This window comes from Arachis stenosperma, chromosome 4 (genome assembly GCF_014773155.1).
Source record: "Arachis stenosperma cultivar V10309 chromosome 4, arast.V10309.gnm1.PFL2, whole genome shotgun sequence".
NCBI lineage: Eukaryota > Viridiplantae > Streptophyta > Magnoliopsida > Fabales > Fabaceae > Arachis > Arachis stenosperma.
Window position 1 is genome coordinate 96337529 of NC_080380.1, and position 72089 is coordinate 96409617.

Consider the following 72089-nt stretch of genomic DNA (forward strand, 5'->3'; position numbering starts at 1 on the left):
ACAAGGTTAGACTTTCCGGATTCCCAGGATCCTACTTGGAATACCACAGACAAGGTGAGACTTTCCGGATCCTCATAAATGCCGCCATCTATCTAACTTATACCACGAAGATTCTGTTGGGGAATCTAAGAGATATACATTCAAGCTCTGTTGCATGTAGAACGTAAGTGGTTGTCAATCACGCGCGTTCATAAGTGAGAATGATAATGAGGGTTATCTAACTCATCACATTCATCATGTTCTTGGGTACGAATGAATATCTTGGAATAAGAATAAAAGAGGAGTTGAATAAAAGAAAATAGAACTTCATTAATACTTGAGGTACAGCAGAGCTCCACACCCTTAATCTATGGTGTGCAGAAACTCCACCGTTGAAAATACATAAGTAAAATAGGTTCAGGCATGGCCGAATGGCCAGCCCCCTAAAACGTGATCAATAGCCTCTTAGGATGAAGAATAAAACAAAACTGAGATCAAAGATGTCTAATACAATAGTAAGAGGTCCTATATATACTAGACTAGCTACTAGGGTTTACATGAGTAAGTAATTGATGCATAAATCCACTTCCGGGGCCCACTTGGTGTATGTTTGGGCTGAGCTTGATCATTCCACGAGCTGAGGCTTCTCTTGGAGTTGAACTTCGAGTTATGACGTGTTTTGGGCGTTCAACTCCGGATCATGACGTTTTTCTGGCGTTTAACTCCAGACAGCAGCATGTACTTGGCGTTCAACGCCAAGTTACGTCGTCATTCTTCGAATAAAGTATGGACTATTATATATTGCTGGAAAGCCCTGGATGTCTACTTTCCAAAGCCGTTGAGAGCGCACCAATTAGAGTTTTGTAGCTCCAGAAAATCCATTTCGAGTGCAGGAAGGTCAGAATCCAACAGCATCAGCAGTCCTTTTGTCAGCCTTTTTCAGAGTTTTGCTCAAATCCCTCAATTTCAGCCAGAATTTACCTGAAATCACAGAAAAACACACAAACTCATAGTAAAGTCCATAAATGTGAATTTAACATAAAAAGTAAGGAAAACATCCCTAAAAGTAGCTTGAACTTACTAAAAACTATCTAAAAATAATGCCAAAAAGCGTATAAATTATCCGCTCATCACCCTCCTATCCATTGATGCTCAAAGCCTTGGATCCTTTTTACCCTTGCCTTTTGGTTTTAAGGGCTATTGGCTTTTTCTGCTCGCTTTTTCTTTTTCTTTCTATTTTTTTTTCGCCAAAATTTTTTTTTCGCAAGCTTTTGCTATTCACTGCTTTTTCTTGCTTCAAGAATCAATTTCATGATTTTTCAGATCATCAATAACATTTCTCTTTGTTCATCATTCTTTCAAGAGCCAACAATTTTAACATTCATAAACAACAAGATCAAAAGACATATGCACTGTTCAAGCATTCATTCAGAAAACAAAAATATTGTCATCACATCAATATAATTAAACTAAATTCAAGGATAAATTCGAAATTCATGTACTTCTTGTTCTTTTGAATTAAAACATTTTTCATTTAAGAGAGGTGAAGGATTAATGGATTTTATTCATAGCTTTAAGACATGGTTACATACTAATGATCATGAAGTAAAGACACAAAACATAGATAAACACAACAAAAAATCGAAAACAGAAAGAAATAAAGAACAAGGAATGAATCCACCTTTAGTGGCGCCTTCTTCTTGAAGGACCAATGATGTTCTTAAGCTCTTCTATGTCCCTTCCTTGCCTTTGTTGCTCCTCCCTCATTGCTCTTTGGTCTTCTCTTATTTCTTGGAGAATGATGGAGTGCTTATGATATTCCACCCTTAGTTGTTCAACATTGTGGCTCAAATCTTCTAAGGAAGTGTTGAGTTGTTCCCAATAGTTGTTGGGAGGAAAGTGCATCCCTTGAGGCATCTCAGGGATTTCTTGATGATGAGCTTCCTCATGCATCTCTTGAGAACCGTGAAGGGTCTCTCTTGCTTGCTCCATCCTCTTCTTGGTGATGGGCTTATCCTCTTCAATGAGAATGTCTCCTTCTATGATGACTCCAGCTGAGTAACATAGATGGCAAATAAGGTGAGGAAAAGCTAGCCTTGCCATGGGTGAGGGCTTGTCGTCTATTTTGTAGATTTCATTGGAGATGACCTCATGAACTTCTACTTCCTCTCCAATCATGATGCCATGAATCATGATGGCCCGATCCACAATAACTTCAGATCGGTTGCTAGTAGGAATGATGGAGCGTTGAATGAACTCCAACCATCCTCTAGCTATAGGCTTGAGATCCAGTCTTCTTAGTTGGACTGGTTTGCCTCTGGAGTCTCTCTTCCATTGAGCTCTTTCCATACATATGTCCATAAGGACTTGGTCCAACCTTTGATTAAAGTTGACCCTTCTAGTGTAGGGGCGTTCATCTCCTTGCATCATGGGCAAGTGGAATGCCAACCTCACATTTTCCGGACTAAAATCTAAGTATTTCCCCCGAACCATTGTGAGATAATTCTTTGGACTCGGGTTCATACTTTGATCATGGTTCCTAGTGATCCATGCATTGGCATAGAACTCTTGAACCATTAAGATTCTGACTTGTTGCATGGGGTTGGTTAGGACTTCCCAACCTCTTCTTCGGACTTCATGTCGGATCTCCGGATACTCATTTTTCTTGAGCTTGAAAGGGACCTCAGGGATCACCTTCTTCTTTGCCACAACATCATAGAAGTGGTCTTGATGACTCGGAGGTGGAAGTTTTTGTCTTCCCTTTTCCTTTTCTAGAGGGTACTCCGGCCTTAGGTGCCATTGATGGTAATGGAAAAACAAAAAGCTTATGCTTTTACCACACCAAACTTAAAATATTGCTCGCCCTCGAGCAAAAGAAGAAAGAAGAGAAGAAGAAGAAGAAGAAAATATGGTAGAAAGGGAGAGAGGTAGGTTCGGCCAAGGAAAGAAGAAGGGGTTGTGTTGTGTGAAAAATGAAAGTAGAATGGAAGGGTATTTATAGGGAGAGGGGGTAGTGTGTATTCGGCCATTTAGGGTGGGAATGGGTGGGAAAATGTTTTTGAATTTTTGAAGGTAGGTGGGGTTTATGGGGAAGAGGGGATGGATGTGAGTGGTGAAGGTGTTGATTGGGAAGAGGAATTGAGGTGATTGGTGAAGGGTTTTGGGAAAGAGCGTTTATTGGGAAGAGAGATTCAGAGATTGAAGTTGTTGGGAAGTGTGACATGGGGAAGAGTAAAATAGGATTAGGAGGTAAGGTGGGAATATGTTAGGTGGGGATCCTGTGGGGTCCACAGATCCTGAGGTGATCCTGTGGGGTCCACAGGTCCTGAGGTGTCAAGGAATTCCATCCCTGTACCAAATAGGCATGTAAATTGCCTTTGTACACCATTCTGGCGTTTAAACGCCGTGTGGTGCACATTCTGGGCGTTCAACGCCCATGTAAAGCATGTTTCTGGCGTTGAACGCCAGTTTCATGCTTGTTACTGGCGTTCAGCGCCAGCTTTTCTTCTCTGGACAAATTCCTGGCGTTCAGCGCCAGAATGTTGCTTGTTTCTAGCGTTCAGCGCCAGAATGATGCTCTGTTCTGGCGTTGAACGCCAGCCAGATGCATCTTACTGGCGTTGAACGCCAGCCTGTGCTTCCTCCAGGGTGTGATTTTTTTCTTCTGCTGTTTTTGATTCTGTTTTTAATTTTTATGATTTTTTCGTGCCTCCTCATGATCATGTACCTAATAAAACATAAATAACAATAAAATAAAATAAAAATTAGATAAATAAAATTGGGTTGCCTCCCAACAAGCACTTCTTTAATGTCAATAGCTTGACAGTGGCTCTCATGGAGCCACAAGGTGATCAGGTCAATGTTGTATAGTCCCAACACCAAACTTAGAGTTTGGATATGGGGTCTTAACACAAAACTTAGAGTTTGGTTGTGGCCTCACAACACCAAACTTAGAGTTTGACTGTGTGGGCTCTTCTTGACTCTGAACTGAGAGAAGCTCTTCATGCTTACTATCTTCTGTCACAGAGGGATGGCCATGTGCCTTAAACACAAGATAGTCCCCCTTCAATTGAAGGACTAATTCACCTCTGTTGACATCTATCACAGCTCTTGCTGTGGCTAGGAAAGGTCTTCCAAGGATGATGCAATCATCCTCTTCCTTCCTAGTGTCTAAGATTATGAAATCAGCAGGGATGTAAAGGCCTTCAACCTTTACTAACACGTCCTCTACTATTCCATAGGCTTGTCTCAATGACTTGTCTGCCAGTTGTAATGAGAACAAGGCAGGTTGTACCTCAATGATCCCCAGCTTCTCCATTACAGAGAGTGGCATAAGATTTATCCCTGACCCCAGATCACACAGAGCTTTTTCAAAGGTCATGGTGCCTATGGTACAAGGTATTAAGAATTTGCCAGGATCTTGTTTCTTTTGGGGTAGAATTTTCTGAATCCAAGTATCCAGTTCATTAATGAGCAAGGGAGATTCACTTTCCCAAGTCTCATTACCAAAACTTGGCATTCAGCTTCATGATACTCTAATATTGAGCAACTTGCTCTCCAGTCACATCTTCATCCTCTTCAGAGGACGAATAGTCTTCAGAGCTCATGAATGGCAGAAGGAGATTTAATGGATCTCTATGGTCTCTATATGAGCCTCAGATTCCTTTGATCCTTAATAAAAACTCCTTCTTACTTGAGGGACGTCCCAGGAGGTCTTTCTCACTAGGATTTTTGTCCTCCTCCTCCCTTGTGCATTCGGCCACATTGATTATATCAATGGCCTTGCACTCTCCTTTTGGATATCTTCTGTATTGCTTGGGGAGAATACTGGGAAGAGTTTCATGACTGACTTCCTCTGGCCTTGTGCCTCCAGATTTCTAATGGAGGATCTTGTTTCACTCATGAAACTGAAGGTGGCCTTTGACAGATCAGAGACTACATTGGCTAAATAGAGGTGTTTTGTTAAGAATTCTCTGTCTGTTGCTGAGAAGATGATGGATATGGCTTGCTATTGCTCAGCCTATTGCGTCCACCATTGTTAAAGCCTTGTTGAGGCTTTTGTTGATCCTTCCATGAGAAATTTGGATGATTTCTCCATGATGAGTTATAGGTATTTCCATAAGGTTCACCATGTAATTAACCTCTGCCATGGCAGGTTCTCAGGATCATAAGCTTCTTCAGAAGCTCTCTAGTACTGTTGGATGCATGTTGCCATCCATTCAGATTTTGAGAGATCATGTTGACCTGTTGAGTCAACACTTTGTTCTGAGCCAATATGGCATTCAGAGCATCAATTTCAAGAACTCCTTTCTTTTGAGGTATCCATTATTCACGAAATTCCTCTCAGAAGTGTACATGAATTGGTTGTTTGCAACCATATCATGAGTTCTTGAGCTCTTCAGGCGTTTTCTTTAGGTGAATAGATCCACCTGCAGAATGGTCCAATGACATTTTCGAAATTCAGAGAGACCATAATAGAATATATCTAATATGGTCCATTCTGAAAACATGTCAGATGGACATCTTTAGTCAGCTGCTTGTATCTTTCCCAAGCTTCATAGAGGGATCACCATCTTTTTTTTTGAAGGTTTGAACATCCACTCTCGCTTGCTCAGCTTTTGAGGAGGAAAGAACTTATCCAAGAAGGCAGTGACCAGCTTATCCAGGAGTCCAGGCTATCTTTAGTTGTGAATCCAACCATATTCTAGCTCTGTCTCTTACAGCAAAAGGGAAAAGCAGAGTCTGTGACTTCAGGATCAACTCCATTCGTCTTTACAGTCTCACAGATCTGCAAGAACTCAGTTAAAAACTGATAAGGATCTTCAGATGGAAGTCCATAAAACTTGCAGTTTTGGTTGCATTAAGACAACTAGCTGAGGTTTCAGCTCAAGTTATTGGCTCCCATGGCAGGAATGGAGATGCTTCTTCCATCAACTTGGACGTTGCTTTGTGAAGTCACCAAGCATTCTCCTTGCATTATTATTATTTTCGGTTGCCATCTCCTTCTTGTTCGAAAATTTCTGAAAGGTTGTTTCTGGATTGTTGTAATTTAGTTTCTCTTATTCTCTTCAGAGTCCTTTCAGGTTCATGATCAATTTCAACAAGAGTGCCTTTTTCCCTGTTCCTGCTCATATGAAAGAGAAGAAAACAAGAAAAGAAGAGGAATCCTCTATGTCACAGTAGAGATTCCTTTATGTTAGTAGAAGAAGAAAGGTAGAAGAATGTAGAAGAGGGATTCGGATAATTAGATGGAGAGAGGTGAAGAGAAGTGTTAGTAATTAAATAATTAAATAGAATAAGAAAAGAGAAGGAAAATTTCGAAAATAATTTTAAAAAAGGGTTAGTGATTTTCGAAAATTAGAGATAAATTGTAATTAAAATAAAAATTATTAATTAATTAAAAAGAATTTTTTGAAAAAGAGAAAGGTATTTTCGAAAATTAGAGAAGGAAAAGTAGTTAGGTGGTTTTGAAAAAGATAAGAAACAACAAAAAGTTAGTTAGTTGATTGAAAAAGATTTGAAATCAAATTTTAAAAGATAAGAAGATAGGAAGTTAGATAGATATTTTGAAATCAAATTTTGAAAAGATATAGAATTTTGAAAAGATAAGATGAGAGATAAAAAGATTTAATTTTTAAAATGACTTAACTAACAAGAAACTACAAGATAAGATTCTAGAATTTAAAGATTGAACCTTTCTTAACAAGAAAGTAACAAACTTCAAATTTTGAATCAATCACATTAATTGTTAGCATATTCTCGAAAATATGGTATAAAAGATAAGAAAAAGATTTTGAAAAAAAATAATTTTTTTGAATTTTCGAAAATAAGAAAAAAAATGGAAAAGATATGATTTTTGAAAAAGATTTTGAAAAGATAAGAATTTTTAAAATTGAAATTTTGATTTGACTTGTAAAAAACTACTAATTTTGAAAATTTTTGACCAAGTCAACCCAAAATTTCGAAAATTTGGAGGGAAATAAGGAAAAGATATTTTTTTTTGAATTTTTGAATTTTTAATTATGAGAGAGAAAAACAACAAAATACTCATGCATGAAATTTTTAGATCAAACAATGATGCATGCAAGAATGCTATGAATGTCAAGATGAACCCAAGAACACTTTGAAGATCATGATGAACATCAAGAACATATTTTTGAAAAATTTTTTATGCAAAGAAAACATGCAAGACACCAAACTTAGAAATCTTTAATGCTTGGAAAATATGAATGCAAAGATGCACATGAAAAACAAGAAAAGACACAAAACAAGAAAATATCAAGATCAAACAAGAGGACTTATCAAGAACAACTTGAAGATCATGAAGAACACTATGAATGCATGGAATTTTCGAAAAAATGCAAGAAAAATTTTAAAGCATGCAATTGACACAAAACTTAAAAATTGACTCAAGACTCAAACAAGAAACACAAAATATTTTTGATTTTTATGATTTTCTAATTTTTTTGGATTTTTATTAATTTTTTTTGAAAATGTAGTTTGGAAAAACGAAAAATAAAAAGAAAAATTTTGAAAAAGATTTTTGAAAAGAAAATTACCTAATCTGAGCAACAAGATGAACCGTCAGTTGTCCATACTCGAACAATCCCCGGCGACGGCGCCAAAAACTTGGTGTTGTTGCCGGATTAAAAACTTGGTACCATTGTGGTCTGGAAACAATTGTTGAATTGTTGTTCGAAATTGATTGTTCCCCGGCAACGGCGCCAAAAACTTGGTGGACGAAATTGTGATCTATTGTCTTTGTACTTGTATGAAATTTGATAATTGGCTTTATTTGAATTCACAACTCCGTTCAACTAACCAGCAAGTGTACTGGGTCGTCCAAGTAATAAACCTTACGTGAGTAAGGGTCGATCCCACAGAGATTGTTGGTATGAAGCAAGCTATGGTCACCTTGTAAATCTCAGTTAGGCAGATTAAATTGGTTTATGGTTTCGAAAATTAATAATAAAAAGAAAATAAAAAGGGATAGAAATACTTATGTAAATCAAGAGGGGAGTTTCAGATAGGTGTATGGAGATGCCGTGTTCCTCTTGAAACTTACTTCACTACTCACTCTTCCTTCAATCCTTCTTACTCCTTTCCATGGCAAGCTGTATGTAGGGCATCACTATCATCAATGGCTACTTTAATCCTCTCGGGAAATGGTCCATGCGCTGTCACTGCACGGCTAATCGTCTGGAGGCATCACCCTTGGTTGATAGCTACATCCCATCCTCTCAGTGAAAATGGTCCAAATGCTCTGTCACAGCGGCTAATCATCTGTCGGTTCTCAATCAGTTGGAATAGAATCCATTGATTCTTTTGCGTTTGTCATCACGCCCAGCCTTCAGGAGTTTGAAGCTCGTCACAGTCATTCAATACCGGAATCCTACTCGGAATACCACAGACAAGGTTAGACTTTCCGGATTCCTAGGATCCTACTCGGAATACCACAGACAAGGTTAGACTTTCCGGATCCTCATGAATGCCGCCATCTATCTAGCTTATACCACGAAGATTCTGTTGGGGATCTAAGAGATATGCGCCCGGCCTAAGGTAGAACGGAAGTGGTTGTCAATCACGCGCGTTCATAGGTGAGAATGATGATGAGTGTCACGGATCATCACCTTCATCAAAGTGTTGTGCAACGTATTCCGACAAGAGTGCAGGGAGGTCAGATTCTAACAGCATCAGCAGTCCTTTTGTCAGCCCTTTTCAGAGTTTTGCTCAAGTCCCTCAATTTCAGCCAGAAATTACCTGAAATCACAGAAAAACACACAAACTCATAGTAAGTCCAGAAATGTGAATTTAACATAAAAACTAATGAAAACATCCCTAAAAGTAGCTTGAACTTACTAAAAACTACCTAAAAACAATGCCAAAAAGCGTATAAATTATCCCCTCATCAATAACTATTAAATTAAAGAGTCCCGCTAGGGAGCCAACAATGTATTTGTACAATGGCTACAATGGGCTGAGGTGTTAGGTCCAATATGAATTAAACATGAGGATTAACTCTTTTTACCCTAATTAACTTAAATGCCTGCTCAGTTTTATTTTAATCCTTATTTTCTAATTTTTCCCAATTCCCCTATTTTGAACGGAAGCCACGGTACCATCCAAAATCCCCCATTGTCGCAGCTGAACATCCCATCCCCAGCCACTGCATGAACTGCAAACTGCGTCTCTACTGCACAGGACTTCACGGGCCAACCTCCCTCGCAATTGTCCTCCTTTTATTGCAGCAATTGCTTCGCACTGTGATAGCCGCGCATCCCCATCCAAGTTGCCGCCTGACACGGGGTCTCCATCGCGCGCCACCACCCTCGCTTGAAGCAACCCGTGAGCAACGTCGCGGCTGAACATCCGGCGTGACCTGCATCACTCACTGTCAATTGCGCTCGCTATTCTGCGTCAGCCAGCCTGGGTCCTCCTCCTTTGTGACCATTGGATGGTCGACGCTCTCCTTGGACAGTTATTTTCCATCGACAAGCACCTATTTCCTTAATTGGTTATTTTTTTTGCAGGGATTTTGTATTTTATTTTTTTTGAGAAGAATTGCAAAAGCTTGGTACAAATATTTCTATTTTTATTTTCCCTCGTTGTATGGAATATTGTTGATATCTAGTTGATACTATGTAGATGGTTACTTTAGCAAGTTATTGAACGGTTGTTTTCCATCAACAAGCACCTATTTTCTTAACTGGTTATTTTTTTTGCAGGGCTTTAGTTTTTTATTTTCTTTTTTCTGTTTAGCAATTTATCTTACTATTTGAGTACTACTGTATTTATATTGTATTTATATTGCTGAGTTGTTGGATTTATCACAGTCAAAACCTCGCTGCATGATTATTGTGTTGAAAACTTGGTTCAAATATGTCTGTTTATTTCTATCTCGCTGTGTGACTATTGTTGATATCTAGTTGACATTTTATAGATGGTTACTTTAACATGTTATTAGATGGTTGTTTTCCATCGACAAGCACATATTTCCCTAACTGGTTATTTTTTTTGTAGGGGTTTTGTTTTTTATGTTCTTTCTGTTTAGCAATTAATATTAGTATTTGAGTACTATTGTATATTCCCTGAGTGAGTTGAACATTTGGTGTGTTTTAATTGTACTTATTTAAATCCAATCCAATCAAATAAACATCCACTTAAAAATTAAAATAATTATCCGCATACCTAGTAAAATGAACATCCGATATATTTTAATTTAAAAATATGATTCGAAAATGACCATTTCACTAGTGATCAACGATCATGTACTCCAGTTAGCCAGCAATAGCAAGATAACTATTTTGTGACAAAAGTAACTTATTCTTTTTGTTTAATGCATTTTATTATTCTATTATTTCTTTGGGTTCTAAAGGGTAAAAATTAATTACTTAACCCTTCATTTTCTCATTATCGTTACCTTTCGAGCATTAATGGCACGAATATATTATACTTTAAAAGGGGTTATAACCATCTGAATGATGCAAATGCATGAACCACATATATAGATGCAGGTTAATTTAGAAAAATATTAAAATCAAAGGTGAGTTCAGTCTTATTTAATCTTTGTTACAATTTAATTTACAACATTAAATTTGTTAACCTATTACTAGAAATAGTGGTGTAAATTATGTTAGTTATAGTTTAAAATATTATTTTAATATAATTTTTTATTATTTTAAAAATTTTTTGCAATAATTAATTTTAATAAATAAAAAATACTCATATATTTTATATTTAATTATTTAAGAATAAAAGATTTTGTTGTCGTTTAAAGTATTGTGTATTAAAATATTGTCATTTAAAGCATTTATTTATGTACTAAGATATTCTATATTTATTAGAGTCCATCAATGCTCTTGTTTTATATTAGCCTTTGATTTTCTTCTAATAAAATCTAATGGTCTATATAAGTGTGGCTCATTCAATAAGCACATAATGGTTGAGCTCGTTTTAGACATACCCATATATTTATAGTGTATATTTTTTGCATTTATTTAAAAACTCTTTATCAATAATTATATAATTGTCGCTAAAAAAGTACAAAATGATTAATGTCTAATATTAATAAATATATTTGCAATTGCTTTTATTATTACTAAAAATAAAATAAATAATCGTTAAAAGTAATTTTTCTAACCTTGAAAGCTTAAATAACTAAACATTCTTAAGATATGAAGTTTATATTTTAATAAATTTGTTTTAAATGTACAATAATAGCCTATTTTGTTTTCTTAATATAATATTTTCCTATACAAACTTAAATATGAAAGAGAAGTTTCATTCGATTCAGTACTCATTTTAAATGCTGAAAAGGTACCATACATAACATACATCCTCACATATATCATGTGAAACTATTTAAAACCACTTGTCTAAAAACATCATCAATTCACCCAAAGCACCATTCCCATGTGTTTATAGTCTCAGAAAACTGAAATACCATCAAACGTAATACTTGATTAATTAAACATTAGCGCATACTACAAACAGAATAAAGAGAACAAAAACGTTGAATATCGCAAATTTATTGTACAAGAACTATAAGACGTTATGTGTCCTTGGTCCTTGCTGTACATCTTTTTTTTTTCCCTTAGGTATGTCTAAAATGAGCTCAACACTTATGTGCTTATTAAATGTGCCATATTATATAGACCATTAGATTTGTTTAGATTAAAATCAAAGGTTAATATAAAAGAAGAGCATTGATGAGCTCTAATAAATACAGAATATCATAGTACATAAATAAATACTTTAAATGATAATACTTTAATACAAAATACTTTAAATGACAACAGAATCTTTTATTCTTAAATAATTAAATATAAAATATATAAATACAAAATATCTAAATATTTTTTATTTATTAAAATTAATTATTATACAATTTTTTATAATATTAAAAAATTATATTAAAACAATATTTTAAATTATAACATAAAAATATAAAATAATTAAAATTTTATTTATATTATTCGACAAATAATTAGATTATTATAATAAAAATTTATTACTAACTATTTTATTAAAGATATTATTATATAATAATTTTTTATAAAATATTTTTAAAATATAATTTATTTAAAATATTATATATATATATATATATATATATATATATATATATATATATATATATATACGTAGATTATATAATCATATATATATACGTAAATTATATTTATAACACGTAAATGTATATATATAAAAAATATTTACTCTTATCAGTATATAGGAATTAAATTCGTATCAAATAAATAAATTATTATAGAAAAAAAATAAATATGATGAAATAATTTTTTAAAGATTTCTTTTATTTCATTTTTCTTCAGCACACTATCCAAATCAAACTCTCACAGTGAAATATGTTGAAAAAAATTAAACAGGATTTAAAGATCAATTAAACTGGCATTATTCGATATAAAAGTATCTAAAATGTGTTAAATAAAATTAATAGTCTAATAAGTAATAACTAACTAATTACTATTAACTTATACATAATAAAATATAATTTATTTAAAATATTATATATAATACATGATATATATATACACAGTAGATTATATAATCCTATATATACGTGAATTATATTTTAAAAATATTTTTTAAAAAATTATATTATATAATAATATTTTTAATAAAAAAAATTAATTAATAAATTTTAAATATAATAATTTAATTATTTATCAAATAAAATAAAATAAAATTTTAATTATTTTATATTTTTATGTTACAATTTAAAATATTATTTTAATATAATTTTTTAATATTATAACAAAATTTGTATAATAATTAATTTTAATAAATAAAAAATATTTAGATATTTTGTATTTATATATTTTATATTTTATTATTTAAGAATACAAGATTCTGTTGCCATTTAAAGTATTATGTATTAAAGTATTATCATTTAAAGCATTTATTTATGTACTATGATATTCTCCATTTATTAGAGTCCATCAATACTCTTCTTTTATATTAGCCTTTAATTTTAATCTAATAAAATCTAATAGTCTATATAAATGTGGCACATTCAATAAGCACATAAGTGTTGAGCTCATTTTAGACATACCCGAACTGAATTTGACAAAATGTATCATTTCTATAAGTGGTCAATTCGTGATTATCATCATTTTTTTTTCTTTTTGGGATAACATTTAGATGGTTATTTAGAAATGTTAATTAATACTCAAATTTGTTCGCCAATGATATAACTAATTCGTTCTTAAATTTGATTCTAAAAAATTTGTAAATCATATTAATCTTTGAAATATAATTATAAGTCAAATCACTTATTTCGTCAGATAAATTATGACATGTCACATGATGATTCAGTAGAACTAAATAAAAAAATAAAGAACTACTAATAAAATGTACAACTCAATATAAAGTTTCATTATTTGTTGAGCTACAATTTTCCTATGATAATCGAATATAGTATGAAAGTGCTTTAACTAGAACACTTGATATCTAACACTTTGAATAACATCAAATGAAAAAAAATTGATATTCCACCTTTCTGATGTGCTTAATTCATAAGCTCATGTTCACTAGAATAAAATTTATAAGCTCGCTCAAAGATTGCAACTACTAAATATGCATTATAAGAGGATCATTGCATTCAAAAAATACACAACTACAGTTGTATCTGATAGTTGCATTCGAATAAACAACAGATGTTTGCTAGCAATTTGAGTGTGTGAGAAACGAAATATGATCACATTTTTGGAGATCTGATATTTATAAGGATGTCTTTTTTTTCCATAACTAATACTTAAGGTTGCGAAGTAATGATAGACTACACGTATTTCGCTACCTTAGTTACAAAGTAGGATATACTCAATTTCTAATGTATTTTGCTGACTTGTTAGCGAAATATTATCGATTTTGAATTGAGCCTATTTTGCAATTTTTATTACAAAATTGGAGTAATTTATTTTAGTGCATTTTGCATACTAGCCCAATTACCCTCACAATATAATACATATATAAAACTGAAAATGTTTCCTACTTTATCCAAGTTAACAAATAATTTTTTATTTAAATAAAAAAACTTCAACCAAATTGGTCTAAAAATTTAGACAAAGAAATAAATCATGATTGAATAAAAAATGTAATAATTATATTACTCCAACTAAATTGAAGCTTTAGCTTAATATAAATAAACAATCGATTTAGTAAAGTTTTTTTTTTTTGAAAGTAGTCCATCAAAGCTAGTTTTTGAAATATAATTTTTTTATAAATTTTAATATTTATGTTTCGTAAATCAAACAAAAATGACTTGCTATAAATATATAAATAACGATTATGTTTGATAAAATAATTTTTAAATTATAAATAAAAAGACCATAATTGATATAAATATAAGGATAAATTTAGATATTTATTAATACATTATACATGAAATTATATTAAAATTTTTTATTTTGATAAATACAAACTAACTTTAAAAAAGACATTTTTAAATATTTCAAAAAGTACTTTTAAATTTTAAAAACTTCAAATAAAAGCACATTTTTTTTTATTTTTCAAATACAAAATAAATTGATTATATTTTTGAAAACCACGCATACTTCTTCAAAACATTTAACCAAATCAATTCTAACTTCAGGTCTCATTAAAAAGAAGGAAAAATTATATGTTACAATAAAATATTTAATGATAAAGCATGTTTAATTATTTTTTTTTTAAATTATGTGTATAACTGACTTTCACTAACAATATTGGGTATGCATTTTAAATTTGTTACATGGAAATATAATGCACTAGTAATAATAATAATAATAATAATAATAATAATAATAATAATAATTTGTCAAGTTCTAATTAAAATATTTTATTTTCATGTCTTTCCAATAATAATTTTTATAAATTATATATAATATTTTAGGAAAAATTCATGCACTAAACTTTTTCTTATATTCTCATTGTATATATTAGAAATAGAAATAGATATCTTTATATAGCATTTTGTTAGTTATTTATTCTTGATTGTATAGAATACATAATTTCTTAACATTATAAGTAAAAGTAACTGCTTATGAATAATTGTAGGGTGTAGTGAACATTGACAAGGAAAGGGTGGAAAAGGCAACAAATTGCAAAGAAGAAAACAAAAGATATATGATAATAATAAAATAAAAATATTTATTATATTCCACTGTTCAGCAACCACAGAGGGAAAGTGTGGTGAAGCACGAAGTTGCAGAAAAAAGCAGTTTAAAAATTTTCTTGTTTGTTCACGGTATTATTAAAGATTAATTTATCGTAAATCATAGCTCTATCTAAAATTTTATTATTAATTAATAAATTACTACATGTCTTATTATTTATTTAAATAGATAAGTGAGATAACACTTGATGAACCAAATTGGTTAACGCAAATTGATTTACTATTTCAGTTAAAAACCTTTTATTTAATTTTCACAAACCTCCAAACCCCACAACTTGAACTTCTCCCAATAATATTCTTTACTTTCTCTTCTCTTCTTCACTCCACAAACCCTAGAAAGTAGAAACAGAAAAGGAAAAGAAAAATTCACCTTTTTTTATGCAAATGGGATTAACTCACCAACACTAGAGAGCCACACACTGCAAGATTCAGCTCAAACCCATTTCAATTATGGCCTCATTTTCCACTTCCCACTGCATCATTGCCTTCACATTCCTCAACTTGTTCCTCAAAATCCAAGCTTTGAACCCAGTTCCATCTTTTTCGTTCACAGACTTGGGAAAAGATCCAATTTTCAAGCAAAGTGTAGCACTTTATGGTAATGCAAGGGTTGTCAATGGCGAGTCTGAGGTTATGCTCTCTGGGTCTGGCAAAGTGATGAGAAAGAACCCCATCAAGCTTGTTGATGCTGCATCAAAGGGTTTGGTCTCATTTTCAACCTACTTTGCTTTTTCAATTTCCTTCAATGAGGGTGGGGATGGCTTGGCTTTTGTTATGGTTCCAAGTGGTTCTGAAGGTGAGTTTTTTGGTAATAACTCATCAGGGTTCTCTCTTGGATTGAAAGGAAAAAGCGGATTTGATGTTGTTGGTATTGAGTTTAGTATTGCAAATAGGGGTTCTGCTAGTTTTAATGTGGCCATTAAGGTTGGTGATTCAGTTCCTGCTAAAAAAAGCAATGTTTCTTCTGTTGTAAGAAGTGGTGAAAAAATGCATGCTTGGATTGATTATGTTGCAAGTTATAGGAGATTAGAAGTTAGATTGAATCAATTTGGTCATTCAAGGCCATATGATCCAATTATATGGCATTCAATTGATTTCCCAAGTGTTTGGGAGTCCAAAGAAATGTTTGTGGGATTTAGTCCAGTGAAAAAGCATGATAATATTAATAGCTCTCAAGCATGCTTTCTCTATTCGTGGAGCTTTGTTTTGAGGATTTTCCCGCATTGGATGCACTCTGAGCCGGTTGATCCGAAGGTCCTTGCTACCAAGGAAACTGAGGCTCCAGTGGTGAAACCAAAGAGTGACTGCCTTTTGAGAATTCTTGCTGCTATGATATTCGGTGCCGGATGTGGAGCTTTGACAGCATTTGTTGTGCTTTATGTGTGGACCATCTTCGGCAATAGACGTCCGGTGATGCCGGAGGAGTATGTTATGCAGCCAATGGATTTCGAGTACAAGAAAGTCGACGTTGTTGTAGATAAACCCATCAAAGGTGCTAAGGAGTAGATCTGCAGGAGGGAGCTAATTGTGCCATTCACTGTTGTGTTGTAAATCAATGTTGCTTGTATTCAGGTTTTGTTTTGTTGTAATCTTCTGGTAAAGAACTGGTTAGTTTACTTTTTCCTACGTTATTGTCTTTTGTTAAGATAATTGAGATCCAGATCCAACTCTGCATCCAATATTACATAGCTTACCCCTTTTTTGTTTATCAATATATTGTGTAATGTTGCTGATAGAGATTTATTATATATATGGTTATCACTAATAACCACAATCAATCTACTTATTCAATGTTGATTGGCCCATAGTACATTAGTACCAATGTGGATTTATATTTATTTGCTTAGGGATGCAAATATAAGAAAATTATGATACATGGATGAGTGGCTTCTACACAACACTATCTCCTTTGATTTGTTGAATCCTTTATGTTGATGTTATGTTGTTTTCCATTTACTAACACAGAGTAAATTAACTCGAGCATTGGTTGCCATAAAAAGGTGCAACTTTGAATGGAGTATTGATGTTAAGCATGGTCTGATCTGAAATTGTATTTTTTATCTTCGCCCCTGAAAACTTGAGATATTCCTATTTAGATAGTCTTGTCTGTAACTTGATTTCTGGTTTCTGAAATATCGTAGCCTTTCTGTACTCTTTCCATCTCCAATCTTAGTAATGCAACTGTCTTCTGAGAGTACCAGAATTTCGATTTGTTTGTGCACTTCATAGTGCCTGTTGCTAACATCTAGCACACTTGAAATTTTGTTTTTTTTTTTGGTTTATGAGACGCATGAAAAATCAAACATTTTAGTTGCTTATCTTTTTGTTTTAGTAAATTCCTTTAAAGCTTCCTGCAAACCATTTACTCTGTATACTTGCTTGCCGAAGAGAATTTGAATCTGCTTGACTGCTTGTGATAAACCTTTTTTGGATATAAGTTTTATATCTTCCAAAAGTAAGTAAACTTGTTTCCCTCAAGGTGGGGGTTAAGTACTACAATCGATAGTTAGTTTTATATTATCTGGTTTGGTTACTTACTATAGTTTTTTATTTGAATGCAATTGTAGGAATATTTTTAGTTGGCTGCTTCCTTTTGGCATGTTTTTATCACATTGACTAATTACAGAACACAGTAACCTAACCTTGTCCTGAACCTTACACAGTTTAAATTATGGGTACTGAAATAGTTCAAATGGCTGCATCTAGGACAAACTTGGATTAGTTAAATAGTAAGCAATACCACTTTCCAGTGCTTTCAAGTTGAGTAGTAGGAAATAGGAATGATAATTATATATAAAAAAAAAACAAGAAAGTGTTAGGAGAGGTGAAGTGACAACAATTTAACGGCCTATCTTTGATACTAAGTAGTAAGCACACTTGCATAGTTTATTTATGTTTTGACTTGAGTTTTGAAGTTAGTTTCTTGTTCCTCGGTCAGCTTCGGTCGTAGCACATCATCACATGGGTTTGGTATTTTCTTACCAAGTTGTGGCTTTATCATAATTCATAAATGTGTGTACTATATGTTCTGCCTTTATCAATTAATATGTTAATCATGTGGCATTGCTGGCTATGCTCGTCGAGAAGGTGGTGGCTAAGCGATTTTGATGACTTCATATGCCATTTTTAGCTCATCTATTCATTGCTTTTACAGAGAATTTATTCATTGACAGCAAATTACGGATTGAACCAAATTGGTTATTAGTTTACAGAAACATTCAACTGTCTAACAAACCATGCCTTCATAATGAAATAATAGATAAATAGACCTTGGGTTGGTCGAATAATCAATTTACTCTTCCACTTTATTAGACCTTGGCCTATCAAGCGGCCTATCAAGCTGAACAATGCCATGGGAAACCCAAAAAAAATTCCCCACAAAAATTAAGTGATCAGCATTTCTCCGTTGTATTTACATTGCATTTGAAATAATACTAGCCAACATAGAACACCCAACAAATGCATTGAACCCTGACCTCAACACCAGATCCGTCCAAACATATTTTTCATTTCAAACAAAAACAATTAAAAAAAAATCAAATTTACATCAATTACAATTGTATTTAGTTGACAAATATCAAAAGCTTTGTCTAAGATTCAATCGTTTTCTCAAAACAAAAATCAGAGAAAACAAGAATCAAATCTTGCATCGCATCAAATTAAAATAAATAGGAATTCATTTTCTTGAATCAAAATAAAGCAGAGCAATTTTAATAATTACTACATTTTAGAGTTAAAAGTCGGGTATAACATAACATTATCAACAATATTTAGAGAAACGAATGGGACTCTTAATTTTGGGAGGCATTATCACTCTAAGGCTACAAAAAGAAGACTAACCATTATCATCCTGTTCAATTGATCATCAGCAAACACCAACCACGTTTTCTTTATTTATTTCTCATAAACTATATTTTCTAATTAATTTATGAATAACAGATGTAACAACTCTTTTTATAAGACTTTACTAATAACTGAAATCTACAAAGCAAAAATATGTAAATACTAGCAGGGCTGGAATTGAGGTGAAGTGCACGTAACCGAGCCTGGTAGTCGTAGAGGTAACTTAAAAAACTACCTGAACCACCCCATAGCCATCCCTATGGAATGAGTGTGAGAAGCTCGGTAAGCAGATTTGTCGACGAGACCCAAAAATGGATCTAACAACAACCGGCCAGTAAACTTCCCTAACCGAATTTCAATTTGGCTACAGCCGGTATGGCACATTCAAGATGAAGAGTACTGAAAATTCACCCTTCCCTTGGTACATGTAGCCTATATGCATTTTTGAACAAAACTGAAATTAGATAAACTCATTGATATTAAAGAATGCAAATTATGTTCTAGAAAGTATCGTTGTAATTTTTTTTTTTTGTCATTCTAGACAATATTTAACCTTAGTTGGCACGGATGGCAGCACCTTAAAGAATCACTCAATTGTAGTAAGTCATATTACAGTTATCTTCAGTTCCTTGGAAAAGAATTGCAAATACATTACACAGTTTCTAACTGCCACTGTTGATCTCATATCTTAATCCAAATATATCAAACACTAAAGACAATGAGGACATAATACAAATACAGAAACTAGGAATAAAAACATAGTTCCTATCAGTATCCGTTTGAGGCCTAAAGAATAACAGTTCTATCAGCGAAATAGATTCAAATCAAAGATATAAAATAGAGGTTCGAAAATTAAATTAAAATCTAAAAAATCAGAGTATCACACACAAACATGTCACTTGACATAACTTTCACTACTAATCATCAAACATTCAAACATCCATTTACCAAAGCATTTATGGCAACGATTTTTAACAGCGAAAGGTAGCTACGTGATTAGGAATGAACAGGGGTAAATAATCGATGGATCTCAGCAAGTTATGTTATCTTCAATTCCTGTAGGAAGTTTCAGATAGATAACGCAGTTTAAAAAATAACATCACCGATCCAGAAAATCCAACTACCCAATTCCTTTAGCGAATAAATCACAATGATAAATTTTTCCGATAATGAAAATGAGATATTGATTTATAAACAGAGCACCTCAGAGAAATAATTCCCCATAAGCTTCTTCACGGGTAATCAAAGTGCAAGGATAACAATTTTGAATTTGCTCATCACTGATGCTCGTATATAAAACTAAGAATCAGAAGTAAACATAAACAGTAAAACTTTGAGGATAGCTTAAATCTGAAACAGGGAAATATAGACTTGGATCTCATTCTTCGAATTCCGAATGAATGCTATGCGCATCGGTGCTTATGAGGTATAAGATGTTGGTTTAACAGTTAAAATATTGGGTTTAGGGTTTTCTGAAAATTTATAGAACTCTGGGAACCCTAGAGGGTGTTTGGTCCAGCTGATATTGTATTCCTCTCCAGAATTCCCAAACGAATGAACGATTCGTGTTTTTTTTTTCTTTTTTTGTTATTTTATTTTTCTTTTCGATCGGGCAAAGGTATAGGGGAAAAAAAATTTTACATATGATTTATTGGGAGGTAAAATCACAAAAATGAGAATCGTTAGTTTTTTTAAGAATCTGTAAATAAATAGAACTTGACTCTGAATTGTAAATTTTAGTTTAAAAAATAAATTTACAGACCACAAATTATTATTTTTAATTTTTAATTTTTGAATAGTGAATTCATGCTTGACAAATTATCTTTTTTATTTTTTAAATTTTAAAATATACAATATATCATGATTTTCATATTTCAATAGATAATAATATATTTTTTTTAGGAAAAACTACCAAAAGTACCCATGAAGTTTACAGACGCTGACAAAAGTACTCATAAACTAAGGAAATTAACGATGTACCCATGGAAGATGAGTTCCGTATGACAAAAGTATCCAAACCCTAATTTTTTGTTGATTTTTTTAATAAAATTCCCAAACTATCCCCACCCTCAATCTCAACTCACTTTTTTAATCTTCCATAACTCAACATGCACCTTTAAAACTTGCCATGGAGTTCAAAACTACTCCTACAACAGATGAAATGAACCTTTTATGGTGGAAATTTTGGATAATAATGCAACAGAGAATTGCAGTGTCGAGATTAACAAAAGAATCAATCAATACGGATGAAGAATCAGAGAAAGAATCATAAAGGAATAGTTTTTAATCATTTCATTTGTTTTTTCCTTTTTTTCTTAATTTGAGAGTTTTCTTTGTGTGAAGGGATTGGCGAAAAAAATGGAAAAGAGCTCACCATATTAAATTTATCTGCTAGGAATCGGTCGAAGTCCTCTATCACCACCACCACCACCACCACCATTGATTTTGGCCTGGTCTATTATAGGAGTAGTTTTGGACTCCATGACAAAGGTTTTAAAGGTACAAGTTAGGTTATGGAAGGTTGAAAAAGTGGGTTGAGGTTGAGAGCGAGGGTAGTTTTGGAATTTTATTAAAAATTAACAAAAAAATTAGGGTTTGGATACTTTTGTCATACGAAACCCATCTTCCATGGGTACATCATTAATTTCTTTAGTTTATGGGTACTTTTGTCAGCGTTCGTAAACTTCATGGGTACTTTTGATAGTTTTTCCTTTTTTTTAAATCACAAATCAAAACTATATGATAATTAAAAAGTATAAAGGTATATATAAGCAAGTTTTGATAATCGAACCAGTAAATAAATTAGTCACCTAACTAGTTTAATAAATTAATAATCCAACTTAGATTAAATTGTGATTGAACTAGTTTAATTAAATATAAATAAAATTATTTAAAATTTTATAATTTTTACATAATAATTTATCTATAATTTATCGTTAAAAATTTACAACTAAGTTCAAATATTAAAATTTATGACTTGTAAAAATCAAAATGAACATAAATAATAAACACAAAATATTCTATCATCAAAAGTAATAACAATAAGATTGTGTTTATTTACAAGTACATAATATAGAGACAAGAATACAGAGATCCAAAATTATGTTTGACAGATGAGACTGGATTAAGTTTTTGGTGATTAATGGGAGGTTAGTAAGGAATCAAGCAAGAATTAAGGTTGTGGTCCGAGACTTTACAAACGCTTGTACCACCAGAAAGTGTCCCCAAGGGTGAGCTTTAAGGATGGATTAGTTAATCGTTTAGAGAGGGAGGAAGCGAAAACCTTAAAAGCACCACCATCAATAGAGAAAGTGAAAGAGGCAGTTTGGGATTGTGAATCTTCTAAGACTCCAAGAAGTGATGGATACAACATGAATTTTATAAAAAGGTGTTGGAATGAGATTGGAACGGAATTCACTGCAGCTGTGATGGATTTCTTTGAGACAGCAAGATTACCAGCAGACGCTAATGTCACATGGGTAGCGTTGGCTCCGAAATTCGTTGGGGTTAAGGAGATAAAAGATCTCAGACCTATTAACATGGTTGGGTGTGTCTATAAGGTTATCTCTAAATTATTGACATGAAGAATGAGAAGTGTAATGGCAGGATTAGTTAGGGAATCACAGAGTGCCTTGTAAAGGGGAGAAAGATACATAATGGAGATTTAATATCATGTGAAACTATGCAATGGTTGAAACTGAAGAAGAAGGTATCAACGATTATTAAACTGGACTTCCAAAAAACCTATGACAGAGTTAAATGGTGCTTTATTGATACTGTACTAGAGAAGATGGGTTTCGGTAGAATATAGAGGACATGGATTAGGAAGTGTGTTACATCGGCATCTATCGCTATTTTGGTTAATGGATCACCATCGAAACCATTCAAAATGGAAAGGGGACTACGTCAAGGCGATCCATTATTGCTATTTTTGTTTGTTCTGGTGGTGGATGTGCTCAACAGGATAATCGGAGAGGCGGTTAGAAACGGTCGGATATCTCCACTCTTAGTCGGTAGGGATAATATAGAGTTATCACACTTACAATTTGTTGATGACACTATATTATTCTGTCTGCTGGAGGAGGAGACACTGAAAAACTATAAGAGACTTCTGAGGTGCTTTGAAATGATGTCTGACTTGAGCATTAACTTTGAGAAGTCTAACTATATACCAGTGAACTGCAGTCATGAGTGGGTTATCCGGATGTATCAGCTACTAGGTTGTCAAGAGGCAGCTCTACCGGTAAGGTACCTTGGCATTAGCCTAGGAGCAAATCCACGGTTGGTAAAAACTTGGAAGCCGGTTATAGATAAGGTGGAAGAGAAACTTAGCTTGTGGAAAGCAAAGGTCCTTTGTAAGGCTAGTAAGCTGGTACTCATTAAGTCGGTAATTAACAACCTACCTATTTATTACCTGAGTTTGTACAAGATGCCCAAAGCGGTTGCTCAAAGAATTATCTCCTTGCAGAGGAGGTTTTTTTGGGGGAAGGATGATGGTCGACCTGGTATAACCCTTGTGAAGTGGGAGATGATCCAAGTACCAAAGAAGCTAGGAGGGTTGAGGTGGGTGATGCGGTAGTCCGTACTATGGCTTTACTGTTTAAATGATGGTGGTGGTTCTCTAAGGAGGACTGTCCTCTATGGAAGAAGATTGTATGCTCTTGCAATAGTTTGAACCCAAATCACTTGTTGTCAACTCAGACATTACCGAAGAGCGGGGGGATCCGTGGAGAGACATATATCAAGTGCAAATAAAGGAGCAACATGTCAGGCAGAAGAAGATTGATGGCCTTGCTATGGTAGTAGGAGATGGTAGATCCACCAGATTTTGGGAGGATACATGGCTCCAAGTGGAAAAGCTGAAAAACTCCTTTTCAAGACTCTTCTTAATTTCAAACAAAAAAGGATCAGTAATTGGGAATTGTGGGTTCTGGGATGGGATAGAGTGGGTTTGGCACTTCTAGTGGAGAAGGGAACTACAACAATGGGAGACAGATATATTGAACGAACTACTTCATGTCTTGCAATCTGTTAGATTGATAGCAGATGTGGAAGATAGAGTGGTGTGAAAATTTGACAAAAAAGGCGTTTATTCTACTAATTCTTTTGTGTAGGTTTTGTAGGAAGAGACTTTGATTGAGGAGCTTCTGAGATACAGGTTCACAAAAAAAAATCTGGAAAGGTCTAGTTCCACCTCGAGTGGAGTTATTCGCTTGGTTTGTATTGGTAGGTCGGGCCAATACAAAGGATCGGCTAAGTAGATTGGGAATCCTACAACAGAATGATGATTTGTGTGTGTTGTGTAAGAAAGATGTTGAAAATAAGCAACATTTATTTATTACTTGTGAGTACTCTTGGCAGGTGTGGTGCGCTTAGATCACAGCGTTTGGACAGGCATGGATTGTCCTCGGTTTTTTAAAGAGCACTTTGAGAGTTGGAGATTCGTGCCGATGAGAAAAGAGTGCCGCAAGTATTGGTTGGTTGGGTTCTTCTCAGTTATATGGATTATTTGGTTACGCCAAAATGATGTCATATTTCACAGCACGACAACAGGGATTGGTGATTGTGTGGAACAATCATTTTCATGTGTTATGAGCGGATATTTTATACACTTTTTAGCACTATTTTCTCAGTATTTTTTGTATATTTTGTTAAGTTTTATTATGTTTTAGTAGGATTCAGTGCAAAAATCACTTTTTGCATGCTACTTTGAGTCTTTGTGGTTTTTCTATGATTTTAGGTGATTTTTGGATGAATCTGGCAAGTTTTAGAAAAGTCTGATTCAGAGGCAAAGAAAGGACTGCAGATGCTGTCAACTCATGACCTCTGTGCATTCAAATAAGCATTTCTGGAGCTACAGAGGTCCAATTGACACGTTCTCAACGGCGTTAGAAATCTAACTTCCAAGGCTTTCCAACAATATATATAATAGTCAACACTTGCTTTTGAAAATGAAGGTCCAAAACGGGCGTTGAACGCCAAAAATACCCCCTTTTGGCGTTCAACGCCCCAAAGGGAGCAAGCTTGGCGTTTGGACGCCCAAAAGGGATCAAACTCGGCGTCCAATGCCCCAAGAGGAGCACTAGGATGTGGATTCACCCGAAGCTCAGCCCAAGCACTCACCAAGTGTGCCCGGAACTGGATTTTTGCACCCTTTAGCTTAGTTTATCACATTTTTGTGATTTTTAATTATGAGTAACATCTTTTAGGTATACTATTTTATCATAAATAAGAGACTTTCTTCCTCCTAAGGATTATGCCCCCCAAGAGGGGAGAAGCACATACATTATTTTTCTAGATCACATTGTAAAGCATGAGTCACTAAACCTCCTAGGTTAAGGTTAGGAGCTCTGCTGATTCTCATGGATTAATAATATTACTGTTTCTATTTCAACCTATGTTTGATCTCATTTTAAGATGTATCTTTGTTCTTTGTTCCTTATGAATCTGGGGTGGAACTAGCGTATGACCCCTTGTTCTACATGAGTTCTTGCGAGTCTTGAGAGGGATAACATTGAACTACAAGCTTGATTATACATCTCTTAGACGGCTAATTCACGCGTTCGTTGGAGACATGGGAACATCTCTTCAGCCAAGCCTGTGGCGATTAGGGCCTTTGTGGTATAAGCTCGAATCATAAAGCTTCATTCTCCGATCCGGAAAATCTGACCTTGTCTGTGACATTTTGAGTAGGATCACCAAAGATTGAATTGCTAGAGCCCCACCCTCATTCAGATTGAATGACCATTAGCGTGGCATTTGATCTGGATCAGAGGAGATTGATGACCATTAGCGTGGCGTTAATTACTTACAGCTTGCCATGGAATGAATCATTCATATTTGGAATAGATAGTAAGAAAAGTTAATCCAGAAAGATAAGGCATCTCCGAAGCCTTAACTGATCTCTCACTATTGTTTATTCACTATTCCTTTATTGCTCTCTTATTTATTTTATGTGCATTCAACAGCAATCAAACAACTTTCTATCTGCCAGACTAAAAAAGTGCAGGATAATCATTACTTGCTCAATCCGTCAATCTTTGTGGGATCGACACTCACTCACCTGAGGTATTACTTAGATGACCCGGTGCACTTGCTGATTAAGCTGTGCGGAGTTCTGAATTTTGCGCACCAAGTTTTTGACACCATTGTTGAGGATTGTTTGAGATTGACCAAACTACCAAACTATCTTGTTGCTTAGATTAGGTACTTTTTGAGGCTTTATTGCTCTTTTACTTGTTTTCTTGTTTTCTTTTTCAAAAAATTTTTCAAAACCTTTCTTTTCTTTATCTTTTATTTGAGTCTTGTGTCAATCTTTAAGTTTGCTGTCTTTTTGGTGTTTCTTGGTTTTTCTTTCCTTTAGTTTTTCGAAAAATTACCTTAAATGTTCTTTCTTTGTGTTCGAATTTGTTCTTGCTATTTTTCTTTGCTTGATCTCAAAATCTTTAAGTTTGGTGTCTTTTTATATTTTTCCTTTCCAAAATTTCGATGATTATAGTCTTTGATTTCAAATCTCTAAATTCGGTGTCTTTCTATGTTCGTCTTTGCAAATTTTCTAAAATTAATGCTTTGATTTAAAAAATTTTAAAGTTTGGTGTCAGTTTGGTTAGTATTGTTCTGTCTTTTGAGCTTTAGTTGGTCTGTCTTTTCTTTGAGTTTTTGAAAACTTGTTCTTGTTTTTCTTTCTTGGTATTCGAATTGTTCTTAGTGTTTTTCTTTGTTTGATTCCAAAATTTTTAAGTTTAGTGTCTTTTAGTGTTTTCCTTTTTCAAATTTTTGAAAGTGGTGTCCTTGATCTTCAAAAATTTTTAAGTTTGGTGTCTTTTTGTGTTTCTTCGAATTATTTCTTTACTTTTTATTTTAATTATTTTATTAATATCAAAATTTTAACTTAAAAAATATTTTAATTCTTGTTTTTTCTTGGGTATCTCACTGGGAGCTCTCTATACTCTGACATAGAGACTCCCACTTTTCTTTTTCTTTTGTTTGTGTATGCAGGAACAAGAAGAGTGCACTATGGATCTAGAGGGCGAGACACAACCAAGAAGAACCTTAGGGTCTTACACAGCTCCCACTCCTAACTTCTATAGAAGCATCATTAGCATACCTCCTATTGGAGTAGCTCATTTTGAGCTCAACCCACAGTTGGTCATCCTGGTACAACAAAATTGCCAATTTCAGGAACTTTCACATGACGAGCCGACAGAATTCCTTACAGATTTTCTGTAGATCTCTGACACAGTACAAACTGATGGAGTAAACAAGGATGTCTGTAGGCTGTTGCTCTTTCTATTTGCTGTAAAAAGCCAAGCAAAGAGGTAGTTGAATACTCATCCTAAAGCAAGCCTGAACTCATAGAGTAAGCTGGTGGACAAGTTTCTAAACCAATATTTCCCCCCAAAGAAGCTAACCCAGCTAAGGCTGGATATTCAAGGTTTCAAGCAAGAAGAGAGTGAGTCTCTTTATGATGCTTGGGGGAGGTATAGAATGATGCTACGGAAATGCCCCTGATGCACCACTATTTCAAGGTACATCTTATGCTTAAATGAGTGGATTTTATCCACTATTCTCACACTTCTTCATACAATTTGTATGATTTTACATTTTCCTTCCTGATTTTGTGCTATGATTGAAAACATGCTTCTTTGGCCTTAGATTTGCTAATTTTAATTCTTTCTTATTACCATTCGATGCCTTGATATGTGTGTTAAGTGATTTTAGGGTTTATAGGGCAGGAATGACTTAGAGGATGGAAAGGAAGCATGCAAAAGTAGAAGGAATACAAGAAATTGAAGGAATTGCTAATGCTGTCAGCCCTGACCTCTTCACACTCAATCGATCATAACTTGAGCTACAGAGCTCCAAATGAGGCGGTTCCAGTATCTAGGGATTCAAAATGATATATAATTTTTCATAGTGGCCGTACAGCTAGGCGACACGCACGCGTGCATCACGCGCACGCATGCATTTGCAAAAATTCAGCGTATCAGAATTTGCCCCAGCAATTTCTGGGCGGTTTTTGAACCAGTTCTCGACCCAGAAAACAGAGATTAAAGGCTGCAGAGTGGAGGAATCACGAGGGACACTTTCATTCACACAATTTTAGGTTTTAGATGTAGTTTTCTAGAGAGAGAGGATGGTGCACGAAAATTACTTCACACTATGTAATTCCGCACAACTAACCAGCAAGTGCACTGGGTCGTCCAAGTAATACCTTACGTGAGTAAGGGTCGAATCCCACAGAGATTGTTGGCTTGAAGCAAGCTATGGTTATCTTATTATTCTTAGTCAAGATACCAATAGGGTTCTTTAATTTCAATTGTAAAAAGAATGAAAGGGCATAAAATAAATAATTGTTACGCAATAATGGAGAATATGTTGGAGTTTTGGAGATGCTTTGTCCTCTGAATTCCTGAAACATAATGCTTTCTCACTTTCATACATGCAAGGCTCCTTCCATGGCAAGCTGTATGTAGGGCATCACCGTTGTCAATGGCTACTTCCCATCCTCTAAGTGAAAATGGTCCAAATGCTCTGTCACAGCACGGCTAATCATCTATCGGTTCTCGATCATGTCGGAATAGGATCCATTGATCCTTTTGCGTCTGTCACTACGCCCAACACTAGCAAGTTTGAAGCTCGTCACAGTCATCCAATCCTAGAATCTTACTCGGAATACCACAGACAAGGTTTAGACTTTTCGGATTCTCAAGGATGCTGCCAATGGATTCTAGCTTATACCACGAAGATTCTGATTAAGGAATCTAAGAGATACTCATTCAATCTAATGTAGAACGGAGGTGTTTGTCAGGCACACGTTCATGGGTTGAGGATGGTAATGAGTGTCACGGATCATCACATCCATCACAGTTAAGTACGAATCAGCATCTTAGATAGAAACAAGCGTGTTTGAATGGAAAACAGAAATCATTGCATTAATTCATCGAGACGCTGCAGAGCTCCTCACCCCCAACAATGGAGTTTAGAGACTCATGCCGTCAAAGAGTATAAAGTTCAGATCTAAAAATGTCATGAGATACAAAATAAGTTTCTAAAAGTTGTTTAAATACTAAACTGGTAACCTAGGTTTACAGAAAATGAGTAAACTAAGATAGATGGTGTAAAAATCCACTTCTGAGGTCCACTTGGTGTGTGATGGGGCTGAGACTTGAGCTTCTCACATGCCTGGGCTGTTTCTGGAGTTAAACACCAGGTTGTAACCTGTTTCTGGCGTTCAACTCCAACTTGCAACCTATTTCTGGCACTGAACGCTAGAATGCAACATGGAACTGGCGTTGAACGCTAGTTTACGTCGTCTATCTTCGCGCAAAGTATAAACTATTATATATTGCTGAAAAGCCCTGGATGCCTACTTTCCAACCCAATTGAGAGCACGCCAATTGGACTTCTGTAGCTCCAAAAAATTCATTCCGAGTGCAGGGAGGTCAGAATCCAACAACATCAGCAGTCCTTTTTTAGCCTAAATAAGATTTTTGCTCAGCTCCCTCAATTTCAGCCAGAAAATACCTGAAATCACAGAAAAACACACAAACTCATAGTAAAGTCCAGAAATATGATTGTTGCCTAAAAACTAATAAAAATATACTAAAAACTAACTATAACATACTAAAATCTACATGAAATTACCCTCAAAAAGCGTATAAAATATCCGCTCATCACAACACTAAACTTAAACTGTTGCTTGTCCCCAAGCAACTAGATAAATGAAATAGGATAAAAAAGAAATCAAGAAGTAATAATATCTCAGAGTTTTAGTGAAGCTCAGATTCTAATTAGATGAGTGGGGCTAGTATCTTTTTGCTTCTGAACAGTTTTGGCATCTCACTTTATCCTTTGAAATTCAGAATGATTGGCATCCATAGGAACTCAAAATTCAGATAATATTATTGATTCTCCTAGTTTAGTATGTTGATTCTTGAACACAGTTACTTTATGAGTCTTGGCCGTGGCCCTAAGCACTTTGTTTTCCAGTATTACCACTGGATACATAAATGCCACAGACACATAACTGGGTGAACCTTTTTAGATTGTGACTTAGCTTTGCTAAAGTCCCCCAATTAGAGGTGTCCAGAATTCTTAAGCACACTCTTTTGCCTTGGATCACGACTTTAACCACTCAATCTCAAGTTTTTCACTTAGGCCTACATGCCACAAGCACATGGTTAGGGACAGCTTGATTTAGCCGCTTAGGCCTGGATTTACTTCCTTGGGCCCTCCTATCCATTGATGCTCAAAGCCTTGGATCCTTTTCACCCTTGCCTTTTGGTTTAAAGGGCTATTGGCTTTTTCTATCTTTTTCTATCTCTTTTGCTTTTTTTTTCACTGCTTTTTCTTGCTTCAAGAATCAATTTCATGATTTTTCAGATCAGTAATAATATTTCTCTTGTTCATCATTCTTTCAGGACCCAACAATTTTAACATTCATAAAATTCAATATAAAAAATATACACTGTTCAAGCATTCATTCAGAAGACAGAAAGTATTGCCACCACATATAAATAATTAGAATTTTCCTTATTAAGAACTCGAAAAAAATAAATTGCCTCTTTATTCTAGAAATCTACTATTTTATTCATGTTTGATGATGATGAGAAAAATAAATTATAACTTAATTGGAAATAAAATTAAAATAGATATACTAATTACTACTACTCATATATAACTTCTAAGGTAAATTCCTATAAGAACAACTATCACAGAGTTAAAGCTAAGATTAGGACTCAACAACCTTTATTTTGGAAAGTGGATGTTCCTCTAGTCTGTGGGGTGCTTGGTCCTTCAAGAGATAATTTTGACGCTTAAGTTCCTTCAAGTCACGCCGTTGCTCTTCTTGTTCCCCAAGCAATTTGCAAAGCATGCTATTTTGATTATTCTATTCTTCCTTTATTTCGTCCATAGCTTCTTGCAACTTGGTAACAGATGCTTCAAGATGCTCCCAGTATTCAATTTGAGGGATTTTCAGGAGGAATTCCTGTGCTCTCCTCTTGATGGGGTCATCCTGCACTTGTTGTTTTTCCATTGATATTTTGGTGATTGGTCGCTCAACTGAGATATACTCAGTTATTCCCATCTTCACTCCAGCATTTTTACATAGCATAGATATTAAGCTAGGATAAGCCAATTTGGCATCGTTGGAGTTCTTGTTTGCAATTATGTAAAGTTCACATGAAATTAACTGATGAACTTCCACTTCTCTTCCTAACATAATGCAGTGGATCATCACTGCTCTTTTAATGGTAACTTCAGAGCGGTTGCTAGTGGGCAGTATAGAACGCCCAATGAAGTCCAGCCAGCCTTTGGCGACTGGTTTGAGATCTTCTCTCTTGAGTTGATTTGGGACGCCCTTGGTGCTAGTGGTCCACCTGGTTCCAGGGAGGCATATGTCCTCTAGAATCTTGTCCAGGCCCTTATTTGTTCTCATCATTCTCCTATTAAAGGAGTCTGGGTCATCTTTCAGCTGAGGTAGCTTAAAGATCTCCCTGATTTTGTCAGGGTGGATGTGAACAATCTTTCCTCTGACCAAGGTCCGATAGTCATAGAGGGTAGTTCCAGATATTCTCTGCCTATCTGTTTGCCACAGATTAGCGTAAAATTCCTGAACCATGTTTCTTCCCACCTTTGTTTCAGGATTAGCTAGGACTTTCCAGTTCCTATTTCGAATTTGCTCTTGGATCTCCGGATATTTGTCTTCTTTCAGATCGAATTTAGCTTCCGGGATCACTGAGCTTAGACCCATTATTATTTTGTAGTAATGGTCTGAATGTTCTTTGGTTAAGAACTTCCCTTGATTCCAAAGTAGTTTTGGAATACTCTCTTTCTTGCCTCTTGGAGTGGGTTATTTTTCTTTAGGAGCCATGATCTTAGTGGGTATGGTTTAGTGATCACGGATAAACACACCAAACTTAGAGGTTTGCTTGTCCTCAAGCAAAAGAAAGGAAAGGAGAGGGATAGAAGGAGAGCTAGTATCGAATGGTGGATGAGAGGAGGGAGGCCGAATATGGATTTAAAGGGAGGGGGTGGGTTTTCGAAAATTTTGAAGAAAGATAAGATAGAAGATATGATTTGTAAAAGATAAATATGATAGGAAAAAGATATAATTTAAAATTAAAAAGTTGTGAAAGATATTTGAAAAAGATAAATCTGAATTTTGAAAAAGATTTGAGATGAATTTGAAAAGATAATTTAGTTTTGAAAAAATTTTTGAAAAGAAGTTGGATGGGATTTGAAAAGGATTTGTGTTTATGAATTAAGATACAATTGATATTTTTGAAAAAGGGATTTTAGAAATTAGAATTAAAATTTCTGGAATTGAAGGATGAAAGTTTGTAACATGTTTATGCAAGAAATCATGAATTGAAATATGAAGATAGAGGAGATTGATGACCACATCCCATTATGTTGATCACATACAGCCTGCCATAGAAGAAATCACTCACAAGCAAAGAAGACAGTAATACTAGAGTTAATTCAGAAAGACAAAGCAACTCCAATCCTTTACCATATTCCTATTACTAATTACCCTTGCATCAATCCAACAACCTTCTGATTTGCCTGACTAAGACCTGCAAGATAACCATAGCTTGCTTCAAACCATAATCCTCGTGGGATCGACCCTAACTTGCTCAGGTATTACTTGGACGACATAGTGCACTTGCTGGTACAACTATACAAAAGTGTGGGGATTCGTGCACCAACGCGATCTCAACGGTGTTGGAAATCTAACTTCCAGGGCTTTCCAGCAATATATAATAGTCTACACTTGTCTTTGGAAATGAAGGTCCAAAATGGGCGTTGAATGCCCAAAATATCCCCTTTTTAGCGTTCAATGCCCCAAAGGGAGCAAGCTTTGCGTTTGGATGCCCAAAAGGGATCAAACTTGTCATCCAATGCCCCAAGAGGAGCACTAAGACGTGAATTCACCCCAAGCTCAGCCCAAGCACTCCACAAGTGGGTCCGAAAGTGGATTTTTGCACCCTTTAACTTAGTTTATCACATTTTTGTAATTTTTAATTATGAGTAACATTTTTTAGGTCTAGTATTTTATTATAAATAAGAGACTTCCTTTCTCCTGAGGATTATGCCTCCCAGGAAGGGAGAAGCACAGACACTATTTTTCTAGATCACATTGTAAAGCATGAGTCACTAAACCTCCTAGGTTAAAGTTAGGAGCTCTGCTGATTCTCATGGATTAATAATATTACTATTTCTATTTCAATCTATGTTTGATCTCATTCTAAGATGTATCTTCATTCTTTGTTCCTTATGAATCTGGGGTGGAACTAGCGTATGACCCCTTGTTCTACATGAGTTCTTGCGAGTCTCGAGAGGGATAGCATTGAACTACAAGCTTGATTATACATCTCTTAGACGGCTAATCCACGTGTTCGTTGGAGACATGGAAACATCTGTTTAGCGAGGCTTGGGGTGATTAGGGCCTTTGTGGTATAAGCTAGAATCATAAAGCTTTATTCTCTGATCCGGAAGATCTGACCTTGTCTGTGACATTATGTGTAGGATCACCAGAGATTGAATTGCTAGAGCCTCACCCTCGTTTAGATTGAATGACCATTAGCATACCATTTGATCTGGATCAGAGGAGATTGATGACCATTAGTGTGGCGTTAATCACTTACAGCTTGCCATGGAATGAATCATTCATAATTGGAATAGACAGTAAGAAAAGTTAATCCAAAAAGATAAGGCATCTCTGAAGCCTTAACTGATCTCTCACTATTGTTTCTTCGCTATTTCTTTATTTCTCTCTTATTTATTTTATGAGCATTCAACAAAAATCAAACAACTTTCTATCTGCCAGACTAGGAAGTGCAGGATAATTATTACTTGCTCAATCCAAAAATTCTCGTGGGATCGATCCTCACTCACCTGAGGTATTACTTGGATGACCCGGTTCACTTGCCGGTTAAGCTGTGCGGAGTTCTAAATTTTGCGCACCAATGTGCTACGGAGTGGTGTTGTAAATAACTCATGTTGTTGATGGCTATACCAGAAATGACATAGGAGTTGTTTTGTCTTTTATCGTTCTTGTCTTTGTCTTACATTGCTCCATTTGAGTGTTGAGCTCTTCCTTTAAAAAAAGATGAGACATGGACACAGACATTCTGTTCACAGATATTGAATTAGTGTATTTTATGTCTTTCTTGACAGAAAAGACATAAAGACACCGACAAAAGACAAACTTATTTCTTTATTCTTTTATTTTTTTATTATTTGTATCAATTTTTCATAATTATATTTTTTGTCTAAAGCTTTTGTATGAAAAAAATTAATTATCAATTATACTTTCATAATTTATTTTTTTATTTTGAATTTATTACTAAATAATATACAAAAATATTAATTTTTGTATTTTTGTTATTTTTATTTTGTTCTCAGTATTCTGTTTTATCTTGTTCTTACAACCAAACACAGCCTAATAAACAAGTTTTCATATAAACAAAAAGTATTACTCATTACAAATCATAATCATCATTAATTATCAAAATATCTTCATCATTATTGAAAGTTTCTAATTAAAACAACAGTCACAATTGGTGAGTTAATTTGGGGCTGAGTTTAAAAATGAATTTGCTGGTTTGTAGGCCTGAAATTTAAGAGCCTCAACAGATTTATCCAATCACAATAAAACTAAATTAAATTTTCATGTATCATTTGTGAAGTCTCAAGTCTCAACTTATACGTAATACTCTCTAAAAATATATACTTGAAAATAAAATTCAAAGGCTACTAGTAGTGTTTTTCTTTGTCACGAAAGAAACTACTCTTAAACAGCCACTCGAGTATGGAGATCTTGTTCTTCAAATGATGAGATGGGCCTAACTAAATTTATATCTAATATAATGTAAAAAGCAAGAAATAATGAGATGGGCCTAACTAAATTTATGGCTAATGTTAATGTAATTTAAAAAATAAGATTCTAACCATTGGATTAGTTATGAACCATTTTAGTTATTAATTTATCGGTCTAATTGGTTTAACTGTTAGTTTAACCAAAAAAATTATTTTATAATAAATAAAATATAAATAAATTACTAAAATATAATTATAGTATAATATAAATTTTAAAATATTATTTAAATTTAAAATATTATATTAATTAAAATCTTATAATTTTATTAAAGTACAAACTCAAAAATCAAATAATAAAAAAAAATCTAAATACGAAAAGACTTTTACTATGATAGCTACTTTGATGAAGATCAATATTAATATTATCTAATAAAATAAAAAATACACATTTTATCAATATTGACAAATTGTGTGGTTTTTTTCTATTTCTGTCTAACATAAAAGACAATGTTGTTTTACTATTTTGTAAAGATTTTTTAAAATTTGATGGATTTCGGTTCGACTCAACTGATCAATTTTTAGCCAGTTTAACGGCTCAAAAATAATTTTAAAACTGACTGTTATACTTTATAAACCAAACCAGATAGCTTGCCAGTTTCTGATCTGATTGGTTCGGTCCAATGAGCCTTATTTGTGAAATAGGAGATGAAAAATTGGCAAATAAAAAAAAGTAGACAACCTTAAAAATCAGACTGATTTATGTAGTTTATTAGTTAATCATCGGTTCAATAAATTTTTTATTGGTTTTTTATCTGACGATATTTTATCACAATCGAACTGATTTAATGACCGATTTTTTATTAACCTAATTAAATTGCTAGAAGTTCTTAATATATTCAAAAAGATTTTGGAATTGTAGATGATAAAGCCGAAATAATTGTTATATGTAAGTGCAAAGTCAAGTGTTTAGATTCTAAAAAAAAAACAAATCAAGTTTTGTATTATTTCTATCTAGTCTCTAGGGGTGTACATGATTCGGCCCGGCCCCGAATATTTTAGGGGCTAATTTGGTGTGATTTCACCAGGTATAGGACCGGGTAAGGGTCTTAAAAGTAGACCTGGTCATTATTTCGGGTCGGATTCGAACCATAACTCGGGTCACCCGAACTCGGCCTGGTGGCCCGGTCATCATATACAATTAATATTTTGTGTTATTAGTGATGCATGATAATTATTCTTATGTGAAATTTAAGTATTGTAAACCTTAATATTTTGTGTTATTAGTCATTATAAGACTATAAGTTAATATTTTATGTTTAAAATGCATAAGACTAACTAGACTAATGCATAATATTGTGTTATTTGTATTAATTTAAATATTTGGTGTTATTAGACAATATTAGTATTGATTGTGGTTATGCTTTAATTTTAGAGAAGGGTTGGTTTTTGTTTTATTTTTCTAAGTGAATTTTACCACATCAAATAATAGTTGGAGTCTTGGAAATTTAGATATTTTCACATGCTAGCTTACAAAAAGGTAATGTTAACAGTACGATTTTTACCCGATTTTTATCCAGTATAATCGTGGCCCGAAAGTGTGTAGGTTTCATCGGGTCTAGGGCTGGGTTTGGGTCTAACAAATAGGCCCGGTATATATTTCGGGCCGGGTCTAGGTCACATCAAACCCGATTTCACCCGACCCATGAACACCCATACTAGAAGAAATCGCTCACATGCAAAGAAGACAATAATATCAGAGATAATTCAGAAAGACAAAGCAACTCCAATCCTTTACCATATTCCTATTACTGATTACCCTTGCATCAATCCAACAACCTTCTGATTCGTCTGACTAAGACTTGCAAAATAACCATAACTTGCTTCAAACCACAATTCTCATGGGATCGACCCTGACTCACTCAGGTATTACTTGGACGACCCAGTGCACTTGCTGGTACAGCTGTATGAAAGTGTGGGGATTCGTGCAATAAGTTTTTGGCATCGTTGTCGGGGATTGTTCGAGTTTGGACAACCTGACAGATTATCTTATTCCCTAGATCAGGTAATTTTTATTTTATTTAAGTCTTTTAATTTTTGTTTTCTTGTTCTCTATTTTCGAAAAAATCAAAAATATTTTTCAAAATTTTTATTTTCTTTGTTCAATTTTTGTTCTTGGTTTGAGTCTTACTTGTTTTCTGTTTTCTTTTCCAAAAAATAAATTTAAAACTTTTTCAAAAACCTTTTTCAAAAATTTTTATTTTCAAGAATCCTTAACTTTCTGTGTTTATTGTTTTTGGTTTTAGTCTTTTTTTTTTGTTCTTGGTAATTTTCATTCCCTTTGAGTCTTTCTTTCAAAAATATTTTCTTTGTTTAACTCTTGTATCAAATTTTTAAGTTTGGTGTCTTTTTGTGTTTTTCTTTTAATTTTTCAAAAATTTGTATTTAATTTTCTAAAAATTTTAAATTTGGTGTCCTTTATATGTTCTTGTATTCTTTGAGTTTCTTGAGTTTTGTTCTTAGTGTTCTTATTAATCTTCAAAGCGTTCTTGTGTTTTCTTTGTGTTTTGATCTTAAAATTTTTAAATTTGATGTCCCTTTATGTTTTGCCTTCAAATTTTCGAAAACTTGGGGCATTAGATCTAAAAATTTTAAGTTATGTGTCTATTACTTATTTTTCTCTCTCCACATTAAATCCAAAAATAAAAAATATCTTTTCTATCTTAAAATTAACTTAATTTTCAAAATTTTTTATTAAAAATTCAGATTTCAATTTTAATTTTTTATCTTATTTTATCTTAGTTTTCAATTTTCAAAAATTAAATCTTTTCAAAATAAAAAATTTTATCTTTTTCAACAATCTTATCTTATCTTTTTCAAATTCAAAATTTAAAATCTCAAATTTCAAAATTCAAACTTTAAAATCAAATCTTTCTCAAAAATCAAATTTCAAATCTTGTCTTTTTAAAATCTTTTTCAAATCTTTTCAATTTCTTATCTTATCTTTTCTAACTTCAAATTTTAAAATAAAATCCTTTTCCAAAAAGAGAGAAAAGGTAAGTAATTATCTTTTCAAAATTAATTTTCAAATCTTTTTAATTTAGATCATATCTTTCTTAACCTCTTTTCATATCTGTATCTTATTTCTTTCTCTTCTTTTTCAAAACTTCCTAACTAATTCTTCTCTCTTATTTTTGAAAATTCCCTCCTCTTCTCTCTCTTCTATTTTCAAAAATCATTAACTAATTTTCAATTCCTTTTAAATTATTAACCTTACTTTTCGAAATTAATTAATAAATAAAATAAAAACTAAAAATATTTTAATTCTTATTTATCTTTTCTATTTTTAATTTTTCTCTTTTCTATTTCTATTTATTCGAACCCTTCTTCTCTCTCATCTCCCATCTTCACTTTTCTATCTTCCTCTTCTTTCTTCACTTCTCACTAGGAGCCTTCTATACTCAAGTCAGACATAGAAGCTTCTTTTCTTTCTTTCTTTTCTTCTTTTCTTGTTTATGACCAGAAACAAGGATAAAGAATCCCTCTTTAATCTTAATCCTGAACCTGAAAAGACTTTAAGAGAAGCTTACAACAAGTTAGAGCACAACACTTCGGAAGAAACCTTTCAGAAAATCTTGAACAAGAAATTGAGGACATGGCCGAACCTAAAGGTGATGCCAGAAAAGTTCTTAATAACTTCACCATTCCTACCTCTTGACTTTTATGGCAGAAGCATCTCTATACCTGCCATTGGAGCTAACAATTTTGAGCTTAAGCCTCAGTTAGTCTCTCTTCTGTAATAGAATTGCAAGTTCCATAGACTTCTAATGGAAGATTCACATCAGTTCTTAGTTGAATTCTTGCAGATCTGTGATACTGTAAAGATTAATGGAGTAAATTCTGAAGTCTACAAGCTTATGCTCTTTCCCTCTGCTGTAAGAGATAGAGCTAAGGTATGGTTGGATTCTCAACCAAAAGAGAGCTTAGACTCTTGGGAAAATCTGGTTAATGCTTTTCTGGCTAAATTCTTTCCCCCCTCAAAGGATGAGCAAAATTAGAGTGAAAGTTCAAACCTTCAGACAAAGAGAAGGTGAATCCCTCTATGAAGTTTGGGAACAATACAAGCAACTAATCAGGAGATGTCCTCCGGATATGCTCTCAGAATGGTCTATCATAGGCGTGTTCTATGATGGTCTGTCTGAGATGTCCAAAATTTCATTGAATAGCTCTACAGGTGGATCCCTCCACTTGAAGAAAATACCTGTAGAAGCAAGAGAACTCACTGAGATGGTTGCAAACAACCAATTCATGTACACTTCTGAGAGGAATCCTGTAAACTATGGGATCTCTCAGAAGAAAGAAGTTTTTGAAGTTGATACTCTGAATGTCATATTGGCTCAGAACAAGATCTTGATCCAACAGATCAATATGATCTCTTAGCATTTGGCTGGAATGCAAACTGCAGTTGGCAGTACTCAGGAAGCTTCTTCTGAAGTAGAAGCTTATGATCTTGATCAACTCACCATGGAGGAGGTGAATTACATGGGAGAACCCTATGGAAATACCTATAATTCTTCATGGAGGAATCATCCTAACTTTTCATAGAAGGATCAACAGAAACCTCAGCAAGGTTTCAATAACAATCAAGGTGGAAGGAACCAAAATAGATAGATTTGGAATAAGAGGTGGAGTGGGATTGGGAGTGAAAGATAGTTTTGGAATATAAAATTTTGAATGAGGGTATTTTAGGAATAAAATGTTATTAAAATTTCAGTCCCTGTTTCTAAAAATTTTAGTTCCATGTGTCCCCACTTTCTAGAAGTACGAAAGAGATTAAAATTTTAGAGACGAAGACTAACATTTCAGTTTCTAATTACCAAACACAATGTTGAATTTCAGTCTCCTAGTCTCAGTTCAGTAACTCAAAACAAGCTACCTATATGTACATGATATTTACAAAATCAATTATAGTGATAATAATAATAATGCATTAATTAATATATTATGTTCCCAAATCTTTTGTTAATTATTGAAATCTTAAGTGTATATGATAAAGTCTAATTTTATATGAATCATTGTACGTATTTTTAGGAATTTCATGCAATTTTTTTTACTTTTTGTACTTAAATGACTAGATTTGTGATTCTTGATTTCAATTGCAATTAATGAAAAATTAGTATGATTTTTTTTATCATAAATTAAATAAGTTTGAACCTTTAATCATCCACGTAGTATCTTAATATGTTTGTCAGGGTTTTAGGTCAATTTAGATTCAAGTGTAAACATGAAATATGGCCAAAAGAAAAAAGAATAACAAAACAAGAAGTTCAGCATAATAAATCTTGCCCAAGCAAAATCTCGCTCAAGCGAGATTTTGTCGCCATAGCGAAGTGTCGCTCAGGCGAGTTTTTTCGCCTAGTCAACAGTGTTGTCACGTGCCTAGATTAATAAGTATGTGGGCTCGCGATTCGAGTCCTAAAAGGACCCTAAACATCATATTTTTGAAGTATTTCAAGGGAAAGCATGTGGGACAACATCAAGTAATTTTTAGTATGTTTTAGTGAATTCTAGAGAGTGAATCTCTAATTTCTCTCTAGAATTCTTATGGTTTCTATTTTAATCCTCTCTTGTTTTAGTTTTTAATATTTTAGTTTCATTTATTTTTTCTTGTTTTACTATCTTAGTTTGATATAATTCTCTGGTTAGTTTTTTTTGTTTATGTTATTTTAGTTTATGAATCCTTGTTGAATTTTTAATTTTCTTTAATGAATTTTATGTTTTATGTTTTATTGTTGCTTATTGGATATGTTATTATTACTTTCTTGAATTATGTAGTTGTAGATTTTACTGATTCTTTCAATTTATGAAATTTTAATTTTATTCACTCTAGATGTTTGATAAAATACTTGACTTAGTTATAGAGTAAATTTTCATTCTTGATTTCGGTTTGAAATTTAGGTGACCTTGAGTTATTAATGTGTAAGTTGATTGATAATTTAGATATATTAATTAATCTTATTTTCACTAATGCTAATATTTTATTAATTTAATTAGTAAGTTGGTTATGATTTGTGAATTAAGGTTAATTTAGTCTTAGAAATAAGAGAGTAATCTGAAATAGTGTATTATTCAGGTTGTCTATGAATGATACAATATACAAGGATATTTATAGGTGCTATGAGAATCGATATAATAAAGATATAATATTTTATAATAAATATTCAAATATACTAAATAATACTAATTGATCCTAATTATATTCTAACATTCCCCCTCAAATTCAAGTGACGCTAGGGTTTGAAACATATTTAAAACAACGAAATAAAAAAATGCATAAACTAATAGAATGGATTCAGACGGAACTGCCGGAAGAAAGTGCAGACAGAACTGCTACTGTTGAAAAGAAGCGCAAATGAAATTTCCGCTGTCTAAAGGAAGCACAGACGGAACTGCCGAAAGAGAACGCAAACAGAACTGTCGGACCAGAAAGCAGACGGAACTGCCAGACGGAAAAGCAGACGGAATTATCGCAAGAGTGGCCGAAAAATTGCTGAAAAGATGGCGAACTACCGGGAAAAAAAAACATTGACAAAAGAGAAGAAAAAATGGCACGGAAGAAAAGTATGAAAAGTATGGTGATTTTACCGGAAGAAAATCAACTTATCCTCTTCAAGGAGGATACCATGGCTCTGATACTATGTTAGAAACAAGAGAGTAATCTTAAATTGTGTATTATTCAGGTTGTCTATGAATGATACAATATATAAGGATATTTATAGGTGCTAAGAGAATCGATATAATAAAGATATAATATTCTATAATAAATATCCAGATATGCTAAATAATACTAATTGATCCTAATTATATTCTAATATAGTCTAATTGACTTTTCTCAATTTGTAAATGTTGACGAATTGAATTTGCTCTTTGTAATTATCATGTTATAGTTAGTGAGTGATAAAGATAATGATCCTTAACCCCAACCCTTACCAAGACCTTTTATAATTTGAATTTGCTTTCAATTCTTAGTTAATTGCCTTAATTGTTCTTAATTTAATTTATCTTTAAATTTAAATATTGCATTGCTTTTTTAATTTCTTGCAATTAAATTTTTGTCAATTTCAATCAATCTCCCGATCTCTTTAGCGATGATAATGCACTTGATTGTGATTCCAAGAGAAAACGACTCGGAATTAAACTCATGGTTATTGTTTTGAAATTTGTGACATTTTTAACTAAACTTTAAAAGTATTAAATTCCAGTTTAAAATTATCTACAACGAACTTGAGCTTTATAATTGGGCAAAAAGATTCTACAACCAAACAAAATACCTAATCAAGTTCAATCAATTTGTTATAACGTATTTCTTCTTCTTCTTTGTCGTCGTCGTTGTTACCTCCACCATCACCTCCTTCTCCTCCTCTTTCTTCTTCTCCTCCCCCTCCTCCTCATTCTTTTCTAATTCAATTTCTTCTTTTCTTTCTTTTTTCTCTTCCTCCTCTATCATCATCATCATCATCATCATCATCATCATCATCATTAAGAAATTTCGATGTGAAAATTAAGAAATTTTTTTCGTCACCATTAAAAAATTTTGGTACTATTTTCACGATAAATTCTGCACAATTTAAAATTATTCATCTTCTTCTTAACAAGAACCTATGTCACAATTAAAAAATTTTGGTGTCAATTTAAAATTGTTTTGTGTCACGATTAAAAAATTTCGGTGCTATTTTTTGATAAATTCTACATAACTCAAAATTCTTCTTTTTTTAATACACAATCAATTTAGTAACAAAAAAAATACATTATTTAGTTAGAAATGACACAATTTTTTTTAAAGAATCAGAAGTCTAAAACCTGAACTCATCCAACCAGCAAAATACATTCAAATATATTTTAGAACAAAAAATACATCAATTTGTTGTAAATGACACGAAAATGGTTAAATTCTTATATATGAATTCAATACCACCCAACTTGTTCAATGATAAGAAAAGTACATCATTTAGTTGGAAATGACACGGTTAAGAAATTTCCGTGTCACGTTTAAGAAATTTTGGTGTCAAAATTAAGAAATTTTTTGGTTGGGTAAAGAATTTCGATGCTATTTTTTTGATAACTGAGGGAGTAAAGTGTGATTTCTCACGGTTAATTTTATAAATGGGACCAAGAAAAAATATGAAAAAGAGCATTAAAGGATTAAAGATCATACTTACTCCGTCAATTCTTTTTAACAATTGAGAAGATCCATCATCATCATCATCATCATCATCATTCTTCTTCTTCTTCTTCGAGAAACTTCTGTGTCACCGTTAAAAAGTTTTGGTACTATTTTTTGATAAATTCTGCATAACTACATTGAGAAACTTTTATATCACAATTAAAAATTTTTGGTATTATTGTCTAATAAATTATGGATAACTCAAAACTCCTCTTATTATTATTATTATTATTATTATTATTATTATTATTATTATTATTTCACATTCTCATAATTCTTGTTTCACCCTCTTAAAAAGAACCTATGTTATGGTTAAGAAATTTCAATTTAAAAACCGAGAGACTTCTGTGTTACGATTAAAAAATTTTAGTGCTATTTTTGATAAATTTTATATAATTTAAAACTCATCCTCCCCTCCTTTTCTTGTTCATCTTCAACTTCTTGTTTCACCTTCTCATAACTATTTTGTTTACTCTCTAAACACAAATAAAAACAAAAAAAAGAAAAAAAACACAATGATAAAAAATTACCGAAAAGAAGAGGAAGAAAAGAAAAAAAAAGCAGTAACAATATCAGCAATAAAAGAATGACAATTAAAAAAAACACACAAAAAAAAAATGCAAAAAAAATATTTATATTAAAAAATACGAAATACGTTTGCATTAATAGAAAATTGAAATTTGAAATGTGTGAGATGTGCCCTGATTAATAAAACTGATTTTTGTTAAGCTTAAATCAAGTTGATTGAATTGATTTTTGTTAAGTTTAAATCAAGTTAATTGGCTTGCTTACCAAAAAATGTTTGATATGTAACAAGAAAAGACTGATAATTTGGGGGGAGGGGGGATGCTAGAAATAAAATTAAAATAAATTTCAAATACATATTAAAATACAAGATTTAAATTAAAAATATATAACATAACATGGATATATAATATAAATACATAATGATTATTTTTATAACTTAATTTTAGTATATAATAGCATTATCTATATATATATACCCAAAAAGAAATATGATTCGTAAGTTTTGACTAAGTTGCATATCTCAAATAGGATTTAAAAATTTTGTCGTTAATTAAAATAAATAAATATAACTATTTCATGTATTAATTAATAATTAAAAATCTTAACAATGTTAGAGGGCATTGCATGGGTGCTATAACTGCGAACATATTATTGAACCAATAAAAGTTTAGATATTTAACAAACACATCATAATTTTTTAACACAAACTTATAAAATGAATATTTAACAACTTACCCATACCTCATAAGAGTTTAAAACTAGTAATATATTCACAAGGTATATTGCCCCAATTGAATCCAGCCTTTATTTTCACAGGTGTAATCCCATATTTCTGCCATAAAATGTTTCATAAGCAAAACCTCAATTCTAGAAACGAACAACTCTCGGAAACCTGTGCAGTATTTTTGGTCACCATTTTTGTCTTTTGGCCTTCTAATATCATGCAAAACTATTCATATACCTTACCAGTGATATGTTTCTAATGTTTAAGCCAAACAAACATTCGTACATGGAAACATGTACAGCCGTCAAGTGCGGGGCGGAACATTACACCTTCAACCACTCCAAGCAAGGACACAACCCCCAACAGAATCTAGCTGGGTAATAATCCTTCAAGTACACCTCCCTGCTATTTCCTACTATATAGAAACTGAAGGATTGCCGCCGACTAGTCATGGTGACGCGAGTAACTGGCACAACTGAGATTGTATGTCTCTCGCATATGATCCTAGCGGTTGCAGGTACGGAAGCTCTATCTGCAATGACTTCAGAAGAGAACTTGTTGAGAAAATAAGAATCAGCAAAATAAGCTGGAGTGCATTGGTGAGCTTGGGTGTTGCACAATTGAACTCCTTTGGCTCTATGGAAAACCTCATCCGGTACTGATGCTGCTCCACTAGTTGCATTTACTTTCCGAGTTGAAAGCGTCTTCCTGCACAGCACGCACAGGTCACAAAAGGGAATCTATGTTAAGCATAAGAAATGAAAATGAAGAACCTTGTTGAAAGATGTCTACGACAATTCTAATGACTTGTTAGGATAATTAAGTTAAGAATGATTCATCTAATCTTATAACTATCCTAATGACGTGTATCAACTCTTCATAGGAGGGGATTGAGCAGCAATGCTCAAACACCATGCCATGACATATAGTATCTTTATCATGAATCCGCAAAGATCTTCTACTCTATTAAGCGCTCCAATTTTCTACATAGAAAAATCAGTAGTAGGAAATTCCTTGCAAAAATTATAGCACCTATTAAGAAACTCCAAATATTGTAATATGAATAGCTATTCATGTTTGAAAAAATTATTCCAAGGGCGATAATTATGATCAGAAACTAGCAGATTAACATACCATCTTACAATGGCAACATTGCGTGATAGTAGAGAACCACTTCCATTACACGTTTTACACTTAATTAGTCCCTGCGATCCACAAGTTGGACAAGGAATCTTTCCAGAACCGTTACATTTCACGCATCTGCAGGAAAATTTAACATGATAAAGTAAATAAAGGAAATAACTTCCATCTTGACAGGAAGCAATTGTTGGGATAATGTTAGTCAGAAATCAAGGGAGCTAGTGAGATAAATAAAGGAAAAATAGATTTGTTAAGCATGGTCAATGATTTGTAACTGATTAAACAATAGAAGAACTCTCACTCTTCCTCAAATTATTGTAATGCTTCTAGGGTTATTGGCACTTTGCTAATGATCCTACAACAACAATACAACTACTTTCTCTTTCTGATTCCAGTTCAAACAACAATGCATCATAAACATTTCATTTGACTTGAATTCAACATATAAATTTCCAGTTTTCTGCATTATCTTCTAAGAATTATAGAGCAGTGTATCAAACTATCAATGCTATGAAGAACAAAAACATTTGACAATGTGATTCTAAAGGACCCTAAGCCAGCCGCAGCATAGCTTGCTTAATCTACACATGAACAAAAAAACTACTCACAGTGTGTCAGAACCATCTTTATGAGCAATCAAACCCCTCCCATAACAAGTCGAACACTGAGTCAACTGATTTTCTTTATTATGTCCAGGTTCTTGGCTTGCATTACATGTAGTACAGACAGTACCTCTTCGTCCTGCACAAACTATAAATAATTTACAGGGTATGTCAGAATAGGCAAAAACTAAAAAGAATGGTAAGGGAAATAGCATAAAATATACAAACAAATTTGAATCGTGAAACTGGGGAAATCCGGGATTTACCTGGGCACTTCTCAATAGTTTCAGAATGAGGAATCTTTTCCCTCACTTCTTTGGAGGGTACAAATAGAACAGGGAACTGAGACCTTAGGTCCAATTCCCAAATGCCAAGTTCAGTCCCCTTATCTTTTCCATCAATATTTCCACCAAGGTATGGCTCTGTCTCCTTTATAACCTCTCTTTCCTCGACAAACGTATCCAGAGTTCCAACATACACATTACAGTCTTCCACTGCATGAATCTTCCACGTTCGAGCAGGATGGCTGCCCCAACAGCACCGATGACCAACATGATCAATTAGCAACTCGCGTATCTCCACTTCATCCAAGCATTCCCTTAAAATGTCACACCCAATCCGCAATGTCATTTACCAATATAGTGCTTGAAGATTTAACTCAAACGAATATTTTAACAGTATTTTATCTTTCTTATTTTTGTATTTTGAATATCAAAAAGCATATATTAGAAGTTAACAAACAGGACCAAAAAGCCTCTTCCATGACACATGAAATACGACAATCTAACTTCTGCTGCAATAAAGATTGCTGTACAAAATCCAATTTGAAAAAAAAAATAATTTGATGCATAATATATAACCAAAAATCCATAATTACAAACTCTTCTATTGGAACAAATCAGCCCAGAGAATCTCAGAGCATTATGTGCAGTCTAATTTCGAATTTCAATATAAGTTATGTGAAATTCACCCTTCTACTTATATTGCAGGATTATACCTCTGATATGCAGTCCTAGGTCCACCATAATCTCCTCCGTATCCACCTTGATAAACAAGAGCTTGCCCTGCAACAAGAAAAGGCCTTTTAACATCCAATCCACATGTACATATAGGTGAAAAGTTTTGTGCAATAAAAAACAAGAAAACCTAACAAACTCAATTCCTAAAATATAACATATTGCTAAATGAAAAATACACATCGCCTGAGTCAACTAACTAATGCCCAAATTATTGTACAATTTTTTTGATTGAATTGGTTTGGCTGCCCTAGCTTAAGGCTTCAAGACTTTAGAGGTCGATAAACAGTATCATACCTCACCAAGGGAGCTTTCTTAACAACCATGCTAGGTATACACCAAAATTCAGCCATCAAATCAGCTATTCGTATAAAATGCATATTATAACACAAAATAAACATTAGAAATGAGTTAAAAAGCACATATATTTATACACAAATACATATCGATTGATTTAGTGGATGATTTTTGCTGTGTACACAGCATTTTCTTTCCGAATTCTAGGTTTCAAATCCCGACTTCGCTTGTAAAGTTTAACTAATAGTCTAATACTCAATCGTCATTCATCAATCCACCTCCACTATTTATTGTGCAATGATCACTCTACCATTGTCTTAGCAACCTAAAAGATTCCTCGCTACCATATGAATCAATAATTTAACGCATGATTGAAGGAAACGAAACAAAAATGGTTACAATTTCGCAAACAAGGATCACTGATCACAGTTCACACACCTGCAGGGTGAGGGTCGGGTGAGCTAACCAAGGCTCCGTGAAGAGAAGGTGGATAGTGACTTGAAGGAGCAGAAGCGGCAGATCTTATCTCATCCACACTCACCTCAGTCCCAGCCACTGATGAAGCAGTCGGTATACCGCTTCGACCCACATGCTGATACGAGCTCCAATTCCGACTCTCTCCTAATTCCAAAATTATTCAAAATTCACAATGAGCATTGAAAGTTAATATCGCCGGCAAGAATTGGAAAATTGAAAATTGTACCTGATAGCAGTGGTTGCTCCATGTTGGAATGAACTATAACTCAGACCTCAGAGGGATGAGGGAGAGGTTCATGGATTTCAATACGCACGATGGTGACTTATATTTTGGGTGTTAACTTTGTCATTAAGGAATTGGAAATTGGAAATGTAGATATAGATGGCCGAAAATGCGAGCAAGTCAATCGGCAATATGACAAATGATATTATTATAAGATGTTCATATTTGGCCGTCACTGTAATGTGGAAGGTTGGTTTGAGTTTGGGTGGTCCACGCTGTTAAGACTTAAGACTTGCACAATACATAATTACATACTAGCCTATGATTTAGTTTATCCAAAAATAAAACTTATTTTTTAGTTAATTAAAAATTTAATTTTTAATTAACTGAATTAATTTATATAATAAAATTAATTACTAGTTGGTTATAAAATTTAAAAATCAATTTTTAATTAATTATAAAAATAAAAATCAACTTTAAAAAAATTGATATTTAAATAGAAAAACTCATTTTTAAAAAAATAAAACCGATCTTTGCATAAAAAATCAGTTTTTGGACCCAAAAAAAATCAATTTTTTAAAAGAATTCATTTTTTTAATGAATTTTTAATCTAAAAATTTGAAATTAAAATTTTTAAAATTTGGTTTTGATTTTGGTTAATCGATTAAAAATCGATTTTTTAAAATTTAATTTTAGTTAACCAATTTTAAAAAATATAGATATCGTTTTTAAAATTATTTTGTTAAATTAGTTAACCAAAATATAATTATAATTTTTTAACCGATTAATCACATTTTAGTTTTTTAATATACACTCTTAATATATTCGGCATCTTCTCTCATTCTGCTTTGGTTATATCAATGTTGTTTTGAATCTACATCTAAACTAATTTAGTGAATTTTAAATTTGACGCTTTAGTTTTTAATAAACTTTTATTATTTTTAAAATTTTCAAAAATTATTCATTTTAGATATATTAGTTCTTCTATTATTTTTAATAAATTTTTTAATTTATATATTGACTAAAACACTATCATTTAAAACTATTTCATGTCCAAAAGACTCAAAATATTATTTGGATTTTTATTAGACACTAAATAAAAATGGGGTTGTTTCATACTAGTCCAATGTAATAAAAGAGCAGCAACTCATCAAATCGAATCATCATTAAAAAGGAATCGAGAGATCACTATAGTGTCTAAAGTTCAATTTAAAATACTTCAGTAGTATAATTAAAATCTTAAGAACTAAATTAATAAAAATAATAAATCTGAAAAATCACTATAAGAGTTAGTTAATTTTTTTCTGTACTCAAAGTATATATTAAGTGTATTCTATATTTTATTTGACAAAAGAAAGAAATTACAAAAAAAAAAGGAAAAAAACAATTATTTATACTCATAAATTTTATAAACATTGACAAAAGTATCCATTAAAAAAGAAAACTAACGTTGTGTTCATCAAAGATGGATTTCGTACGACAAAAGTATCCAAATCCTAAATTTATGTTGATTTTTTAATAAAATTCTAGAATTACCCCATCCTTTATCTTCAACCACTCCTCTCTTATTTCCCAAATCTCTAACACCTCCAATACCACTACCTTAACCACCTTCTATTCTCTACTACTCTATTAACCACCACTGCCGCCATATTTTCACGCTGACGATGATAAAGACAACAACAAGGTAACCAGACAATCCATCCGTTCCCACGCAACGCTAGATGGAGAAGCTCCGGAAGTGAGACTAAACCGAGATCCAGCGCAAGGTCCTGTGGTGCGATTCAACTCCTCCTAGGTCCACTTCAAGCTCATGGACTCCATGGAAAAAGGTACTATATATATTTACAACAGTACAAATTACAAATTTATTATATAATTAACGAAGTTGAACTTTCTCACTCTCCTAAATCACCACCATCATGTGCAAGATTCTTGTGTTACTCACATGCGACTCCACCAAAGCGATTTTGCCAAAGTTTCAATTTTTAGCATCCAAAGGTGCCTCTCCTTTTGACATTGTAAGTGATGGAGGAAGGGTGGTGATGGTAATAGCAGTAATAGAGTGTTGATAGAATTTGAGATTGGAAAAATGATGATGAGAAGTAAAATTAAAAGTCAGAGTGAAGTTGTTGTTGTTTATGGGTGTGACCGTGGAAAAGGAGGAAGATGAGGCTGACGATTGGTGACGGTGGCGGTGATGATGATATTGGTGAAGGAGGTGGTAAAATTGATGAAAAGAATAAAGAGAGGGTTAAAATTTGCTGAAAGGAGTATTGAGATTAGGATTAGGAAAATGGTAATTTGGGGTTTTTAGGTATTGAGATTAGGATTTTTAGGCAATAGAGGTGTTTGAGATTTGGGAAAGAAGAGAGGAGGGGTTGAAGATAATGGTGGGGTAATTCTGGAATTTTATTAAAAAGTCAACATAAATTTATGATTCGGATACTTTTGTCGTACGGAATTCATCTTTGATGGATACAACATTAGTTTTCATCTTTAATGGATATTTTTGTCAGTATTCGTAAAATTTACGGATACAAATGGTTGTTTTTTCAAAAAAAAAAAATAATAAAAGCAAAGAGCGAGTATGATAAATTTTTAATTTCTATTTAAGAGAACGAAAAATAAAAGAAAGGAAATAAAATTCATGAGATTTTTTTTATGAAGAATATAATTGAGTTTAGGGTAAAGTTTTTTATTAGATTTATAAAGAATATGTATGTATATTGTATATAATATTTTTTTTATGAATTTTTTTTACTAAATCAAATAATATGACTATTCACTTAAATTTTACACTTCATCGTAACATCAATTAATTATCAATTATGCTATGTTATTGATATATTTTGTAAAAAAAATATTATATTATTATAAAATCTTTTTATTAAAGATTTAATTATTTTACGATAACAAATTTTATTATTTAGTAACTAATAATATATAAATCAATATACATAAGTATATACAAATATGTAATAATTAATACTAAGAGTAAATTTTTAGTTTACAATTACATAGAATATTTTTGAACAAATTTTTTATATTTTATTTAAAAAAATTGAGAATAAAAAAAAAGATAAAATAAATAACATAAGACCGATGCTAAATATGTTATACGTGTTTTCTTTTAATTTTAATCTTATATTTGTGTCTAAAACAATTAATATTTTATCTTGATAATTCTTATTAATAATATATATCGTAAGATATAAGATATTTTTTAAGATGATTAATCATGCTAGATAGAGAAGTAGTTTGTATATCTTCAATACAGATAAAACTTATATGAATAACTTAAAACTAACAAAGAATAAAGAACCAGTTAACATTAGTAATTTAGTTAGTGCTACATTACAAGTTAGGACATATCTCAATTGATAGATTAAATAAAATGAAAAAGAATTATCCTTTTATTATATGTCCATTAAATGATGAACCATGTGAATTATGCCATTATACAAAATAAAAAATACTGATTTGTGTCAAACAAAATATGCAAATTTATTTGATTCAATATATATGAATATTTAGAAACTTCTTTTTATCCTAACTTTTGTTGCTCATAAATATTTTTTAATAATAGTAAAAGACAAAAACAGGTTCACTTGACTATTTTTTATAAAAAATAAAAGTGAAACTCCTTCTTTTATCTAATAATTTATGCAACTAATTAAAACACAATTTTAAACAAAAATAAAAAATATCAAGACTAATAATAGAGCTAAATTTATCATAATTCTTTTTATGAAAATAATTCATAAATGTAACACCCTAATACTTTTAAAATGAGTTAAGCCTTATTTGAATTATATTGGTTGTTGATATTCAAAAACCTTCCAAAATTTTTAAAACAATATAAAACTTTTATATAAAATAATTTATCTATGTAGAAATATTGAATAACTAGTTTTTATTAAAATGGTTACTAGTTGAAAAATATAAGTGGATCTGAAGGTTCTAACATGAAAAAATAGGTGTGCTAAACTATGAAGGCACAAACAATGACAAGTTTTACTCATACTAAATAATCATAAAAAACATCATAATCACAATTACAACCATTCTCTAAAGATTTAACAAGATACACAGAAAATCCTAATTTTCTTAATTTGTATAACTATGACTAAAACCATCACCTATTCTTCCTCCTTAATATGAATTTGAGTAAGCGCTTAATATTTCGTATCTACATTCTTGATATCTTGCTCCTAATAGTGCACTTGTCTATTTACCTCAATCGAGCAGTGTATTACTTTGTACTATGTCGTTCCTGAAGATGGTACGGAGAGAGGGGTAAGAAACAAAAATTTTTCAGTAGTTTATCTATATGGTGTCAAAATATCCATTTCTAACCACTCCGATTTTAAAAATAAAAACAGTGATGATGCAATGTTATTCAATTATTATTTCCAAAAATCTTTGCTAGTCGGAGTGGTGTGACTATTAGATGTTTCTCATTTATTTATATTATGACATGTGTGACACATACAAATACCTATAGCATTAAAACATATAAAATGCAAACTCATAAACCTTGGTTTAATGTTCTCATAGGCCATAAAGTAAGGCAAAATAAATAATAATTAAGAGAAAAATAGTAACGTTGGCACTTGGCATAGATAAGTCAAACAGAATAGATTTAAATAAAATCTTAAAAAATATTATAAATCAAACAAAAAGAAACTTTAGATAAAAGAAGGATCTTTGAATGAAATAATAAACATAATCATAAATCAAACAAAAAGGATAAAAGAAGAAGAATCATTATCACACTTTCCACTATACTTTTCATTACCTTTTTTGTAGCTTTTATAGAAGGTATTGAGCTCAAATCGGTATAAAAGGTGGGAGTTTCCTCCCTTACAAAGGTTCTTATCCCAAACGTTTTGGCGATTACATTCCTTTCTCGAAGAATCATCTCGATCGATCACCTTCCCTTACCGAAGGATCATATTGATATCTTGTCTTTGGGAGTCACCTTTCCTTACCAAATGATTATTTCCTCAGTTCAATTTACAATAAAGGTTATTTATACATACACAAGAAGAGAGTTGTATCAACAAATATATATTATTATATAATATTGATGGGAGTCCCCTTCCCTTACCGAAGTTCTCATCCCAAAAGTTCTTGTTCCAAAAGTTTGTCGATCACTTTCCCTTATCGAAGGATCATCTCGATTCGATCACCTTCCCTTATCGAAGGATCATCTCGATTATCTTGTCTTTGGGAGTCACCTTCCTTTACCGAAGGATCATTCTCTCAGTTCTTTAATACACATAAGATTGTTATTATAATGCATAATGTGTATGAAGGAAAGAGACATTATATTATGACATACAATGCTAACATTTATATTCAAAAATATTTAAGACATGACATATAAAAATTAGCATAAAACTCCTACCTCGAGTGAAGTTCCATATGTATTCCGATGCAAATAGACGCGATTTGTTAGCGAAGAAAGACTTGTTTCACGGATGTAAGTATGAATCCTTGACTGGATAGAAAGAATTTTCATATTTCGTAGTTTGCATAATTTAAAAATGATATCTTCTTGAATAATATATGAGTGGACTTTGTGAATACTTTGGTAGAAGATTTAGAGTGAGAGTAAAGAAGTGAGAAGAGATAATGATTTTTTTTTATAATGGAAAAAGTATATGAATGACGATTTATAGAGATAATAGAAGGTAGAGAGGATAGGCTATCTAAAATTTTTGTATAGAAAAAAGAGAATAGAATGAGAAAGGAAGGACTCAAATAACTCTTAGGAATGTACAGATTGTGTTAGGAAAATCTAATTCGCGTTTAGGTGAAATCTCCAATCTGAATTGTCACTTTGCAAGTCCTATAACATTTTCTACGTTTGGAATTTGAAAATATCTATTAGACATAAATTAATTTATAGATAATTGAGTTAGTTTTAAAACGAATCTTAAACAAAGTCAATCAAATAACCACAACTTGAGATAGTTCTCAAATACTGTTAGGTTGGATGATAAAAGCATGATTTTCTACTATGGACTTGTAACAAATTTATCTTCCTAATTTAATTTGAATTTGATTTTTTACTGAACTTAAAGAATAAAGCTAGTTTTCTTATATTTTCATGTAATTAAAGATCATTCAAATCCAATAAATATAGAATTAATTATGACTATATCTTAAAATGTTGTTTATTGTCGGTTAGAGATTCACTATCACTAGACTTTTCATATATTTAAATTTTAAATTAAATATGTTAATTTTTTTCAAATGTATTATTTTCTAATTCTTTATTTTGAATTTAAATCTTAAATTATTATCAATTTTAATTAATTTATTAATAATAAACCTGAATCTAAAAATTAGGATGTTATAAAAAAAATATTAAGATATTTTAAATATTACTAGAGCACTCATTTTTAAAACTCATCTTTTTAAAATATTTTAGAAATATAGTGCAGCACATGTTGTTGCACATATTTTCAACAGAGTGTCTAACTCATCTATTAATAATAAAAGTCTTTATCAGTTTTTTTAAAAAAAATTCTAAACATTCAACACTTCAGATTCTTTGGATGTCTTGTATTTACTTGAACCTTAGTTACAAATAGAAAAAAATTGAATAAAAAAAAAGAAAATTCATTTTTTTGTTTTAAAGCAGGAACAAAATGATAATTTTTTTATAGACATTAATAACAAATAGATTTTTATATCTAAAAATATAACTTTCTATAAAAATTCCTTTTCATATAAGAATCATTAAGTTTTTCATCAATTTGAACATGCTTTCAATTCTAATAAAGATACTAAGACTACATTACATAATCATGATCCTATAAATTTTTTTTTTATAATAGCATATTACCTTTTCATACATTAGACTTATTTCTCATTTAACATACATTACCAAAATTCCTTTAGACACAATTGATGATTAACCATAGCCAACCTTACCTATTTTTCTTAGTTTACCCACAGCATTTGTATCACATACTATCCTATCATATGATGAAAATCAATCTAATCCCCAATTTATTGTTATTAATCCTTCTCTTCCACTAAAAAGGTCCTTAAATAAGGACTACACAAGCTAAAATACTTTAATGATTATGAATGTATGTAAACCACTGTCTTTGATAGCATGGTCCAATCACAAAATGGTATCCTATTTTTAATTATTTGAGTTACAATTCTTTGTCACAATCATACAAAGTCCTTTTTATTATAATTTCTACAAATTGAAAATCAAAGATTTATGAGCAGGCTATCCTAAGTAATTGTTGGCAGAAAATAAGCAAAGTTGAGCTTGAGGCATTGGAGAAAAATAAGACCTGAAAACTTACTACTCTACCGAAAGTGAAGTATGAAATAGGGTGTAAATGGATATTTAAAACCAAGTATAAGTCTGACGGGACTATATAGAGACACAAAATAAGGCTTGTGACCAAGGACTTCACTCAAACACAAGAGTATAACTATTTTGATACTTTCAATCCTGTAATCAAAATGACTATTTTCTGTGTACTCTTGGTAATTACAGCTAGTAAGAATTGGTTGATTCATCAGCTAGATGTGACCACTGTCTTTTTTCATGGTGATCTATATGAAGAAGTCTATATGAAGCTGTCCTGATTTAAATGCGTAGTCAGGAATGGTTTGCAAGTTAGAACAATTCTTGTATGGCCTTAAACAAGCAAATCGTCATTGAAACTCTAAGTTATGTTCCGTCTTGATTGATTCTGATTACTCACAACCAAAGACAAATCATTAGCTTTTCACCAAATCTTCTCTAACATGTTTCACTTCAGTTATTTTTTATGTCGATGATAGATGACAGATCAAACATGTGAAGATGAAATTGGAAACTTTGTTCAAAATCAAAGATTTAGGAGAACTAAAATTCTTTTTGACATAGAAGTTGCAAGAAGCAAAAGACGAATAGCTCTATATCAAAGAAAGTATACTTTTGATTTACTAAAAGAGTAAGTTTACTAGATTCAAAATCAGCCAACACACTAATGAATTATTCAATTCATTTCTCAAAGTAATCAAGAACATTATTGAATAATGCTAAGCCATATAAAAGACTCGTTAGAAGGTTGATATACCTCACTAATAATACTAGAACTGACATAAGCTTTGTTGTTAGCAAGCTAAGTCAATTTCTGAATTGTGCCACGGATGAGTGCTTCAAAGCAGCCTTACATGTGTTGAATTACTTGAAAGGAACTCCTAAAAAGGGATTACTTTTTTGAGTCTGTTTGCGACTTGTCCCTTCATGGTTTCTTAAATTCTGATTGGGGTACATGCTCGAATACCCAAAGTTTAATGTTCGGGTATTGCTTTTTTCTTGGAAGATCTTTGATGTCATGAAAAAGCAAAAAACAGTAAATAGCTGCTCGATTATTTTCAAAGGCAGAGTATCGGGCAATGACTCTTGTAACTTGTGAAGAAATTTGATTCATGTACATCTTGAATGACTTCAAAATTAAGTTATTAGGTCCTATGATACTATTTTGTGACAACCAATCTACATTGTGGCTAACTTGATGTTTTATGAAAGAAAGAAATACATTAAGATTAATTGTCACAAAGTTAAAGAAAAAATTCAAGACAATTCCCTAAAACTCAAGCCAACTCCATCAAGAGAATAACTTGCTTATATCATTACAAATGTATTTTCACCAATTTTTTTAGAGAGATATATAATAAACTAGGAATGTATAATTTGTACACTCTTATTTTAAGGAAAAATATTGATGTATGATTAATTGATTACTACTAATACATAATATATGCAGGTGATAGATAGCGGCCACTAATGCATGAATTATATGAAGGCTGCAGGTGACAATGGATAGTGCGTGACATTAGTAGGTATTGCTTGAGGTTATTAGTGAGAGAGAGAAAGAACAATGAGAAGGTAACTAGTATGACAGGTATATATATTTATTACAGGAATGTTAGGGACCAGCAGATTTTGTAATTTGTAGTCATCGATTAGTTATCAATAGTGTGAAAACAAAAGCTGGAAAGAGGGTTGCAGAGTTTGAATGATGAAGAAGAATGGAAAGAGAAATTGAAGAGAAGGTTCTGAAATCTATTTTGGTAGAGAGAGAAAGTGATATGGATAAAATGGGAAGCTAACAGAATCAGTTAGCAAACCCTGCTTTATATACCAACTTACATGATAAATATCTTAGACTAATTGAATATGTTAACTAGTGATTAATTATCAATTATAAATGCTAACTAAGCTAAGTATGCCTATCTGCTATAGCTAATACATTTAGGTAACATGCCCCCTCAAGCTGGCAGTGCTTGGTTGATGAAAATCAAGCATGCCAAGCTTGGACACACAAGAATCAAAAGGAGCAAGGGATAGAGGTTTGGTGAATAGGTCCGCCACTTGATCTGTAGTGGTGATTGGTAGGAGATGAAGCAGGCCGCTGAGAAGCTTATCTCGAATAACGTGATAGTCGATATCGATATGTTTGGTACGTTCGTGGAATACAGGGTTAGCTGCAATATGGCTGGCTAATTGACTATCATAGTACAGGAAAATTGGGAGTTTGTGATCTATGCGGAGGTCCTTCAACAAGTAGCTGAGCCATTGAGCCTCACAGGTGGCCACAGCTAGTGACCTATATTCAGCCTCAGAAGACGATCTGGAAACAGTAGATTGCTTCTTACTCTTCCATGAAATGAGTGAAGAGCCCAAGAAGAAACAAAAACTAGTAATGGAGCGCCGCGTGTCAGGGAATTGTGCCCAATCTGAGTCAGCAAAGCCAGAAATGCGAAGCTCAGAATCTGCTGCAAAGAATAGCCCCGAGGCCGGAGTGGTTTTGATATAACGAAGGACATAATATGCTGCTTGGAGGTGAATATTAGATGGTTTGCTGAGAAATTCACTAAGTTTACCCACTGTAAAACTGATATCTGGACGCGTGTTAGTGAGGTACACTAATCTGCCAACCAATCTGTGGTACTATGATACGTCAGAGAGTAGCGTTCCTGAGTCCTTAGAAAGCTTGAGACTATACTCCATTGGCGTGCTCGCTGGTCTTGTGCCTAATAGGCCATACTCATCTAAGAGATCTAGAGCATACTTCCTCTGATAAAGAGCAATTCCTTTGGCAGTTCTTGCAACTTCAAAGCCAAGAAAATATTTCAAATTCCATAAGTTCTTAATCTTGAATTGGTGATCAAGGATGGTCTTGATGGATTGAATCTCAGCGAGATCATTTCCAGCAAGGACGAGATCATCAACATAAGCAAGTATCACAGTGAAGGAGGTCTCGGATTTGTTTTTTGTGAACAAAGAATAATCATTCTTTGATTGTTGGTACCCGTGAGCACGGAGAATAGAGCAAAGCTTAAGATTCCACTGACGATCGAATTTTCTATTGGTAAAAAAATTCACAAATATAATCGTGTTGTAAGTATAGATTCTAAACCAACAGAGAATCCTTTCGTACAAAAGTTTTGTTTGTCACTTAAGCAAACCCAATAAAAATAAATAACCGAAGTATTCAAACCTCGGATCGTCTTCTCAAGGAATTGCAGGGAAGTATGATTTATTATTGGTTATGGAAAAAGATATATTTTGGGATTTTTGAAATAAGAAACAAGTAATTTAATTGACAAGAAAAATAAATTAATAATAATAAAATCTCTTAGCAAGGTATGAGAACTGGAAATCCTATCCTAGTTATCCTTATCAGGCGTGATGAGAATTGTTTATTGCTCCCACTTAGTCAACCTCTAACTATGAAGGTAAGTCAAGTGGATAAATCAATATGAATCTCAAGTCCTAGTCAACTCCTTGGAGAGACTAGCTTTAGAGGTATCCAAATTAATTAGCAACTCCCAATTTCAATCACTGTTTTATTTCGACAACTCAACCGTTACCAATTACTCAACCAAAGCTAAGAGTATAAAAAGCTAAATTAAAATCATAAATATGAAATACCTCAAATTGTATTAAATAGAAAATCAATCTAAGCATAAAGAGTTCATAAACCAAGCTGAGAAAAGGAACATTGAACCTGTAATTGAGAAGAAGAAATATTCCTAAATCCTTTAAGAGGAATCCTAATCCTAAATCCTAAGAGAGAGGAGAGAATCTCTCTCTAAAAACTACATCTAAACCTAACATTGTGTGTATGATCTGATATCTTGAGTCTCTGCATGTTCCCTGACTTTAATCTGTGTTTCTGGGCCGAAAACTAGGTCAAAATGCGGCCCAAAATCGTCCCCAACATTTCCTGAATTTTCTGCAGATCGCGCATGTCATGCATACGCGTCGGTCACGCGTACGCGTCATTTGACGATTTTCCTCTCCACGCGTGCGCGTCAGGCGCGCGCTCGCGTCGTTTGCGCGAACTCCAATCCACGCGTATGCGTCAGGCACGCGTGCGCGTCACTGCGATTTCCTCCATTTCGCGTGGTCGCGTGAGCCATGCATCCGCGTCGCTTCTCGCTGGTCATCTCCTTAATTTCTTGTATTCCTTCCATTTTTGCAAGCTTCTTCTCCATTCTCTAAGCCATTTCTGCCTTATGAAGCCCAAAACACTTAACACACAGATCATGGCATCAAATGGTATAAAGGAGAATTAAAATATGTAATTAAAAGATCTCTAAGAAGCAAGTTTTATTCCATAGAACTAAACTAGGAAGGAATTGTAAAGTCATGCAAATTATATGAATAAGTGGGCAAGAATTTTATAAAAACCACTCAATTAAACACAATATACATCATAAAATAGTGGTTTATCATCCACTGCCTACTAGCTTGCTTGAGTCCATAGAGGGACTTGTCAAGTTTGCAAACTAAATCGGGAGAGGAGAGCGATAATCCCGGGGGAGGCTTCATATATACTGTTTCCTTCAACTCACCATGAAGGAATGCAGTGTTTACGTCCAATTGGTGGCAGTGCCAACCCTTGATTGCAGTGAGAGCAAGTACCAATCGCGCAGTAGTGATCTTAACCACTGGACTGAAAGTGTCCATGTAGTCTAAACCATATCGTTGTGTATAGCCCTTTGCAACCAGGCGTGCTTTGTGCCTCTCCACTGATCCATCAAGATTGAATTTGACTTTGAACACCCAGTGGCAACCAATAGTTTTCTTCCCTGGTGGTAAAGGGGTGAGAGTCCAAGTTTTAGTTTGCTCAAGTGCCAGAAGTTCTGGATTAATGGCATCTTTCCAACAGTCTTTTTGGACGGCTTCTTCATAGATTTTTAGCTCATTGTGTGTGGAAACAGCAAGAGAAAAATTCAATTGGTTAGTGGACAGAAAAGAGTAAGATATTGAATCTGAAATTGGATATTTGCATTTTGAAATTGGCATAACTTGTTGAGCAGTGGTATTATTTGCACAGTAAAAGTCATTTAGATATGCTGGTGTTCGCCTAGTCCTACTAGACTTCCTAAGAGGTGTAGGGTGAGGTGATGCATGAGTGTCCACGTGAGTATGTGAATGAGACAAGGATGAGGCTTGTGTATTAGGAATTGAGCTTGCAGTGTTATGAGAAATAGAATCAGTGACGGAAGTCGGTTGATGCTGATGCAAAATTGGAGTTGAATGCATATGTTGGTAAAACAAAAGATGATCATGATATGTAAAAGGGTCTATCCATGGGACATGTGATGTAGTTGTGACAGCAGCAGGGTTGACATCTGAAGAGGCAGGGTTGGTTTTGAATGGAAACTCAAACTCATAAAATATGACATTTCTAGAAAGGAAAGTTTGCCTTGTTTTTAGATCATAGAGAAAAAATCCTTTGATCCCTTCTTTATATCCGAGAAAACAACATTTTTGAGCTCCTGCATCTAACTTCTTCCTATTTTGAGTTAAAGTGAATGTAAAGGTAAGACAACCAAAAACTTTGATGTGGTTTATATCAAGTAATTTGCCATGTAATTTTTGAAAGGGGGAAAGATTCTGTAAAATGGGACTATGGACTCTATTGATGAGATGTACAACGTGTGCCACTGCTAGATTCCAAAAAATCTTTGGAACATTTGATTGAAAAAGTAGAGTTCTAGTCACCATAAGAATGTGTTGGTGCTTCCTCTCAACTATCCCATTTTGCTGAGGGGTTTCCACACATGACTTTTGCTGTAAAATTCCTTTAGAAGCAAAGAAATTATGCAAGTTGAATTCTGAACCATTATCTGATCTGACACATTTGACGGTTTTTGAAAATTGGGTTTCAACCATTTTAATGAAGTTGGGCAGAATTAATGAAACCTCAGATTTATTTTTCATGAACTTAATCCAAGTAAAACGGCTATTGTCATCGACGATAGTAAGAAAGTACTTAAAACCAGAGGTAGATACAATTGATAGAGGGCCCCAAATATCAACATGTATTAAATCGAAAGGCGAGTCAGCTATTGAACTACTGATAGAAAAAGGAATTTTCTTCTATTTTGCAAAATGACAAGGTTCACAAGCTAAAGCATTATTGTTACATTTAATGAAAGAAAAATCTTTTTGCAGTGTTTGCAAAGCTGAATTATTCAAGTGTCCTAGTCTGCTGTGTCACAGTTGTGACTGTTGTGTAGACGAGACCGTGTTCTCACAAGTGTGATGTAGTGTTTGTGATGAATGCTATACAATGCAGTGAGCTACAGTTTGATCATTTGAGTGACCCAGTACATATAAATCAGTGCTGCTTTTAGCTGTGCCAATCATCTTCAATAGATGGTGATCCCAAATCTGGCACCATGTATGTGAAAACAAAAATAGACAGTTCAATGACTTTGTAACTCGTGAAACTGACACCAAATTGAATTTAAAAGTAGGGATGTAGAGAACATTCTCTAAGTAAAAATTTGTATTAAAAATCACTGTACCAGCAATGGTAGTAGTAGCAATGGAGCCATCAGGAATGTGCACAGTAACAGGTTCAATATTTTTGAAAGATTGAAAAATATTTAGAGAAAAACAAACGTGATCAGTAGCACCTGTGTCCACTACCCAAGTATCTGATCTAAGAAATTTTTGATTGACAGATAATGATGCAGCTAAAAGGGTACCTTTGGTGATCTGTAAGTCTTTTGGTTCAATTGATGTAGTGATTTGGTTGATAGTTTGATTAGATTGGGTTGACTGTTGTAGGATGGATATTAAAGCAATCGGTTGATCATTGGTCAAGCTATAACTTGGATTCTCACCATTTTTAACAGCAGTTAAAGGTAATGCACTGATTTCATCATTCTCATAAGTGAAAGTGTTATTGATGCTTCCACGTTTCTGCAAATGCAGGGGAAGGTCGTGGTTCTTGTAGCATGTATCAACAATGTATCCTGTTTTGCCACAAAAGGAGCAATGCTTTATGCTATGAGACTTGCCTGGACTTTTTTCTCTACCATTCACACTCCCTCTACCTCTGCCTTTGCCTCTGCCTCTGGTGAAATTGTGACTAGAATTAGCAGCGTATAGAATTTGTGAATTTGGAGTGTCAATTGAAGGGCTGAGCTGGCGTTCTTGTTGGGTTAGCATTGCAAACATAGTATCCATGGCAGGGAGGGGTTTCAAGAGCATAATTTTGGTTTTGGCAGTTGCAAATTGATCATTGAGGCCACACAGAAATCTTGCAATATAGTCTTCATTGCGATACCGTCGCATTTCTTCCAACCCACAAATACATTTGCTAGTGCAAGTAAAACACATGGGAATCGGCCTGAAGTTATCAATTTCTTCCCAAATTGCTTGCATCTTGGTAAAATAGGAAGTAATTGAAAGATCACCTTGTTTTGCACTATACAACTCCTCATACAATTCAGAGACATGATACAAATCTCCCTGGTAATAGCGTTTCTTTAAATCATTCCACAGATTTGAAGCCACATTTCTCCAGATGACACTCTGAAGAATATCGTGTGAGAGAGATAAGTGTAGCCAAGAGAGGACATAGGTGTTGCAACAGCCCCAAGCCGTATACATTGGATCGGTAACCTCCGGTCAAGGGAGAGAGCCATCACTGAAGAGAATTTTGTTCTTGGACTCGAGCACCAATGAAATCGAGCGGGACCAATTGGTGTAATTTTGAGAATTGAGGCGAAGAGAGATTAAAGGATTACCAGGACTTTCAGCTGGGTGCAAGAAGTATGGACTGTTCTGATCAATAGGAGGATGTCCCGTTCCTGAACTCGTGCGATTCTGCAGTTGAGTGAGTTGGAGAAGAAGCTGTGAAAGAGTGTTAATATCGACATTGGAAGCTGCAGTGGAGCTGACGTCACTGTGAGTGGAATCCATTGAAGAGAAAAAGCAAGAATGTGAAGAAAATCCAAGAGATGAAGATTGGAGGTGATTTGGTACAAAAACAGATCACGATTAATGAACAAATTTTGTCGAATGAGTTCAAAAGAAGGGAAAAGAACGAAGAAGAAAGCAATTTCAAGACATGATTCCCTAACTCACTGATCGGAACACTGTTACCGAAATCCTAGAGATTCGATGAACAGCTCTCATCAGTCTCTATTGTGTGAGTCTGGGAAAGATGTTGGATCTGGAGGTAGATGAAGAAGCTTAAAATATAGAAGATGCCCGAGGTTATTTTTGGCTCTGATACCATGTGAAAACAGAAGCTGGAAAGAAGGTTGCAGAGTTTGAATGATGAAGAAGAATGGAAAGGGAAAGTGGAGAGAAGGCTCTGAAATCTGTTTTGGTAGAGAGAGAAAGTGATATGGATAAAATGGGAAGCTAACAGAATCAGTTAGCAAACCCTGCTTTATATACCAACTTACATGATAAATATCTTAGACTAATTGAATATGCTAACTAGTGACTAATTATTAATTATAAATGCTAACTAAGCTAAGTATGCCTATCTGCTATAGCTAATACATTCAGGTAACAAATAGTATTTTTAATGGTGTGAGATTTCATCTAATAATAAAAGATTGCTCTTTTTTCTTTTGTTGGCTAAGTATTGGCCAAATTTAAATAAAGTACTGACTCTAGACTTTTTCAATATATTATATTGACTAATATAGATTTTATAGCAGAATTAGTTATGCATTTTTTGGCTATATATCGTTGCACCTTCAACCATTGTAGTGTGTCATTTCTCTCATTTTAAACTTGCATAGCAAACCTTCTATTTTTTACTAAAAAATTTGTACCTCAACATATTTTATAAAAAAACATTTTCATTAAAAATTTTTAAATAAATGTATTCTATAATAATTTTTTTTCACTCTCCTATGTTGTATGAGAAACACTCAAAACCTGAAAAAGTTAGTTACAATAATGCTAATTTTGTTGGAGATTGTCTTAATAAAAAGAATACTAGTAGAAGCTTTTTTTATAAAAAGTTTCTCACACTTAAGAAAAAGCAACGAATTGAACTTGGTTCCTCTATCAACAACTGAAGTAGAATACATAGTTCATGTCAATTGTTGAAAACAAGTGCTTTGATTCAGAAATTAGTCGCGGGTTATCTATTGAGGTATTACAAAATTTTTCCTCTTTGTGATAATACTAGTATCATACATTGCTAAGAATTATGTTCATCATTTTAGAACAAAACATATAAATGTTAAGTATTATTATATTGGAGACTATGTTCAATTAAAAAGGAAATTATAGAACTTAAATTATGAAAATTGGACGTTTAATAGCTGATATCTTTACAAAAATCTCTTCTTGAGAATAAATTTGAGTTTGGTGGAGCTCTAATGAACATAAGTGAAACTTAGATCATGTATTTTTTATATATATTTTTTCTAAGCATTTCATAAGTAATTTTAAAAATTATTTAATTTTGAATCGATGATGATTTTGAGATATTCAAGTGAATCTGACATTCTCAAAAAATGTGTTTTCTAGCTCAAAAATCAAACAAAATCAACATTTTTTCAGCATAAAAACAATAGCAATTGGGGGTTAGTTGTAGGTAGTAGTGAAAGGTTAGGAATTTGGGTGGATATAAAGGATGTCTGTGAGGATTTAGGTGGTAGGAGTTTGGCGTATGGGTGGAGACGTGGAGTGATTTGAGTGGTGGTAGTAGCAATGGTTGGCTTTGGGGGATGATTATGGGGCTATGGTGGTAGTGAGTGTGATTGGGTAATATTGATGAAGATGATGATAATTGTCTAATTGATAATGGGAGATGTGGTGAATTGGCGTGATAATGGTGATGATAAATTTATATTGACGGTGGTGATATAAATAGAGTTGAATTTAATAAAAGATATTTAATTAAAAGTTGATTGTTAAAAAATTATTTCTAAGAATAAAATTAAAATTTATTTAAAACATTAAGAACAAAAATAAATTAAATTAAATTAAATGTTAGAAGTATTTTTAAATAATTTTTAAAATATTAGAAATAAAAAATATATTTTATTCAAATATAATTAATAAAATATAAATTATGGAGTGTCATCATAATTTGTATTTAAAATGAATAAAAGTCACAATATAATCAAATTGCTATAACTAAAAGATAAGTTGAATTGAACTCTTTTTTATTAATTTTAAATTTATAATTATATTTTTACTTTTCAAAAATATAAATTGATTTAGGTTTAAAATAATAATTTGTGTAAGCATATATAATATGTATTTTTTTACATCAATTCCTTTTTCTCTATTATTGAGTTATAACTTATAAGACCCAAATTAATTAGTTTTATGCTCCATCTATGAGTTTGTTCAGGTAAATATAAGGTTAATAATTAAATTCATTTCTAAAATATAATTCTCTTTAAAAGATTAAATTAGTTATATTAGTCTCGAAAAAATAAAATATAAATCAAATTGATTCTTTTTATCAAATGATAAGTATCATGTTAAGTACTATGTGACATGATGTTGTGGTATATTAATATCACATGACATAAAATAGATAATTGATGTGTTAAGTTAGTGACACATAGCATGTCACGTGTGCCTCATGTTATTTGACATATCATAAATTTATGTAGAGTCAAATTAGTTCTTAAAGTTACACAGATAAATAATTTTCATTTCTAAAATTTTAAATATTAATTAAATTAGTCTTTATATAAATCTATTTTATTTTTTTATAATATTAAATTTTTAATATTTCTTAATCCAACTAATTTTAATCTCCTTTTTACACCTTAATAAATAAATTTTTTTCAAATAAAATAATAAAAATAATCAAATTATTAATTTTTTCATTGGTATTTTAGTTTTATATTTTTGAATTCTAGTTCTTTTATAGTGAAATTTTTTTGTATAAATTTTATCAAATCATTTTTAATTATATACTAAAAATTTTAATCTTTTAGATCTCACGAAATCTATATAATAGTTATTTTAAAATTTTAATCTTTTAGATTTCACCCAAAATTTAATTCAATCTATAACTAATTGTTCATTTTCATCTTTCTACATTTTTTTAATTCAAAATTCTTTTTAACAAATTAAATTTAAAAAATGACAATTGAAAACACATAGAAAAATGGGGATAACTAAGTAGTAAAAAAAAATTATATTAAGATTCAACCAGGGATCCCACAGATCTTTTTTCAATTATTAAATTCTATCACATAAGTTAAACAATAACAAAAACTAGGAATTTAAAAAGATCTAAAATTTTAAAATTTTAAAATAACTACTATATTTATTTAGTAAGATTCAAAAAATAAAAATTTTAAGTATATAATTAATAATATTTTTATAAAATGATATAAATAAAAATTTCACTAAAACAAACTAAAATTTGAAAATAAAAAATTTTAAAATACAAATGACAAAATAATTTTGTAATAAGTTAATTATTTATATTATTTTATGTAAAGAGTATTTTGTTTATTAAGATCTAAAAAATGATATTAAAATTAGTAATATTAAAAATATTAAAAATTTAATATTAAGAAAAAATAAGAGAGATTTATATAAGGACTAATTTTTTAAATTTTAAGGATGAAAATGACTTATATGTATATTTGATGGACTAATTTGACTCTAAATAAATTTATGATACGTCAGATAACACATGACATGTCACATGTCACTGACCTAACATGTCAGCCATTTATTTTGTGACACGTGGCATTAACTTATCAGGCCATCATGTTACGTGGCATTTAACATGACACATAATCATCTAACTAACAAAAGGACCAATTTGGCTTACGTTTTATCTTTTAAGAATTAATATGAATAATTTAATCTTTTGAAGACCAATTTAAAGAATGAGTGATCTTTTAGAGACGAATTTGACTATTAACCCAGCAAACATATTTTAATATGTTTCCTCAAATTTTATATATCATTCAATTAAGCCTTTTAACTTTTAATTGGTTTAAAATAGTCTCTAAAATTTAGCTCTATATGTAATTCAGTGTGACTCCTCAATTTTAATTCACCCAGTTTGGTTATTCTGAATTTCAAGTAGTGATACCTAGGCATCTTTAGTTGTTTTTAGATTTTTTTAATTAATTTTTTAAAATTTAAATGAAAGTTCTTATATTCTTAGTAAAATTTTTATGATTAATCTTATGATTGGAGTTGTATTAGAATAATTGTATTTCAGAATATAATTAAGCAAATCAGAATAAAATTTATAAGAAAATACAAGTGCATTTCCAAGGAAGAAAACACAAGACTGGCGTCAGGTTTCAAAAGGTCAAGTCTAGTGTAAACCCCGGATAATTAGTAAATAATTAATCAATAAAATAATTATTATTTAAAAAATTAGAAACTTAAATTTTATAGTTTAAAAAAGTAGAAATAATTAAAATATAAATTTTGATACTAATTTTAAAAAATATGCCCCAAACTTAGACCAACAGGCCAAACAGATTGGATCGAACCCAAACCGAGTAGTTCAAGGCCCAACATATAAAGCCCCCACACTTAGTCTTCTCTCCCCATTCTTCATTCATATCACGCTAATAAGAGAAGGTGAGCTATGAAAACCTAAATCCCAAAATCAATCCAATTTTCAATCCTTCGTAATTTTCAATCCGGAACTCCGATTGACGAGCCGTCAGTAACCATGCATTCATCTCGAAATTCTCTATAAAATCCATCCAACAATTTGGTATGGAGATTTTGATTTCATGCCAACTTCTCTCCCTCTTCAATTCATGATTTTTAGGTTTTAGATATTGAGGAATTTAGTGTTTTGATGGTTTAGGTGAACTTTAGCGATGAATAATCACCAAATTCTGTCCATTTGACTCATGGGTAATAGTAAGAAAATCCTAACCCTTGTCAAATTACTGAATTTGTGAAATTCCAAGGTAATTCTAGTGTTGTTGTATGAAAATTTAGATTGAATTATGTATTTGGAAATAATTTGGTGATATTGGAGGAAAACTGGCAAAGTTGGGAGCTTGTGCTCGAACTTTGGGACTGTAGATATTTGTTAACAGTGGATACTTGAGGCGTTCTGAGTTTAGGGAGGAATCGGTCAAGGTACGGTTTCGGTTTCTCGTAACAAAAATATAATGTGTCGTGAAAACTTAGACTAGTTGATTGTAGGTTATGTTGAACCAGGATGACTTATTAAATTTTAGTGAATTGGTAAAACTGTGGAGTTGAATATGTGAATATGTTACTGAATTATTGAGTAATGATGAGGTTCGAGTTTGATTGTAAATGATGATGATGTTATATTGATGATTTATGAGTATTGTTGTTTTGGTTATAATTGTGTGGATTAGAGTTGATGAAATTGAATGTTGAAGTGTTGTGGAAAGAAGGAAATATTTATCGAATTATTTTGATTGTATTTAATGTTGTTTTGGGTTGTGAAACTTGGTTTGAAAATGAGAAATTGAAAAATAAAGGTTTTGGACTCTTTTGGTAAAAGTAGATTTTTTTCGGCGGCCCATATCCTAAGCCTCGGATATTAAATTTGAGTGAATTTTTATTCAAATTAAAGATAGTTTTAAAAGCTTTAAGATGGTGTAAACTTTGTAAAAAATAGAATTTCGTAGAGGAAGTTATGGACGTTGGAAGTTATGTGTAAAAACTGAATTTTTGAAGTTGTAGGTAAAACCAGAAACTCTGTTTAAGGTCTATAAGTTAGGTTTTGGGTTATGGAGTAAGGGTTAGTGAGTGGAAGAAGATAGATTGGTGTCAAAGGAGTTGAGGAAGGCGATGCTTGATTTTATGAGGATGATAAGAGTAATGAGAATTAGTAATTTAATGAGATATATGTAACCGAGTAGTAGGCAGTGGCATTGTCCATTTGTTCTGGGTATGAGATGAGAAAGAACAATTATGAAAACTGAGTTTAACTATAGAGTTTTAAATGAATATGAAAGAATTGAAAGGATAACGAAAACAACAATGAACTTTGAATGTGATACTTGGGTAGTAGCAAGGATTGTGGTTTGTCCCACTTGCTCCGAGTCAATGATTGAGATTTGATAATAATGATGATTGAATTAAACTGAATGAATGCATGTTTGTGATACCTGGGCAGTAGCAAGGATTGTGGTTCATCCCACTTACTCCAGGTCAGTGATTGTGACGCCTGGGTAGTAGCAGCAGTAGTGGATTATTCCACTTGCTCCAGGTTGAGCTTTTAAACACCTGCCTAGATAGTAGCGGTAGTAGTGGTTCTTCCACTCGCTCTGTGTTAAGCGGGTAGTAGCAAGGGGGTTGTAGCTCAAACTCACTTGCTCTGCAATGGGTGTTTCTAGCCATGGTTAGCTACCAAGACGTGTCGGGTTGGCTATATAACCAACAGATGAGACTCATTAGCCATAGGACAGGCATACATCATATCCATATGTATGTTTTGTTTCATTGTGCATTAATTGTGCTTGCCTATGTGATTATTATATCTACTTGCTAAATTTGCTACCAACTGTAATTGTATTCTACTCGTGTTTGCATTGTCTGTATCTTGTTTGTTTGTGATATAGAGTTCTGGAGGAACGGGGGAAGGTGAGAAGCTAAAGGATCAAGTTAGGTTTGAGTTAGAATTTTGAACCCTTGGCTACCCCACCTTGTTTATGGCGTATTTATGGTTGTAAAGAATAGTTTAAGTTTGTAATATTTTGTCAAAAATTCTAGGATCGCCTCTGGTTTTTCCGGGACATTATATGTTAGCTATGTGGGCATCATTACCATGCTGAGAACCTCTGATTCTCACCTCATATATATTTCGTGATTTTTAGATGCAGGTCAAGCGGCACCTTGCTGAGGTATTCTGGGAGCTCCTGTCTGCAAAGGATCCTTGTGTGTTGGGTTTACATTTTGGTTAAGATGCACATATAGATTATATCTCTACTGCATATATTTTATGTTTTATCCCTCTTAGAGGTTGACTTGGAGAAATAGGTTCTATAAATTGTGTTTTGAGTCTCTTTGGGGTTTTTCTCCTGTATATATGTATATATGCTCTAGCTGGTTTTAACTTCGCGAGTCGAGTCAGAAGCTTTGCTATTTGTATCTTGGAATTATTTTCCTATGTATATTTGTCGCTTTACTCCTATCCTGTTTCATTTACATATTGCTTACGTGAGGGAGGCACTTTTCTGTTTAATGCTTTTGTTTTAACCTTCCTTTAAAGGCTCCTAGACAAAACCTTTATATATATATATATATATATATATATATATATATATATATATATATATATTACTTTTAGAGGTCGTGGCGCCTCGCCACCTCAGTTTTACATCGTTGGTGTAAAGCTCTGTTTGGTAGGGTGTTACATTATGATATCAGAGCAGTTTTGTTCCTGTAAAGTCTGAGGGGTAGACTGATTATGCTTCTGCGCATACTTTGGCTATGTGTATTTGCTATTTAGGATGTCTACATGACATATATAACATAAATATTCATGAGCACTAGACTATATGTAAGACCCCAGATTTTAAAAAAAAATTTAATAATTGACTATTTACAAATTATTATATTATATTGAGATGTAATTTTTAAAAAAATTATTTTTAACAAAAATAATTAAATAAAATTTTATAATTATTAAAGTTTAATTTAATTACTACTTATTTTATTAAATTTAAATTATTTATCAAAAAAATATATTTTTTGATTAGACAAATATTAAATTGATTATTATTATTATTATTATTATTATTATTATTATTATTATTATTATTATTATTATTATTATTATTATTTAACCTTATGTATTACTGTCTTAACTTATCCTATGTTCTTTGAATAACACTATTACCTAATAATATTTAACCCATCATTCCTCATGACAGAAAGCCTAGGAAAACTGTTCCGAGGGTTACCTGAAACTGAAGGTCGATCTCGGACGAGATCTTTTATGCTGGTCGGAGCTGCAGAGTCCGAGCTAATGATGGTGGTCGGAGTCGATGTGTCCGACTCGTTGGACTTGGTGATGATGCTGATCCTTCGTCCCCGGAGGGTGGGGGGTACCTGCAAGGGACTCCGATGCTTAAGTTAGCAAGGGTATTAAGCAGGTATTGAGTAGAATCAGAGTATGAGTTATACCTGGGTGCTCCAGTGTATTTATAATGGCGTAGAGTGACCTTCTTAGATAAGATAAGTTAGTTATCTTTATCTTATCTTTATCTTTGAGCGATGTCATCTTATCTTTAAGGGAACCGCCTTTATCTCTATAGGCTTGGGCCGCCCTTGGATTCGGGTCGTGTTCCTCTGCTTGGGCCCTTTTATTGGGCTTTCCTGTGACTTGGCTAAGCTCTTTAAGAAGAGGTCGGGTCATTCTGACCGGAAAAGATCGGTCGCTTTGTCTGTAGAACATCCTGGGTCGGACACCTCGACCCAGGGTATGAACAGTGCCCCTGCTCGAGCTTGGTCTTTTATCTGGCGGTTGAGTCTTGGTTTTAGGACTTCGAGCCTTCTCGGGTAAAGCCGAACTCGAGCATTTTGTCGCTTTATCTTCCGTAGAGCTCTTTCTTGAATGCAGAACGTTTCTGTTCCGTTTCTTCTGAAAGCGCGCGCTTCTACGTTTAGTGCCCTAGCCTTGGAATGTGCGGGGGTTTTAATGCCCTCATTTAATTGGTTTTAATGCCCCGTTTCTCTTGGTTTCCTTTATTCAAATTTTATATCCAAGAGACGGTTTTCCTTTGCCTGTAACT

At 32.7% G+C, this 72089-nt stretch overlaps 2 protein-coding genes and 3 non-coding genes across 5 annotated transcripts; 1 reads left to right on the plus strand and 4 right to left on the minus strand.

Moving 5' to 3' along the window:
* Nucleotides 1-15431: 15431 nt before the first annotated feature.
* LOC130973459 (L-type lectin-domain containing receptor kinase VIII.2-like) lies at nt 15432-16963 on the plus strand. Its single transcript, XM_057897997.1, has one exon. The coding sequence runs from the start codon at nt 15602-15604 to the stop codon at nt 16655-16657; it is 1056 nt and encodes a 351-aa protein (XP_057753980.1). The 5' UTR covers nt 15432-15601; the 3' UTR covers nt 16658-16963.
* Nucleotides 16964-19260: 2297 nt separating this feature from the next.
* On the minus strand, nt 19261-19367 carry LOC130978477 (small nucleolar RNA snoR109). Its single transcript, XR_009086118.1, has one exon. It is a non-coding gene; the product is annotated as a small nucleolar RNA snoR109 (small nucleolar RNA).
* A 649-nt stretch (nt 19368-20016) lies between these two features.
* LOC130978483 (small nucleolar RNA snoR27) lies at nt 20017-20106 on the minus strand. Its single transcript, XR_009086123.1, has one exon. It is a non-coding gene; the product is annotated as a small nucleolar RNA snoR27 (small nucleolar RNA).
* Nucleotides 20107-20191: 85 nt separating this feature from the next.
* Nucleotides 20192-20284, minus strand: LOC130978481 (small nucleolar RNA snoR26). Its single transcript, XR_009086122.1, has one exon. It is a non-coding gene; the product is annotated as a small nucleolar RNA snoR26 (small nucleolar RNA).
* Nucleotides 20285-44187: 23903 nt separating this feature from the next.
* LOC130976195 (uncharacterized) lies at nt 44188-48249 on the minus strand. Its single transcript, XM_057900981.1, has 7 exons — nt 48054-48249; nt 47789-47971; nt 47035-47101; nt 46304-46635; nt 46044-46185; nt 45430-45555; nt 44188-45003 (listed from the first exon to the last, which is right to left on the minus strand). The coding sequence occupies exons 1-7, from the start codon at nt 48073-48075 to the stop codon at nt 44619-44621; spliced, it is 1257 nt and encodes a 418-aa protein (XP_057756964.1). The 5' UTR covers nt 48076-48249; the 3' UTR covers nt 44188-44618.
* Nucleotides 48250-72089: the final 23840 nt, after the last annotated feature.

What these genes read in the sequence shown, in the direction of transcription:
- LOC130973459 (XM_057897997.1), top strand. Translation starts at nt 15,602, where the DNA reads ATGGCCTCATTTTCCACTTCCCACTGCATCATTGCCTTCACATTCCTC.
- LOC130976195 (XM_057900981.1), bottom strand. Translation starts at nt 48,075, where the DNA reads ATGGAGCAACCACTGCTATCAG. An exon ending in GGAGCAACCACTGCTATCAG is followed by an intron (nt 47,972 to 48,053) that starts GTACAATTTTCA and finishes TTTTGGAATTAG; the next exon opens with GAGAGAGTCGGAATTGGAGC. An exon ending in CCTAGGACTGCATATCAGAG is followed by an intron (nt 46,636 to 47,034) that starts GTATAATCCTGC and finishes TGACATTTTAAG; the next exon opens with GGAATGCTTGGATGAAGTGG.